The sequence below is a fragment of the Thermobia domestica genome, chromosome 17, assembly GCF_964235325.1.
Source record: "Thermobia domestica chromosome 17, izTheDome1.hap1.1, whole genome shotgun sequence".
Taxonomy (NCBI): Eukaryota; Metazoa; Arthropoda; class Insecta; order Zygentoma; family Lepismatidae; genus Thermobia; species Thermobia domestica.
Genome location: NC_137470.1, coordinates 171,358,001 through 171,430,089, shown reverse-complemented (window position 1 = coordinate 171,430,089; position 72,089 = coordinate 171,358,001). Strand labels below are relative to the sequence as shown.

Sequence of the window (72,089 nt, the reverse complement as noted above, 5' to 3'; positions counted from 1 at the left end):
GAAACCGTGATATGTTGCTGATATTGTGATCCTGAGAAAAGTCTGAATTTGCACAACCATCCATCACTGACCGTTTGACCACTAGAAGGCCACTTAAGAAAAGCTGAAGTAATGGTATTTTGGATTTCGGTGGGATTGCTTGAAACCGTGATATGTTGTAGATATTGTAATCCCGAAAAAATTGTCAACAGGCGCAGCCACTAATTAATGACCCTTTGGCCACCCAGGGCCACTTTTTTTTTTTTTTTTTTTTTTTTAGAAAAAAGAAGCTGACGTTGTTGTGGATTTCGGTGGAATTGTTTGAAACCGTGATATGTTGTGGATATTGTGTTCCTGAGAGAAAGTCTCAATTTGCACAACCATAGCATCACTGATCTTTTGGCCACTACAGGGCCATTAAAAAAAAGAGCTAAAGGTAACGGTATTCAGGATTTTGGTGTAAATGAATGAAACGCGATATATTGTAGGTGTCGTGAACTTGAGAAAAATTGTCTAGGGCTTTCCAGGGTTTTCATATGTCCCGCAAGATGAACATCTGAATGATGTCTATGCTTAAATGACGTTGGCCGCTATTTTCCCCATCACTTTTTCGGGTTCTGGAATAGGACTTTTCAGGGCTTCATACAATTCTACCAAAATTCCAGAGTATCCTTGCCTTCTGCTGTTTCAAAATATGTGGCTCCGTAGTTGCCAAATGGTCACTGATTGGTGGCTGTGACTCTTGACGCTTTTTCTCATGATCAGAATGTCTACCAACATATCCGTTTCAAGTAATTCTACTGAAATCCAGAATACCGTTACCTTCTCTTCTTTTTGTTTTTTTAAGTGGCCCTGTAGTGGCAAAACGGTCAGTGATTGGTGGCTATGCCCATTAAGGCTTTCTCTCAGGATCACAATATCTACAACATATCAAGGTTTCAGTCATTTTTTTTTTTTTTACCGAAATTCAGAATATCACTATCTGCGGCTGTTTTCAAAAACGTGGTCCTGCAGTGGCCAAACCATCATTGATAGGTGGTTATGCCCATTAAAACTTTCTCAGGATAACAATATCTACAACATATCACGGTATCAGTCTTTTTTTTTTTTTTTTGCCGAAATTCAGAATATCACTGTCTTCGGCTGTTTTCAAAAACGTGACCCAGCAGTTGTCAAACGGTCAGTGATTTGTCGTTGTGCCCATTGAAACTTTTTCTTAGGAACACCATATCTATAACATATCACGACTTCAAGCAATTCCACCGAAATCCAATTTCCGTAAGGGTCATTTGTCATTTTCAAGGGGGGCATTTCCCCCTGAAACCCTTTTCTCGCAAAAAAGACAAAACACGTATTTCCTACTTTGAAGTTCTCTTTGCATCGGCAGAGTTTCGTTTCTTTAAAGTGGCCCTTTTAAAAAAAGAGGATCATTTTTTGAAAAGGGGTCCTTTGCCTCCCCCTTAACTTGTTTTTCGGAAGAAACAAAAAATACGTGCTGATTTATTTTTTGTGTAGTATGTAGGTGCCAAGTTTGAAGAAAATCTGATGAAGAGAAACGCTTATGAAGTTATCTCCTTTACACTTTCACTTTTTGGACTTAACGGGTTTCCGCCTCAAAGTATTCAATTCTTCAATTGTGTGATCACAGGTGACGAATCCTGGATATTTGAGTACGATCCTGAAACAAAGCGGCAAAGCGAAGAGTGGCGCACTCCATCATCTCGGTCATCTCGATGAGCAAATCGAAGATCAAGACGATGATTATTTCCTTTTTTCACAGTAAGGGTATCGTGCACAAAAAATTTGTTCCACCAGGACGAACTGTCACCCAAGTGTTTTACAAAAGTACCCTTGAAAGGCTCAGGGAAAGAGTGATTGGTGTGAGACCAGACATTGCAGACAAGTAGATGCTTCATCATGACAATGATCGGTGTCATGAGGCCATTTCCATTAGTGAATTTTGGTCCTCAAAACGCATTACTGTTGTTCCTCACTGATTTCAGTCCTTGTGACTTTTTCCTTTTCCCGAAATTGAAACATGTCCGAGAAGTACGTCATTTTGGAACTCTGGAGAACTTTCAAAAGACTGCAACTGACCAGTTAAAAGCCATACCAGTTGAAGACTTCCAGCGCTGCTACAAAGAGTGGGAACAACGACTCCGCCGGTGTGTAGCTGCCCAAGGGAACTGCTTAGAAGGGGATACCGTTGTTGTTTGAAAAACATAAAAACTTTAGTTAGTACAAAATCAGTCTCATTACTTTTCTAACACACCTCTTAGAAGTAGAGGCAACATGGTAACTATAAATTGGCTACAATTATTAACCATTTGCACTGTCGTCAGCAGCACACAAATTTTGGGGAAGACAGACTACCGGGAGACTGAGGTATATGGAATCCCCCGAGAAAAGCGGAGTGTCCTCCCCTGGAAAATTAAAAAGAAATGTTCTTTGTGCACTACATTTTAAACCATTTCTGGTTTGAAAAACAAACAAAAACTTTAAAAAATGTTTCATCTTTGATGGATTTTTTTTTTTTTTTTTTGTAAAGAGCAGTTAGTACTAAAACCCCACACACAATTTACAGTCTGTTAGTTTCTTCAAACAGCAGAATTCAACCTTGTTTTACAATTTTAGTTAAACTTATACGATACCAAGTGTATGTCAAAACCAAAATAATGATAAAAGGCAATGTGAAGTGAATACTCAGAAACAATAAAGTTTTGAAAACAGGTTTTAGGCCTACGAATCTGCAACTAATGGAAATGAGTATCAGCAATATATACTAGTTGAAAAATAGTTGAAAATTATATTTTATTTTTAGCTAAACTAAACTCGCTTTGATGTTCTCTATGTAAACAAAAACAGTTTGTTACTTTACAGTGTCATCCACCTTCATCTTCATAGTGCCGAAAACTGACTCCCTTTTTCACGATTGGAAAGAAACTTTTTTCATATCAACTTTGTCTATCATTGTTTTGTGAACATAGCAAACTGCTGCAGGGTCATAGTTTGCTCAAGATACTTGAAGTATTGGGGCGAGCGGAAACCGTTTCACCTATATTGGGGTATACATTCCCTGTATTCCTGTTAGGATTGACGCCTGTGGCCATCTGTTTCACTCGATTTGTTTCTTGTTTCATTGCCAGTTCGAGTTTATCTAAAGAATGACCTTGCCCAGTTAGCTTCATTGAAGCCAAACTAACAAGTAATTTATGAAAGATCTATCAAAATCAGCATAATAAAAGCAAGAATATTTGAAAAGATTGTGCTCTTTCCTGGTAACATCTGTTTTTTTCTATCCTGAGACGTGAGCAGGAATTTACTTGGGGAAGGTCGAAAGCTTCTCCGGGGGGACCAAATTTAATATGAGGACAAATTGTATTAAAATTTGTAAAATCATCCTTAAAATGAAGCAAAAATTGCAGAAAGGTCGGGATGTATGGAATTTATGTTGGAGAAGCTCATCCTCTGCGTGCAACCCGAAAAACAGAAACAGTTCAGTGCCAAAATGCGTGAGAATTAAAAAAGTGATAAACCATAGGTGGATCGTTCCAGTTCGCTGTAAGGAATATAATTCTTTTTTTGAAGTGAAATTATGAAATAAGAAAACTTATTTATTTGTAGTTGGTTTTAGAGATTTACACAGGTAAGAAAACATTTCATAGTGACGTAATGCACACCAAAAACGCATGCATCATGTCAAAAGAATCTTCTACATCAGAGACTAGCAAATTGTTTTAAATGTTGAATGGTAACTTGGTGTACATTATCAGTTCAAATCGGTTTAAATTTTGAGACAACCAAGAACATACAACGAACCTAAAATTATGGTTATGATTCGTGAAATATAATCTAAAATTATGAGTATGGTTAGTAATATATAACGTAAAATTATGATTATAGTTAGTGAGATATAACCTAAAATTATGATTATTTTTAGTGAGGTATAACCTAAAATTATTATTATGATTACTGAGATATTACCTAAAATTATGATCATGCTTAGTAAGGAATAAACAGTAACTAGGAATGCAATGGATATACCCGATTGCAATGAAATGAGCTGAGCGAGCTTAAACTACGTAAGGAGTTGAGTTGATTTTGAGTTTAACGTCCCGTTCAGCAGCGAAGCTATATGAGACGTGGACCTACTGATTAACGTGGAATCCGAACCACATGAGCTCCCGCCGGAAATTGAACCCGGGCCTCCCACGCCAAAGGCGCGCACGCTAACCGCTTAGCCACGGAGGAGCTCTAACTACGTAAGGAGTAAGCGTTTTTCGGTGATTATTCCTCGATGGTACATCGGATTTTTGATTTCGACCTATGTTGTCACTCAGCACGACATACTCTATCAGCGTGCTAAGTTTGGTTGAGATCGGCCAAACGGTCTAGGAGGAAGCGTTTTTCGCTGATTATTCCTCGATGGTACATCGGATTTTTGATTTCGACCTATGTTGTCACTCAGCACGACATACTCTATCAGCGTGCTAAGTTTGGTTGAGATCGGCCAAACGGTCTAGGAGGAGTTCGCGGACAACCAAACGGCTAACCCGAGTATAAGAGCTTCGCTTCGCTCAGCTCAATTATGGTTAAAGTTAGTAAGTTATATTCTAAAATTATGACCATAAAATTATGATTATGGTTCGTAAAATATAACCTAAAATTATGAGTATGGTTAGTGAGATATAACCTAAAATTATGAGTCTGGTTCCTAAGATATAACCTAATATTATGATTATGGTTAGTGAGATATAACTTTAAATTATGATTATGGTTAGTGAGATATAACCTATATTATGGTTATAGTTAAAAGGTTTAGCTTTCAATTACATGTATGAATGATTAGATATTACCTAAAATTATGAATTTAGTAAGATATAACCCAAAATTATGAGTATATTTAATGAGACATAACCTTAAATTATGAGTATGGTTAGTAAGATATAATCTAAAATTATGAGTATCGTTAGTGAGATATAACCTAATATTATGAGTATGACAGTCAGATATCACCTAAAATTATGAGTATGGATAATTCAGGAATTATTTTTAGCAATATCATACTGGGAAGAAGAACCACTGCGTACGCATAGTTCAATGATTTCGTGCTTAGCATTTCCACCAGAGAACCAAGTTGAAAGTAACCTGAGATATGTAATGGATAATGCACCACAATAACTAGCAGATTTGGTAGATTATATTGATAAAACTTACGTGAGGGGGACTTTCGTCGAATTCAGCAAGGCTGTCAGAATAATAATAGCCAACTGAGGATTAAGAGAGTACCAGAACCATACCAGCTAGCTTTAGGAAATGTTCATGAGCAGACAGCACATGGTGTGTCACGCACAAATAACTTCTGTGAAGCATGGAACAACGGCTTTCAGCAATTGATTTTACATAAGCATCCGCCCATGTGGAATGCAATCCAAGGTATCAGGGATCAAGTTCTGGGAGCCACAGTGATAGAGCAGACAAAATTTGGCGAACCACCAAAGGAAAGGGCAAAAAAGTCAACAGTTCAGTTGTAAAGAATTCAAAATTTGTGCACTAGACTAATTGAGAAGAAACTAAGTGTAAGTGATTTTCTGAAAAGTGCATTCCGTTGAATGCATTTAGATTGAAATGCACTTGGTGTGTGATTGACGTACATTAAGTTGTAAAAGTATGTATTTTCACTTCAATTTTATTATATACAGTGAAACCTGTCTTTAGCGGAATCGAGCGGGACTTGCAAAAATTTCCGTTAAAGTCAGGTTTCCGCTTAGTGGAGGTAGACCTTTCCTTTCTTTCTTTCTTTTTTTTTAAATACATGCTTATAAAGGGGCATACTGAGAAAATATATTGCTGTACGTACATTGTTCGATTACAGTACTTCTTTCTCCTACGAATAAATACACAAAAAAATTAAAATGAATACAAAATTTGCTATGAACACGTTTTCTTTATTTTTCTAATAGACAAGCAGGGTTTTCTGTGTACATTGCTGCTTGACTCCGCATACACTTTAACCTGAGAAATTATACTAAGTGAATCAGAATCATTTTTCCGTAAGGCAAATTTTTGCAGTTCCTTTAAACTTCTGAGAGCATTTTGATATGTATTTATTCTACACTCTTCTTGGAACTCGGTATCGTATTCCTCTTCTTCCTCTATCTCGTTTTCTTCTTTCCGACATTCCGTATGATTCTTGATTAAGTTGCGGGGATTAAAGACAATTTGTGGGGGTGAATATGAGTAGTGGTTGGGGAAGGTCAACACTGTCCAGACATCTTTAACAAAAGAACGAACATTTTATCGCAGACAGTGTAATGTATATGTCTCACAAAATGTCTAAACATCTTCTAAACGCTGTAGTCCGGAACTCAGAATTTTCCGTTAAATGTTTATTTTTCTTTCCGTTGTCCGCGTAACACAGTTTCCGCTTAATGAAGGGACTTTTTACACGTTTTGTTCTCCAAAATTCATGGGACCATGAAATATTTCCGTTTAAGACAGTTTTCCGTTTAATAAAGGGTCCGTTGAAGACAGGTTTTACTGTATAATACATTTAAGACAGTGAGCATGTTGTTGTAGGACCATTCATTTTATATTTTAATTTCATCCTTATGAGGTGGCATACAGAAGTCTTGATTTGTTTGTTGGTAGTGTTTAATGAATATTTTTAAAAATCTGATATACTGATCAAATTTTCATCAGAAATAATCAAAATGTGAAATGTGTCCAGTAATTTAGAATGCGTTTTTTTTTTAATTCTGGTGTTTCGCGTATATATTCTAAATAAGTAAAACATATGTACCTATCAAGATCAAAATGTGAATATGGTAATGGTAGAATTCTAAGTTTTTTTTTCTTCGTTGCCACCAACCATTTATTAGACCGCGCCTCCATTGGACCGGAATGCGATTGCGAATTTCCCAGCACGAGTAAATAAATTGGAGTGCATCGACTAGTTCCAACCTGCGAATTGCGATAACTCACAAAAAGATGCAAATGCGAACGATTCCAACTTGCTGGGCTTATTCGTCCGAATTCCTGCGGGTCAATTGATTACTACGTGAGAGAAGAAAGTTTGTTTTGCACGAAAGAAGACGACGTTGCGTGTTTTGCTTTTTTTAAAAAATAAATAAAATAAAAATAAAGATGAAAATAAGGAGTGCGATTTAACTTAAGGTTACTGGCAAAAGACATGCATAAAACGAAAACAACTCATTCGATCTGAATGATTCACCCTTTGCTCAGGAGTGTACGCTAAGTGTGAATGCGTAAATTTGTACGGGAAGTGAATGACAGCCTAACAGGCCAATGATGTCCGCAAGCCGCTTATCCAATCCTACGGGAATCAGTGACTTTAGGGCTGCTTTAAACCATTTTAAGTGTGAATATCCTTATAGTACTGTGCATAGAATGTTAAAAAAAAATATGTGGAGACTGGTGAAGTATCAAGAAAGAAGATATCTTGGCGCCCAATTTTCAAAATGTACACAAAAAATGAAAAGTGCGATTAGGCGTGAACTCTTGAAGAACCCTAACTTGCCAAACCGTTTTTTAGAACGAAAATATCAAATTTCTGAATTCAGTGTAAGGAAGATCAAGAAAGAACATAGATTCAAGGATGACACATGTAAAGGTGCACCACTTTATATAGGCAAACAGAAGAAGCGTGCTAAGATCAACTGCTGCAGACTTTCCGACACGATTGTGATCATGGATGATGAAACTTACTGTTACCAAAACTTAACGTTTGCATCTGTTTCCAAGCGTATATCGTACATTGATAAACATCAAGTTATTCCTAACAAGTTCATAAAGTCTAAAGACAGGTATGGGAAAAAAGTTTTTGATCTGGCAAGCTATCGCGGCAAACGGTAAATTTTCTCCTGCTGTTGTTCAAAGTGGGACAATCAACGGTTACCGCTATTTAGAGTGAACTAAAAAGGTTTTGATTCCATGAATAGAGAAAGAATTCACCGGACATAGCATTGTGTTTTGGCCCAATATGGCATCTTCCCTTTATGAGAAAAAGTGCGCGACACGCTTACTGACGCTGGTATCGAGTATGTCGACAAAAACGAGAACGCGCCAAAAGTCCTTCGGCTAGACCCATTGAGCGCTTTTGCGCTCTAGTTAAACGCGAAATAGCCAAAAGACAAACTTTCATCAATTATGTGAAAGGTATGCAAAAGCAAAAAAAGTTATCGGAAATATCAAAAGAACTTCCCGGCAAAGATTAGTGGGCAAGCGCTTTCCATGAAGTTCCCGTTCAAGCTTCGAGAAATCGGCCGCAAAGTTCTACAGCGTCAAATAGTAAACAACTCCTTTTTCAGTTATCGTTTGTTTATTATAATAAAATGTGTTGCGATGTCTCAAGAAACCAAACAGTTCTTACAAAAATTCAAAGTTCCCTTAACTTAAATCGCATTTCTTAGATGTTGTTGCTTTTAGAAATTGTGTTTTTTATAAAGTTCCATTTAGTTAATTTATTTTAAAGTGAAAACAGCAGCAGTTACCACGGAAGCATATTAATAACGGAAGCGACATTCACTCTATTTCGCACACAAAGGAAATTAATAGATATTACTATTATTTAGGCCCCCAAGAACTCTTTTAAGCACACTTTCATACATTTTCAGATTTATTTAAGACGCAAGTATGGTGCCAACTTTACACACTTGAGTAAGTGCATCCTAGACCATGTGAAATGTAAAATTAAATGGGCAGTATTCAGAGAGAATTCGTTAATCGAAGGTTAGTCTCAGACTAGTTAGTAAGTATACTAACTCTTTACTAACAAGTAAACCTTACGTTTGGGTGAATCGAGTTGCTGACTGAGACACATATGAGAAAGTAGTACTAAATGTGGTCAGTATTTCAGTGAAGTTTTAGGTGCGAAGCTCCAGGGGTTTAGGAGATACAGCTACCAGAACATCACATGGAAGTACAGAATAGTCTTCATACAGTTGGAGGTAAAAGCTCTGTAAGACCTCTTGTAACGACAAAAGGTGAATAACAAATATATGGGTACATATTAGGATTAGGGGGAAGTCATATAGTAAGGGTTTACCTGACGGCGGCCATCTTGAAATCCGCCATTTTGAATTAAGGTTAAGTTTTTAAAATAGGAATAGGGTCATGTGACACATGATTTAAGGCGCAAATTTAATCAGAAGAACAATGGTGACGTTAATTTTGATTTACGCGCAATTGGTAAAAAGTTACAGGGAAATTAAATATTATTGCAGCATATGTATTAGTCCTTTACCCCACCTTGTAAATTTTGTGTTAATGATAATAATTAAATAAAAAGCAGGTGGATAAATATTAGGTCTATGGTAAAAGTTGCCTTGATGGCGGCCATGTTCAAATCCGCCATTTTGAATCAGATAAAAGTTTTAAACAAAACGCATAACAGTGACACCTTATTAATAGCAAATTTTACCATAAATCCAACGGTATAACCATTTTTGCTTTATCATTAACCAGCATTTGTTATCGCATAAACAAGTTGCTAATTTAAGGAAAAATGACCAAAGTGGAATTGAGTCATAATTGAACTTGGGTCTTTCTTCCAGAAAGTCCTCAATTAGTACAATCAGTATGTAGTTCAGAAAAGAGTTCATGACTTGCACAAATGCTCTGCTCACAGTAAGCACACCTGACAAAGGCAATCGAGTTACACTTGACACATTTGTCGTTAACAATTTCATCAAAACAGTAGTCGTAAGGAGCGATCCATTTAATTTTGTGCTGGTAGCTGTATCTCCTAAACCCCTGGAGCTTCGCACCTACAACTTCACTGAAATACTGACCACATTTAGTACTACTTTCTCATATGTGTCTCAGTCAGCAACTCGATTCACCCAAACGTAAGGTTTACTTGTAAGGAAGGTGCATTTTTTGGTCTTCAGAGTCCTATTTTAGCACAACTAAAATGTTGATTTGAGTATGATTAACCTATTGAGCCCCAATGCATCGGTGAATAAAATAAATGTGGCAACTACGGAAAAGTAGATGAGCGCATGCATAGTTTGTAAAAATGAAAATACATGAATGATGAAATACGAAATGTTCTGTCGCACCCTAAATCGTGGGTAAATGATTAGACTCTGCTCTAGATTAATTAGTCACATGTGATTAACTTCGTCCAATACTACGTCCTAATCAGAGACTCTGAATACAATTTTGATAACCATCTGTTAGTCAACCTCGTAGTAAGGTTTTAATCAAACGTCAAAACGACTCTGCATAAGGCCCAATGGCTCGAAGTATTTAGCTATTATATACACGGGACTTTTTTTAATTCGAAGTCCAAGGGGACACGAAAAAATTTCGAATTATCCAACAACATTTTTTCACATATATAACAATGAACAAACCAAAGTACTGTGCATCAAAAACATATTCATATGGTGTAGACTTTACCTTTAAAGCAGCTTATTTGCGTGATCGAATACCGCAAACTAACAAACGACATTGACTCCACATAATTCGAACTACTTGTACAATGGAAATTATATTTACGTACAACACTACAACATACATTGAATAGCCCAAACAATTAAACAGCAGTAACAATTTGAATATTTTGTTCTCACTTTTAAGAAGTCGTAAACTTCATTTGGTTAAATTTGATTGTTTTTGTACGGTCAATAAATCTTGAATTTCATGTATTGCGTGAAATACGATATTAATATTTGGTTGACTTTATCAATAATTCATCTTAAATTTTCAACCAATTCTGAAACAAGATGAGATTGGCACACGTTCTCTATCTTTACTTCTTCACCAACTCACCTTCATCTTTATCATTACATAGATTTTCTATTTGTGTTTTGTATTACTCTTCCCTATGGCTGCATCTGGATAATTGAAAACACGTTAAAACTGTACTCCTCTGTTTACATCTGTCCAACATTAAAAATTTTCAACTGTGTTTACTTCGAATTATCCAAGACATAGCTTAAAAAGTTCGATTTATCCACGATTTGTTTACTATGGTTTTCAATACAGTTTCCAAGGGGAATGAACTTCTGTTCGAATTATCCAATATTTCGGATTATCCAAGTTCGAATTAACGAGACTCCACTGTATTATTTATCCACATGTATAACCCCTATTCTTTTGTGATTTTGTGAAGTGTGTAATAGAGATGTGTCCAGGCTTGTCGTTGGCCAACCTTGTCGTCAGCGACCCAAAATTAGATATGTCAAAGCATCTCGGGGTCGATTCCGACAAGCCTGGACACCTTCAGGAACGTGTCCAGGCTTGTCGTTGGCCAACCTTGTCGTCAACGATCCAATTTGAAATGTCTGTTCCAACAAACTTTCCAGTTCATACATACATGCCCTTCCTTTGAGTTGCATGGCTCGCATCTATATCGCTATTGGCTGATTCTCCCCTGTCAGCTACTGTCCTCTACTAGAGGATTTTCGAATTATTTTAAATTTATTTATCTTTTATTAAAAGAGATTATTATTATTTACAAAATTTTAGTTTTACTTAAAAAATTAAAGGCAGTATTTAGCAATCGTTGCAATATTTCCACCAAAAAATCATGGTAAGTACGGACCATGCGACTCTGCCGTGAAAGCCACGTTTTTTTGCCCCGCTGACTCTAGGGGCGCGTTCTTAAACATCGATCAGGTTAATTGCTTTCTTTGATAAGGTTAAATTCTTAGAGAACAGTTGCCCTTGTACATTGATAACACTAACTGCCCTTTGTCGTCAGCGATCCCGACATGCCTGGACACTTCAGGAATGTGTCCAGGCTTGTCGTTGGCCAACCTTGTCGTCAGCGACCCAAACTTAGATATGTCCAGGTTTGTCGGGGTCGACCACGACAAGCTTGGACACCCCAGGAATGTGTCCAGGCTTGTCGTCGTCCAACCTTGTCGTCAACGACCCAAAACGAGATGTGTCCAGGCTTGTCGGGATCGACCAGGACAAGCTAGGACACCTCAGGAATTCGTTCGAGTCTGGCGCAAGAGAATAAATTGAGAAGTGTCCAAACTTGTCGTTGTCCAACCTTGTCGGGAGCGACCAAAATTAAGTGTTCAGGCTTGTCGTCGTCCAATCTTGTCTGCGTCCCTCTCAGGCACATAACACAGGTACGCACACGATACTGTTCCTTTAATTTTATCCACCTTGCCAGAATTTAGCTTGGATTTTGTCCTACACACTTTGCACCATAGAATATATTATGCTCCTTGTAGACGATCCAAGAAAGATTGAACAAGACCATTCAATGCCTCAAATTTACACGTTCAAAGGAGTATTGTTCGAGACACTTGAACAAGAGTCTCGAACGGACTTGAAACAACTTTTACACGATCATAGAGGTATTGAATCTGTTTTATATTCTTGTTAATAGATAGCAGTCCAAAACAAGAGACTGTAACTATGAAAACAAATGAAAGCGAAACTGCGTAGTGATTTAGTTCAGACCTGCGCATGAATAGCTATAATATTAGCATATTTTTCTTAACTTTCTGCAGGCATTTGTAATTTAATAGATTATATTAAATAATTTAGAAAACAGGTCAATTGATTTTGCAGCAATCCCATCGAATTTTTACTAAGTAGTTTGTCCCTTTTACATTAAATGCGAGTTAGGTTAGGTGACGTTAAAAAAGTAAAGTGCTGCTTTGGTATAAAATCGTTCCCTACACTAAGCTTTTTTTTTTTAAAAAAAAAATATGATTCTCCAAATGGCGTGCTGATGACAGAACCACACTCAGAAAGAAAAAATCGAAGTTTCCTAAAATTGTGTGTATCACGAGGCAAGGACTGCCTTTTGATGTTATTTATGCTTTGCATCGAAGACTGTTTAAAGAAAAGGCTGAAATCACAGAAAACCAAACGAAACAATGATAATATTTTTCGGCTACAGGACTTACCGCCCGTATCTGCATCAGACTTTCTTCACAAATTTATCCCTGTTTTGGTACTGGTTAAGAATAACCCGTCAAACGAATAGTAATTTTTGCTGTTAAAATGTTTGAGTTTGTATGAAGCAGAATTATCTGAGATACCGTAATAATTCCCACTGTCGAAACGTCTGCATAATGTAGGAAACCAGTATTTTATGTTTAGAAGTTTAATGTTACCAGTATCAAATCATTACAAGAGCTATAGTTCAGTTCAAATGAATGAATACGATGTCAAGGGTTTGTTGCACTATTCTAATTTATACATTATTCTTATTCTTATACTATAACCTCAATCGATGACGCGCCTGCTCCGTACGGACTACTCTCCCGTGGACCCCCTTCAATGCTCCTGCCCCGACACTGTTAAATAGCATCTCGATTTTATTTATTTATTATTATTTTTGGACAGTCTTGTATGTAGCATATGTTAGGATGCACATTTGTACCTTACGGGAAAGCACTAGTAAAATTAATCTGCACACGTGAAAGCAACCTCTACCTTAAGAAATAACTTCTCAAATACTACGTGTGGATTTCGTGATAAAATACTTAGATTACAGTAGGATAACATGCAATCATTTCCAGGATACTTCAGTTTGTGAGCATATTATCAATCTGTACACAATTATTTGATATTATCAGAGATTAATAACAGTACAAAACGTCTTATTAAATCAAGAAAAATCAGTTATATATTTTTTTTATTTAATGGACTCTTCTTTTTTAATTTACACCCGGTATTCTTGTATATTCAATTCTCAAATTAATACTTATACTTCCCATTGCCTCCAAATTTAACAAAAGTTATGGGCATGCAAGGATTATAACTATATAAATCGTGAATATTATCAACAAAAAATACTAACGATATCTTCCGGCGCATATATTAGCTTTGTTTATCACAATACACACTTGGAATATCATATAATTATGGAAAAGAGTAACGAAAAGATATTTATTCAACTTCAACTCTGTCTCACGACGCCATCTTACTTGTTTTGTATTTTCCTGCACTCAAACTCGAACGCTGATTGGCTATTGAATGCTCTTGAATTGGATTGTTTAGAACAGGACCGAAACGAAATTTCTTGAACGAAACTATTGAATTCAAGAGAAAAATGACGTCAGTGCTGATGTCTTTTTCATCAAATAGTCTTGAATGGTCTTGAACAAGAGTCTTGTTCAAGCTTTCTTGGATCGTCTACAAGCCGTATTAGACCCTTTCTGCTGACCGGGTACAGAAAATATTGTCTCAACTGTACTACCTCTAGTATTCCTGAAACAACAAGTTTCAATTTATAATAACGTCAATTTATAATAATAGTTAATCAACTATATCTTGTACACTTGTTGGTTACAGAAACAAGCTCCCGAAAGTTTAAAGTAATGTATGTTGACAAGAAATTTCACGATTTTTTCTTTTTTAAGTTACTTTCCACCTAAAATTATATCTCTTTAGTAGCGACTTTTTTCTCCACGGCTTGTCAACACTGTTGACGGGTTAGAACTCTTGCGGGGAGGGATATTTATGTGAATAATTTATTTACGTATAGAAATAACATTATGCCTAAGTCTTGCGTCAAAATCTTTACAACCATTAATGATTTGTGGAAAAAAGAACAATAATAATTTCTGCTATATTTTGAAGGAAATATCGTGAAAATTGCAAGTGTTCTTGTGATTGTACTATCAATCTCGGAGTGTTAGGGTCATAGAGGATGTAGTATAGCTTTCAGAGAAAATTATTGGTTCAACGTTTTTCATTCTTCTATCTGCCAAGTCTTACTCAGTGAAAGGTTAAACAGTTATTACACGTTATGGCATATATTCCGAAGTTGGGCGTCCGCTTTTTTCACTGTTATCTTCTTTCCACACTTTCTGCAATTTGTTATTAGGTTCATTAATCCGTGCTCTTCACAAACTTTTAAAAGATTTTGCTCGTTATCAATGTATTCCTTCACAAATGTTAAAACTGCTAGTTCATTGCCCTTGTACATTCGCCATATTGGTAACATAAATGCTCGTTTCTTTCCCACAATGCAACTGTTCGGTTACCTTGTGCCAAGTAGTTCCCTCCGCTCGCCATATAGTCCCATGTTTATAACCGCTTATATATAACAAATAAACAGATTTTTCGAGACTCTTATATATTATCAAGCACAGAAACGATCAAATTATCCATATATTTCCTGTAAATTTTAAAAATTTCGCTGGAAACGGACGCCCAACTTTGGAATTTAACCCCACGTTATGATTCCTCATGTGTGTAGAATGAACTAAAAATGTAATTTGGTTAGATTACTTAGGATAAAAGGTAAGAATAAAGGGTTATTGTTCCTCAGATGGCGGCCTTGGATAAGACCAGCATTAACCAGTTTTCAAGGTTGTATAACTATTTGTTTGCTGTTATTTTAGTATACCCGTGCAGTATTACTATACGAATCCACACAGAAATTTATTTTAAAAAATTACTTTTTTTTTTTTGAAAAGTCTTGGCCATTTCATTCAATTGAATCGTTTAATGAACCAATTGACAAAGAACTGGTTTCTTGGAACATATAATGAGGAACCAGTTTCTTACGAGTCGAATCGGTTAGAAATCATGTTGGTTCCGACTGTAATGATCCTACGGTTGAATTTTACGAGAACTACTTCCCGTTTGGGGAGGAGGAGAAACGCCATACTTTTAGGAAATATTGATTGACTATCTAGGATATTAGAAAATAGGTAACAGAGTTAGTTGGAGTTACTTAATGAGTGATTTGAGAAGAAAGCAAGCGTACCTAGATTCTCCTGTCCTGCTGTTTGATAGTTTCGACGGGTTGCGCCTTTAAAATGTTTCATGCTACGTCAGTGAATGTAACTGCGTCTGCGCTCATTGATGTAGGTGGCGACAGCGGTAGTGAGGAGGGAGAAAATGGCAGGTGTGCTTGTCAGGATACCGCCACGTGTAACCCAAGTTGTAAAAAGTCCAATTTTTATCGCTGTGTCTATAGTGGCACTTTGAGTGTCTTCTATGATACCTAATCAGTGGGAAGGTTCTAGAACACAAGTCCCCCATATAGGATACAAGGTGGTTGGTTCCTTTCTGTACCAAAGTTTAATATTTATTTCACATAGTGTTGCCGAGAGAGCGTTAACGAGTGAAGGCGGATTAGAGCCCCGCAGGGCACGTTGTTTTCTGTTTGAGAAAGGGGACTTCTGTTCTAGAACCTTGCCTTAATCAGTGATAATTTTGTGTGCATACAGTGTTCAATAGTATATTAGAAATCATCACTGGCTTTATGTGCTGATGGCCGTCACTGCAGACAGTTCTAAGGTGGGATTCTCAAATTGGTTTGTTAGTGATATTTTTTATAAAGGAAAAAGTACATCTTTCTTCACATGTTACGAATTATTATTTTAGATCAATAATATGCAAACAACATATCACATTTTGAATTTTACAACCACGCAACGCTAAACACTTCTATGCTCCTGAGTAGGTCATTCTAGGCATTAACTTTTAGTATGCTTTATATTTCTTGGTTAAAATCACCGACCGATATTTCTCGTATGGAAAGATTTACTGGGAGCGAAAGACACCATTTCAGTAGACATCTGGCCTCCTTTCTTTTTTTTTCTTCTTAAAAAAAGTATCCCCTCGCAACGCGGTTTCACAAGTTTCTGTTGGAAGTTGCTCATATATAACCACCAACGATTTGAGATATGTGGAAATGAATGCTTCCTCGTCCTTATTCTCTTTTTCGTTGCATTCCTGATATTTGTCTTTGTACTTAATGTGTGTTTTTGTATACTGTATTCGGAAAAATAATATTGCCCTTGTACTTAGTGTGTGAGCATTTCCGCCTGGTACTTTCTCTCTTCTTTTTACTGCATTCTTGAATTTTGCTCTTGTACTTAAGGTGCTTTTCTAGGAATATCTGTTTCTATCTCGCTTGGGAAGAATAATCATGTGCCCATTACTTAATGTATGACTATGTGTGTGGGGGATTTGAAAACAAAATTAATGATTCTATTTGATGTACAAGTGGTAATACCTCCCCCAGACACAACAAACCACATGAAACATTAAATATTTTGACACAAGATGACGTCACACCATATCCATATTTCACTGTTTGAACAAAAAAAGCATGAAGTGCACATTATCACGTACCACATGACTTCATACCAGCATCAGGGAACCGAAATATCAAATCACTGAATCGAAGAATCGAAAAAATGAATGAAATGGCCATAGTAAAGACTTACCCTTCTTTCTCTCTGGTTTCAATTCTGTATTTTCAGCAATCATTTGCGAGGTGTGCTCTTGCATTCTCCGGTGCAGGTTCACTTTAACAAGTCTTCTGCAAGAACACTAACCAACCTGTGCCAGGTGGCCACTAAAAAGCACTAATGCCACATCAAACAACGTGCATACGGATCCATAGTATAAGTAGTAGTAGTAGTAGTTAGAAGCCCCACTTTGGTTGGTTCTGTTCTATTTTCGACATAAATGGGAAATTGTAGGCTTGTGCACTACATCTGACATTAGCGCCATTTCTCTCAATTTTCAGATGCCCACAATTTATAATCTTGCAGTGTACACCTGGTACATCAGCTGGATATCAATGGTTCCGCTTCTTAAATCTTGCTTTTCGTATACCCATATTCACGTTGAATCAGTTTATATCCTATGCATTATACCTGAATCAAGATCACATAGGTAAGTGCTTGCTTTATTTCCGTTACTCATACACTGCTCTATTAAAATTTTTTTACGAATTTCTTCTGCAAATTCTATCAATCTACGGATCCGTATAGTAGAACTGCACCAGTGTACCTTACATATAATTACTTTTCCCTCTTTTCCGTCGTTCACTGTTAACAGTTGCCATAACCATTTCTTATTTTCTTGTCCTTTTTTTTTTTGGAGGGGGGCAGTTTTGAAATAATGGCCCACACACATGGGTGAAAGTAGATTAGTAGCCAGGTTGGTTTCTTGCTTTATCAAAGCTTAATACTGAAGTCAGAGAGTAGTAACGTCTAACGAATGAAGGCGGGTTAGAGCAAGGTTCATTTTTTTCCTTATTACAACTCAATGGGGATGCGAGCCAGTTTTCTAGAACCCTGTCTTATTCTTAGAGTCTGAATTTTTATGCAATATCAACCCCCTAAATATGTACATAAATATGTAGCAAAAATCACTTAAAAATGTAAGAAATATGTAATATTATATAAGAATATGTAATATTTCATATGTTACATATTTACGAAAACATAATATTAAGACGGGTATGAGTATGCAATTTTTAAACGAATTATGAGAATAAAAAGGAAAATCTACTACACCTCATCCCGCTTAATGCATGTCCCCCAGTGAAGTGAAATGCTAGAACAGCTGAGTCAGCCATACGTCATTGACGTGACTGATTGCAGGATAATAAAAATCAGACGCGAATGAAGGAAGATGTGAATCTGCTAGAGAGAAACAGGAAAGCCCCGAAAAAAGCATTTGTACGTCAGAAATTCACGTGGTGTGGTTCCGTTTCAAATCTAGAACCTTTCACACTAAATGCGCATCCGTCACCATGGCCCAATCTTGAAATGAATTATACGCAATATACAAATTTAAATACTAAAAGCAACTGAAGACAAACTGTATTGTTTTATATATATTTGTTTCATGCAGGGAAAAGGAGTTCTATATCTTTGAAAAATACCAGCTGAACTAAGATTGAACAATGTTTCCACTAATGAACATTTTAAATTTAAATAAAGTACTTACAAAAGATGTGCATGCAGTTCAACTGTGTGTTTTTGCACAATGGGTTACAAGGTATATTTCCAAATGATCAGAAGTAAAATTTTGTCGGCAATCGCATAAAATATTCTTGTATGCAAAGAATGATTTCTCCACATCACATGAGGTAACAGAAGCGTATTTCAACAGGGGGATGTAGTTGGGGGAAATATCTTTAGGGGGGTTCTTGTTTCAACACTGAGAATCTCAAACGCTGCCATTGGGCTGTTGTAACCTGGATTTCTTTCCAGCAGTGCATTTAGTTTCTTTCGAACTTTTTCTCCTACAACTTCACTTACACCTTGCAGCAGTCTCTTTGCATCCTCTATGATTTTCATGGATTCCGGAAGAGGCCGCCCAACAGTCTCTAGCTTTTTAATGCTTGTAGGTAGCCAACCAAAATTCCTGTCTATGTATGCGATATCACCCGCTACTTTGGAGTCATTAAACAGTTTCTGTGCATTGCAAAATGACACAGCAGACTCCGATGGAAACGAATGCACAACAGGTTTAATTTTTTGAAAATGTTCATTGTAGAAATGTACTGCCTGTATCCAAGTGCCCATCGCGTTAGCACAGGCTCCGGAGGAAGTGGCACGTCTGGCAGTTGATCTCTGTAAACTTGAACACGTGGCGCCTTAAAAACTTTTTTTTCGTGGAAGAAACTAGTTGATTTACTTCGCAAAAGTTGTCTCTCACCTTTTGAGCAACACGCTTAAGAGCATGGGCCATACAGGTGAAATGAATTAAGTGAGGGTAAAAAGCTTTAAGTACTCTAGTTGCTTTTAGCATGTACGCTGCACTGTGACTTTTTCCTCCTGAACTCCTCTCGGCAACAACACTTTAAGGCCATCGTTTACAAAGCGAGCAATCGTGGAATGATTCGTACGTTCCAGCAATTTACTCGCAATAAGATAGGATTTAGATGGAGCATTTTCACTTAATTTTCCAATCACTAAATTTGCTACATAATGTCCCAAAACGTTGTTGTTTTGTCCACAAAAATCGAAATACAGATGAACTACCTATTTCTACCCTAATGGTATCTATAGCTTCCCTATAACAAACTTCGAGATAACACTTTCGAAGAGTGGATTCGTCAGGAATTCGACGCCCGCAGTACTTCTCCAGAAAAGAACGGCATTTTGGCACTTGAACTTTGTTCCCAGGAATGTTTGCAGCTATCATTTCTTGGCACAAGTCTTTGAATAACTCTCTCTCTGGGGTGTCTAGATTCGTTTGTGTCAAGAATACTTGTTTTGTTTTTTTCAGTTTGCAGTTTGCAAGTTTTTATTTCTTGCATGGAGTGCAATTCGTACATGTTCTAACTGAGATTTTATTGAACATCCATTTTTTTTTTTTTTTTTATCGCACACTTGACACAATCTTGACCGTCCGTAGTATACGCGTCATCGATAGTTACCCACGACCGCAATTTCGCGGATAAAGTTGAGACATCCGTAGCCATTTCTAACTTCGACGGTCAATACAGAACACGTGCGTTTTGCAACTGCAATACTGGAGTACTGTCCTCCTGTCATTCAGTTGAACAAGCGAAGTTCTTTGGAAGCTTAGGTTACCTGCTATGATATTGCCATTGTCACCAGCTTCTTGGAAAGAACTCTTGCAGTAAATTCCTGGAAGCACACTAGCATACACTTTTAACTTGAATTGCAGGATTTGCTTTCATCTTTTTTCCCGTCCGACCTCCGATAACAATCAAATGGACTTTATTTTAGGAATGTTCTAGCCAGTCGCCTTTGAGGCCCGTGATCTGTCTTGCTCCAGAGTTGAGAATAAAGGGCGCTGCTAATGTACCCCGGAGGGAGGATTTTTACTTGTTTCTTCTTATATTTCTTTTGTTCTCTGTAAAACTTCTGCGAAACATGGTTTGAAAAATAAAAAAAGAGAGATTTTTCTTTTGGTATAGAAACTAAAAGGTAGATATGACAAAATTGAATCTAGATGCAAGCCTTGCACAGTTGGACAGTTTATTATTTTTAAATTTTAATGAAGATTTCAGTAATCGCAAAATTTTAAGACGGTTTTATGTAAAAAAAAAAAAAAAAAAAAAAAAAAAAAAAAATAGTATTGGTCAAAATATGTAATAGGAAACTTGAGTTGAAGCATCCTACAGATGTGAATCACAAACATTTAAGGATTTGACGACCCTACATATGAAGGAAAGAATATGTAATTACATACAAATCCGGACATTACTTATTATGTACATTCTTAGTGCACTAATTGGGGTCGCAGGAACCTATCATTATATTCATGAAATGGACGTTGAGGTTTACATTTGGCTCACCACTAGAAAGAATTGTTGAAAAGATATAATTATTTAACTACCTAGGTAATTTCCTTTTTATTGGCCCCGAAAACTGTACCACTGTGCGATATGAAAATATCTCACTTGGCATAGATAAAATTCAAGGTGGCCACAATAAATAACTGTTGAAAAATTATAATTCTTTTACGATTAAATACGGCTTCCGGATTTGTAGCGTGAAAAGTAGAGTGCAAAGACCACAAACTAACCTGTGCTAAGTAGCCACTAAAAAGCATGAATGCTATTTGTTCTAGAACTGATAGGTTTAAACCATGTTTAATACGAGGGCTGTTCTTGTATTCAGTTTGTTTTAAACACTGTTTTAAACGTGTTTTATTCGAGGGTGGTTGAACATGTTTAAAACAACTAAAATATCCGATTGAGGAAGCTAATTTAATTTTTTAACAAACACAATCGATTTTCCGCAGAATTTGTGCATGGAGTAAATTACAAAGCTATACTATTATTATAACAGCAATTACTGAACGAAATTCTGCACAACAATGTGCGTATTACTAAACCAACAGTAATTAAATTGAAGTATTTGGACATTTCTTAAATTCCAAGAATTATGAAGGTTAAACACACTGTACACTATTCTAAAATCCAACCTCAGAAATTCAAATTTGAGTATTTTTTCGTCACTGTCATATCCATAATCATGAACAATTCTCATATCATAAGCTATAAGAAATACTTTGACAGATACAATACAACTCAAAGGAAAGAGCAGTGACTAGCCTACAAGGAGCAAATGATATATTTTCGCTAAACAGTTTTCAAGATATATTTCTATCTGCAACGTGGATAACTAACACTTGTTAGTGTCTACGGTATAAAAGCAATTAAGTTTTAGACGCCCGCCAGTGATTTTAACAAAATCGTAGTATCTCACGTTGGAGGCTCTGGTGACCCCCTAATTATCACAGAGTCATGATTCATACACCATTGGAAAGTTTATAGACCACAGAATTCAACGAGGTTACATTCATGAAATTTCCGCCATATTCGTAGAAGAAGAGGAAACAGAATGAAAAACTTCTTTGTAGGACCCTGGCAACCTTGCTTTCACCTTACGCTGACAAAATGATGCAAATATTTAGACTAGACACTTGTAATAACAATATAAAAAACTAGTAGCCATTGTTGCAATACAAAGCGTAGTGAATGCGTTTTGTGTAGGAAATATTCCTAAAAACATATGCGCAATAAAAAGAAATTCATTGAATCTGATATTTTCTCGCCTCCCTCACCGTAGTACTACGTTCATACGCAAATCACTTTTACTGCACAAAAGTATTATGCTTCTAGACTAATTCAGTGAAAGATATCTTGTCTTATATGAAACCGTGTTGAAAAAAATATGTAAATTAGCCTAATTTGCCACCTCCTGTCCTATAAACATGTACACATTCAGGTTATTATCATGTATGGGACTACTTCATTGCTTCAATTTTTATGGGTGTACCACAAAAAGGGGAGGAATGGTCCACCAAAACCCGATGATGGAAAAATAAAAAACGAATTTCACCCTCTCCCCCTTTGGCCGCGGTAACCCCACAACATAAAATGCATACTGGCGGAAAGCTTCGTCCCTCAGGAATACATTGGTACCAAATCATTTTCTAGCTTAACTAGGGGCTGAGCTATTGATGTTTGTTGTAAAAAAAAAAAAAAGTTTAATTTTCGTCAAAAATACAAACTCCAAAATTTGGCGAATTTTACCCCCCCCCTTTCCCCCTATATAAGCAAGAAGTACAAATTTAGGATATTACCATGTAGTGGCTTACCTCATAGCTTTGCATACTAATTTCTTGCGGCCGCGGTGGCTCAATGCTACAGCGTTCACCTCTGGCGCATGGGTTTTTGGTTCGATCCAAGCTGATGCAAAATGAGCTTTGTGGTGGACAAACACATCGCGCATGTGTTCTCTCGGGGTTCTCCCGTTTCCTCCCACTTTCTTCATTCCACCATTTTATTTATTTCGCAATACCACTATCTCCTTTAGCCTAGCCGGCACACCAGTGGGACGTAACACTTAAGCATTTCATTTTTTTTCACACTAGTTTTTATAAGTGTAACTCCAAGGGGAGAATGCCCCCCAGAAAACCTGCTGAAGAAGACAAGCACGAGCTTTACTTTTCTCCCACCTATCCCCACTATGGTACCCTCACATGCATAAAATGCACACCGTCGGAAAGCTGCCTTCAGGAATAAATTGGTACCAAAATCATCTTCCGACCTTAATTAGGGACTGAGCTATTGAGGTTTAAAGATCCGAAGCAGCAGTTGCGTCTATTGGCGTTTAAAGCTTAAAAATGCTTACAACTAATTGAACGTAATACAAACAAACTAAATTACACATTCCGTGAGTGGAGATCGGGAAACTTCCGATTTCTTTCTCCTGACTGGAACATTTATTTGGATGGATTGAAATTAGGGAAATTCCAGAAGTTTGGTTTTGCGTTTAGATGGCAAGTAAAACTGTAATATATATATATATATATATATATATATATATATATATATATATATATATATATGTCTATTTTGATTATTGTTTTAAACAAAATCAACATTTTAGACTTTTTTTTTTTAAAGTAATTTGTTTTCAACAAAAACGTCTTTTTAAAAGTGTTTCTTTAACCCTGATTTAACCAACTCAGGGCAGAGGATTTTGAAGGCGGGGAGTGTTCGTCCGAAGGGAGTAGGCGCATCAGCTGTTACGGGTATGCATGCAAGCGAGAGTAGTAGATACGAGTTATGGGTATGCATGCGTTTCAGCAATGATACGAGTTTCAATAACACTTCTCATAATTTCATACCAGTAACGGTCCACTTGGTAAAAAAGCAATATACTAATGGGGAGATCAATCATATGCACTTATTTTCTCCGCCGTAAAGTACTTACAATGATTTTACACTAGTAACCCTAAACTTCTGGACGTAAAAATCAGCTGTATTACCGTGTCTTTAATTGTGTCGTCTGCAGAAATTTGTTCCTGATAAACATGTCTTTCCATCGAAAGTATTGAATTTTAGTTTTAAATCTTCCAAAACTTATCAAAACTTTACCTTCACCAAATACGAATTTGTCTTAGGAGGAGATGCACTTTTACAGCTTTAGAATCTATAAATTAAGGAAGAGTTCGGCAAGTTTTCATTCATTTGATAGGCATTTCATTCATTTGAATTGATTCATTTGTTGTTTTGTTTTCGATCCCGGTGATTTGGTTCTTTTAGTTCCTATGATCTGGTTCTATTGATTCCGGTTTTAGAAGCGCATCTGTTCCGTCCACTTCGTGATGTCACCTATTTCAAACTATTAGCTAAACAAAATACCACTTGCATAAAAGAATTTCTTCCAATAATTTACTTTATAAAATAAAAGTGGGGACAGAGAACCCGACGTCCTCAAACGTATATTATTTTATAATATATATATATATATATATATATATATATATATATTATTAGAAGAAATGGTTCACTGCTAGTGGAATATTCGTTAATTAATAATTTCAGATAATTTATTTTGTAATTCACCCAACTTGCCCTAGAAAGAATTACCAGTAACAACAGACAATGCAGAACATCATACTCATTGCGAACAAATATATTTCAAAGAACACTGTATGGCAAACAAAAAAAGTCATTTTATAAACCCATAAAACCCAAACACGCATACAAACAATAGAATTAAGAACTAGAACACTGAAAGAAACTATAAAATGTACATAAACCACACGAGGTATAAAGGAGTATATAAATAGTTCCACAGTTTCACACAATACAATCGCATACCACATCTACCGCCAATGAAGGATTCAACATCTACTCCGAAGACAAAGACGAAACTGAATGGAATTTCGAATAAAATAAAGAGCAAACTAAAGTAAAATTTATACACGTAAAAGCAAAGAAATAAGAAAAAACATTTATCTAAAATTATAATTAAGTAGCCTCAATTACCCGCTTCGCTGGGTTAAATTAAGAAAAAATAGCAATATGTTCCGTTAGTCAGTCATTTTTTACTATTAGTAAAGCGCTATTTGATATCGGTCATTTGTATATCTCTCTCCCTTCTCCATATTGCGAGGCATGACGTTGGAAGTGTCATTGTTTATCCCAGCCATCCTGAAAACAGCTCAGCAAATTAGACACTAATATTGGTCATTTCAATCATTTTTATGTATCTCCCCTCCCCCAAGTTTGAGGCTGAATTTGGATTTAAACGGCATCAGAAATGTCACTGTTCATTTCAGCGACCCGGAAAACTAAGGATTCGACACTAATATCGATTATTTTTAACTGTCTCTCCCCTCCCCACTTTTAAGTTACACCGTGAAAGTGATATAACGAAATCCGTCTCAGGTTTAAGCTTCATTTGCTGTAAATTTCATTAAGATCGGTCTGGTGTTCAAGAGTTACTAAGGTTTGTTTATATATATCGTCCCTATCCCCTCCTCTAAGCTCTACCGTCAAAGTAAAATGATAAAACAAAAATATCCCAGGCCCGAACCTCATCTATGTTGAAAATTTGATCGAGATCAGTCGGGTGGTTCAAGAGTGATGTTACAGTAACTTTATTTTTTAAAATTTTTTTCGTATATCTCCCCATGCCCTAAGTTGCACCGTCAAAATTAAATGAAAAAAATTATCCCAGGCGCAAACCTCATCTATGTTGCAACTTTTTTCGAGATCGGTTGGGTCGTTCAAGACTTAAGTTTTTCTTGTTTTTATATAAAAAAATACCCCTCTCCTCCCCCTTCGCTAGGTTCCAATGTCAAAGTAAAATATTTTAAAAAATCCGGGTCCGTACGTCATCCATGTTGAAAATTTTTATCGGTCTGGTGGTTCAAGAGCTAAGTATTATTTGTTTTTATAGATCTCTCCCATTACCCTCCCCTAAGTTTTGCTTAAAAGTGATACGACAAAAACCACCCCAGTTTCGAAACTCATCTATGACCAAGATTTGGTTAAGTTCTGTCGGGTAGTTTAAGCGTGATGAAGTCACAAAAACAGTCACTTTTATTTTTATTGTTCCTTTTTTATATACATATCTCTCCCTTGTCCCTCCGCTGCATTGCACTGTAAAAGTGAAATGAGGAAAACATACCAGGCCCAAACCTAACCTAGGTTGAAAGTTTGATCGAGATCGGTCAGGTGGTTCAAGTGTTATTAAGTTTTATTCACTTTCGTATATTTCCCCTCCATTCCCTCGCCTTCTCTTAATATCTACCGTCAAAGTGAAAAGACAAAAGACTTGCAAGGTTCGGCCTCATCTATGTTGAGAATTTGATTGAAATCGATCGGGTGGTTCAACACTTATTAACTTATGAACATAGTCAATTTTATTTTTATATTTATTGAATTTAGTATATTTCCCCTCCTTCCCAATGATGCTTCGTCAAAGTGAAGTGATAAAAAATATCGGAAGAACGAACCACATCTATATGGAAAATTTAATCAGGATCGTTCGTTTGGTTCAAGAGTTATTAAGTCTTACTTATTTTTTTTTATAATTCTCCTTCCTCTTCCTGCGCGAAGTTCTACCATCAAAATGGATAGCTAAAAGCACTTCCAGGCCAGAATCGCATTTTTATCAATAATTTGATCAACCTCGGTCGGGCTTTTCAAGAGATTAAGAGTCACATAGTCACCTTCAATTTTGTAAGATAGACTAGCCTTTTGCTAGCTGCGGGTTCCGGCCCCAGACCCCCGAGTTTGCTCGGCCTACCTCCTCGCCTTCCGTATCTAACGCCCTTTGCATCAACAGTGAATTTCGTGAACTTGCTCTTCGTATTTCCTGAATCTCCCATCCGTGGCCTTCGCCCCCCACACACTTTCTTTGCTCTTCCTACGGCCTCGCACCTCTTTAAGCCACAATTCTATCGTTTCTTTTGCTATTTCAACTATCTAAAAAAATAAAATTTTGTATCCCAAGAAAATGCCTATTTAAATAACATGGGAATTTCATCATCCCTTTTTAGACATTTAAAAATTACAAATATTCACTTTTGGCAATTTTCCTGTCAGTTAGTCCTGAAAGGCTACAATAATGCCAGATTTCATCATTTTAATCCTCCCGGAAGTCCCTAAACATTTTGGATGTGTAGAATACGTCCCATATAAACAATATGGGAAAGATTTTTCAGTTCCCCGTAAAACCACTCCACGATTGGAAATTTTTATTTCTGATTCACTTAGGTAACGCTTCGAAAACGTATAAGCATAGTGAATTTAGAGATTTCATTCTAAGTACCTAAAACATGAGATTATGTCCAAAAAAGAAAAAAAGGACCATTTAAATAATATTCGGAAATTCCTCGTCCCCTCTTTAGACTCCCTAAAAATTAAAAATGTTCACTTTTGGCAACTTTCCTGTCGGTTAGTACCGGAAAACTACAATCATGCAAATTTATTCATTGTAGATCTACAGGAAGTGCTCAATAATTTGTCAGCTCATAGCTTTATACACGTATAGTGAAGATTAAAACATTAATATTACTTTATCTATAAAACAATAGACCTACATATTCCTAGTGTGGTTAAGTAAACAAACATGGTAGTGACTCTTCAAAGATTGAAATTCAGTGTTCTAATTTAAGTAATAATATATTTCAACGATAAATTTGGCCAAATACTGGAAGAGAGAAAGACAGGAGAAAATAAGGAACCAGAAGAAGGTACGTAAAGTATATTTCATGAGTTTTATAAAGGGTACTTGTGTTCTAGAACCTTCCGGTGGCACGATATATCGAACAGCGTCGATGTGTTATGTAATGAAGACCAAATAAGGAATTTAAATAACCAGTATCATTAAACTTCTGCCAAGACTGTGTTTAGAGGCTGTAATTTAGACACACTGTTCTTCTTACTGGTAGAGCAGATAAGATAGTTGAAGTAGATGAAGTTCATTTTGCATGATGTAAAGTACAATGTGTGGAAGTTGAAGAAACAAGTGTAGATTGTTGGCAGTATTTGTAGAAATACTGGCCATATATTCCTCAGTGAGTGCCCCAATAATGAAAGAAGTGCAAAGAATTTTTTGGACATCATTTCGATACACGAGAACGTGAGTTCTATTATAACTGACTGTTAGAAAGGTTATACTTGTTTAGATTATGGTGAAAAGGGACATTTAACTGTTAGTCATTCTCATAACATCGTCGATCCGACTACCGGGCCATACAGTTAAAACATCGAGAATCTTTGGTGTCATTTAAAAGGAAGTCTTAGCTGTACACATTGCTCCCAAGGGATGATGCTTCAGTTTGACTGTTATCTGTCAAATAAAAAAAAAAAAAAAAAAAAATTGTGGTGATTATACTGTTGGAGGAAAGAAGTTTTCTTTTTCATAAAGCATGCTGGCGAGCTGTATTCCACAAATTAAAATTTCAAGTATGTTTGTCTTTTTATAGTTCAATTATTTTTACTTTAAGATACATATTTGCTATATATTAGTTCTTATTTTCGACAGTTGTACTTTTTTTCTTTGTCGGAGGCTTGCCGCTCTCATGTGTTCTTTATGATGTAGTTTTTGTTTGTTTGCTTGTTCTGCCTTTCGTGCCTTGATAGTTATTGAAATATTTAGAAGTGGCTCGTGTGGGAAGTCATATTTGTGAAATTTAAACTTCTATCGCTTTAAACCAGTGATCGCCAATCTGTCAATCGCAAGCAACTAGTAGCTTGCTGGCACATTTTCGGTAGAATGCGTTATTTCTTCGCTTGGCTAACGTTGATAATGTAAGTTTATAGGCAATAAACAGATGTAACTTTTTCAAAAAAAAAAAAATAATAATAATAAAATAAAATAAATAAATTAAATAAATAAATAAAAGCAAAAACTGGTAGTTCTTTTGGTTTTTAGCTCAGAAGCTTCATAAGTTTTGTGACTGCTGCTCAACACTATGGGAAGAAAATTATCTGATGCACTGATTGTCGTATATAAGAATTAGTATTTTGAAGCGAAGAACATATTTTCACCGATGTGATTTCTTTCACGAGCCACTCTACAGATGAATTAGAAGCATCAAACGTAAAACGAACTGTTCCGTGGAATCAGGTCTTTGAAAGAATCAAATGAATGGAGTGCCTACACTGAAGACTTGCTAAGAGCTGCATTATTGGGTGCAGATTGTGTTCAGGATGCGTATAAATGGCATAAAACCAGCAATGCATAAAATATGAACTAACTTTAAAACCTAAATCAACTTGTGCTAGCTGGCCAGGGAAAAGCACGAATGCAGTCCAAATGATTCAGGACAGGATAGAAGACTGAGTCGCACCGATGGGATACGTCCGTAGGGGGTAGACAGTTCTGCGACTGTTGTCATAAGCATAGACGAGGTTAGTGGATAAACACTATATTGGATGAATCACATTCCTTGGGTGTGGCACAGGTTAGCAACACCTATATGAGGACTGTGCCTTGACTTTGACATAGCACTACACTTCGTCATCTCTTTCTTATACAGTAATACGTTGTAAACAACGATCTTTCCATTTCGTATTTCTACCTTACTATATATGTAAAAGTTAAGATCTCGAAATATTTTGATTAATTGTACAGTCCTGGCCATGGAATATCTAGACGCCCCGTTAAAAACTAAGTCCAAAAGATTAACGTCGATCCTTAAGAATTCCCTTTATGTCTGGTTCATTTTCCCTGAATTTATGTCGCAGACAGGGTTAGAAATTGAACGATAATATTATTGAACGCATAATATAATTTAGTTTCCCGTACGTGTAGATAACATGTCTACCATATGATAAAATACGGTAATTTTAAGTCGCAAAGTTAATATGTGATTTATACTTTTAACGCGGAACCGTAAAAAGATCGACTTGTAAGTAGGAGCAACATCGGAACTAGAAATAGACTGCACTGACTAACCATTTGTTTCATGTGATGTGTTTCTTATTTCACTGTCAGTTCACGTTTTCCTCAAACATGGCGTTGCCCAGTTAGCTTCATTGAAGGCAAACAAAGGAGCAATTTAAGAAAAATTGATCGAAATCAGCAGGATGAAAGCAAGAATATTTAAGATTATTCTGCTCTTGCATGGTAACATATGGTTCATTTTATCAAGGGACTACACTGGAATTTATTTTCGGGGCGAAGGGAGAATTGAAAGCTCCCTGGTTCCAAATTTAATGCGAGGAAAAGATGTATTAAAATTTGAAAACTTACCTTAAAATTTGCAGAAATTCGGGACTTCAGAGTGTTTAGACTCGAGGGCTCACTTCCTGCATACAACACGAGCGAGGTACTTTTCTTCTGTTTGAGATCCGCCGCAAAACTTACAACAAACTTTTTGTGAAGGCCGCGTATATCTAATTGGACCTACATGTGTACCGTATGTTGCTACTGTTTCTTAAAAGACTGTTAGTCGATATTGGTGAGTTTTCTTTTTTCAAATAGAACAAACTGACGGGATCCCGAAGAAAGGTTTTGTAAAAGCTACCCAGCATTTGTTTATTTTTCTTTTTTATAGTTTATTTTTTATAGCTCATACAGATAGTTGATGTAAGTAAGGGATTTACGTGGCATTTAACTGTTTTGAAAATATTTTTATATTGCACTCCTCTATGAATTCTGTGATAATAATTTCCAGCTCTGAACTCACAGATCATCAGGACAACATTTTAACATTTCATGAGTTCTTAAACATTCTTTTTCCTTGAACAGGTAATTATATACATTGTCTGCAGAATCTGAATAGTTATGTTTAAGCACTGGTTTGCATATATTGAAGTAAATAAGGAAAATTGAACCCTATTTCGACGATCCCTAGTTTTACTCACAGTCTGTCTACTTGAATTATCAACAGAATAATATTATTCACGAAAAAAGGTCCAGTGGTAAAATGCGATGAAATTAACTTATAGATCGTAGGTCAAAGGTTGGAATCCACTCGGAAGACTATATTTGTTTCTGAAGTGAAATTGTGAATTAAGAAAAAGATACTCATGGTAGGTTCTAAACGTTCACACTGGTAAGGAAAGAAAATGTTTCATAATGACTTAATTTACACCAAAAACATATACTTCGTGCTGAAAGAATCGTCTGTTTTGGTTAACAGTCTCTCGCTTTAAATCTTTAGACAGCCCGAATCACACAACTCATGAATTATAATCTATTTTGTTATAAGCAAAGGAAACACGTGCTATGTATATATACGTACAGGCTGGCCACAGATTGTCTGCTTTAGAAAAGCGTTGTCCAAAGGACCTGATCTTCATCTTCCACATTATGCAAGGACATCATTGAGTTATGAACGAACTTGACTCTGATAATAAGGTGCTGGTTCATCCTGCTGGAACACATAATTATCAGAGGCTTCATTCATTTGTGGAATTAACCAAAGTTGGAGAATATCCAGGTAGGATATGCCTGTCACACTGTCCTCTGTGAAACAAATGGGTCCGTAGAGCTTCCACTGTAATATCGCACAAAAAAGTTGAGGTTTGGGGAATCTTGTTCAACTGCAATGATTGTGTCGATTGTCTGTTCCCCAAATTCGTCAGTTGTGTCGATTAACCTTTCCATTGACACGGAATGTGGCTTCGACACGCAGAATAACTTCTCTGCAACAACAAACATCATTATTACCTCTTTGGTGACCAAGAGGGCACGGTGGCTCAGTGGTAGAGCGTTAACCTGCGGTGCTTGTGGTCCCTGGTTCGACGCCAGCTCGCGCCGTGTGGACTTCGTGGTAGACAAACACCGTGCTCGTGGATTTTCTCGCGGTTCTATCGTTTCATCCCACCTTCTCCATTTCACTGATTTCTCATTATAACCGTCTACTTTGGTATAATCTTGGTACGTTAAGCTTAAAGATTTCGTTTTCATTTCTTCGATGACCAGCGCCTTTGGAGGCGAAATTGGAAATTATACAAACCCGAAATGACATGAAAAAAAAAAAGAAACGTAATGTAGAGTTTATCATATCCAAATTACATCACGAAATACAATGGAGTAGTTTTCCTCCTAGTAATGTTTTTAAAGTGGTCTTACTTTAGAGATCCAATAATCAGATTCGATACCAGCAATCTCAAAAAGTCCTATGCACTGAGTTCTAGAAAGAGTAAGTTACTTTTCGACTTTTGGCCACGTTTTATGGAATTATGACTACTGTGCGGCAATAAAACTACAAAAAGTTTCACACCCACCGTGGATCAAACCCAAGCCGCCAAGAAGATACATCTTACTGACTGCACACCCCGCGCCTCTTCTAAAACAACTACTAGCTAACGAAACACAAAAATATATTTTAAGTTATTGGTTATATTTGGGTGTAGAATATAGTGGCCCCATTCTAATAGGGCACAATTTAAAGTTGTTCCGTAACTTGGTTTTCAGAATATTTATTTGAGCTCTCACTTTACCTTACTGGGGAATAGGAACTCTAACTTCTGGGAGCGGTGTCTATGGCTATAAAAGAACAGCAAAGAAGTGGAATATGAATTATTACTTTCCTCGACTATGGAGTCGTGAAGCATTCTAAAACCAGACTTTGTAAACCTTTATATAATTATTATAATAAAGCCCTACTCTCCACTGGATCAATCATGTAGAAATTCAAGGAAATTGCTAAGATGAGGCATTGGCCATATGGAGTGCGACATTAAATATATCTAATTTAAATACTTCCCTCAGTTTACTTTTCTATTCCAATTACTGTGTTTAACAAATTCTTCATATTCTTTCGTTTCTTTATAGTGTGTCAGGATATCAAATTAAATTTGCAACAAACATGGCTCTTTAAAGTATAGATTAATTGCATTTTCTCTTTCTTTCAGGAACATTCGCGGGAAGCGAGAATATAATACTTTTCTCAGGTGACTACAAACGCTCAGTGAGAAAATGAAGAAACAAAACATCAAAGGAACCTCTTCAACTTGCTAAATGGTTAACAAACGAATTATGCACTTAGATTGTTTCTTCTGGACAGTTTGCAGAAAACCTTCTTCTAGTGTTGACAACATGTCTTGCATTAAGCAATATTCTAGCAACGATTTGTAGGAAATTTTATTATTTGGATCTAAATAGAGACCTTGATTGGCCAAAGAAAATGACATTAGTTTTGTTTAATTCCAACTGTTGGTAAGTGTAAAGGGATTTTTAAGGACAGTTGGTTGGCCAGATTTTTTTGAACAACACTTTACGCATATTTCCGATAGACAGAATATACTCGTTACGTTGAAATGTGCTGATTCTTATGAAAGACATTCTTTTTGTTGAAGAAAACGGAACTTAATATTCTTTTCAAGTAATGTTCTTGAATTTCAGAGTGTGTGTGGGTCTGTTGAAATTACTTTAAATTGTTTAAAATCAATACAGTAAGTAACTGTTTCTGTTATCAATTCGAAAGTTACTGTTTATGAATGAAAGATGTCGGAACTGAAGGAAAATGGCACGTCGTTTGTTACATCACCATCAGATATCAATTTCAAAACCAGTGTCCCTGAAACAAAACAGTCAACGGTAGATGATGGGATTCTAGGTTGCGATACCGATATATCACACGAAAGGAATACTTCAAAAGACTTTGAAAGAGAAGTGCCAATAGTGCAAAAAGAGAATAGAGCTTGTCGTAGCGATACAGCATTACCTGTAAGCAACTCAAAAGACATTTCGTTTGGAAATGAGATGTCAACAATACAGTGTAACCACAATCCTTGTAATAGTAATGGGAGTAGCAGTTGTCCCAAGAATAAATACCATGAAGTATATTGCATATCTATTTTGCAACCAGAAGAGCGTAATAATTATGACTTACCTCAGAAGAAATTTACTTCCATATCACATCAAGAAAAAATACATAGCTCGGAATTACAACCGAACGAGGAAATGACCGTAGAAGGAACTAGTGAAGAACAATTTGCATTGGATTTTGAAAGAAATGAGTTAGTTACATCTGACCAAATCGACAAGCGGAAAACAAGTTGTTCCGAAAAATATTTGAAGCGTAAGGAAGATTGTGCAGAATCTTGTAATGAAAAAGATTCATTAGATTTAGAAGAAATACCATCATCTGAAAGATACACAAATATAGAGAGAGATCCAGTACTCATACTGAAAAATATTAAAGTGGAAGTTGAAAGTAATTTAGTTAGTAAAGAATCGTACAATACTTTAAAGCAAATGAATAAATGTGATATAGACAATGGATCTCTCAACTTCGTTGGAGAAGAGGAAAGTGACCGTAAATTTGGCGGCTTAGACGCTAAAAAGTGCCATGTTAAAAATGAGGTGGATCAAATTTCAGCATCAGAGTTGAAAATAATAAATAATGTGGGTTCTAAAAATGAATTATGTACTCCATTATTTGTTGAGAACAAAACTCATAACAATGTCAAATACCAAAATGCCGTAGCTAAGCATGACCCAGAAGAGTGTGATTTGGCACCAAATGAAAAGTTTCGTGATAATAAAATTGGGAATAATATTAAAACTTTAAACTGCCTTAGAGTGGTTGTTGAAAGGCTAAAATTCCCCTCAGAGTATATGAAGGAAATCGCTGATTACTATTTTAATTCAAATAAGTTCCACGACAGCTGTTCTAGTGCCTCCAAAATTAACAGAACTAAAAGTGGTAATAAGACAATCTACGGTGAATGTTATAATGCTTCAAATGATGGGGAGTTAAGAAATAAGCAAATGTTTATTGGTATGAATATGAATGCCCGTGTATTTCTAGAAGATTGTTTAAAAAAGGGAGAATTTAAGGTGAAATACCAGGTATCAAGAATAGAACCTCACCTCGAAAGTAAACAATCTATCTTAATGGATTCTGTTAAAACCCTTAATGAACCAGAGGCAAGCCCAAGTTCGGATAACTCAAGCACTTTGGAGGATAATGGGTAAGTGTGTCTCAAAAAATATTTATTTTTAATCATTAAGGTTTGGATTTCTATGACCTAAAAACTTGGAAAATATGCATGCATTTATGCCTAAAATGTACCCAAGATATTTCAGAGGGGCCTACAAGACATGAATATTTAGCAAAAATTCATAAGAATATTAGTTTATTAAGATGTTAAATAAAGTTATCTTGTCCTGAATAAATATCTTTAAGATTCTAAGCATTGATCACAACACATTGCTGATCCCACAAAGAGAAAAGATGAATTGCGTTTAATTTTTAAATGGTTTGAAAGTTAATTATTGTTGTTCGTGAATAAACGTCTTTAAACCGTGATTCATTAATCACAGAACAATGAGAAAACATAAACAACAGATGTATTTTTATTTTGACGTAAAAAGCGAAGCGTGCAATTCTGTAATCATTAGGGTGAAAAATTTATAAAGTCTTTTTTTTTTTTTTTTTTTCAATAACCATTCTGTCAATCCTTGTTTCCGTTTTGTCAAACTAAACACACCAACAAACTGAGCAATGCTATGTAATAATATAAAACACATAATCACGTAACAGTTTCAACACAATAATTGAGTCTTCATCAGAAAGTGGATTCAGTTGCCTGCGAAAAGAAGTCAGTAGAGAGCTTTAGTGAATGCGGAATTGAACCTCCGCGTTACGCAGGCCGTAGAATTACTTAATTTATATTTTCATTAGAAAATATAGCTTGAAAATGGAAAGGGATTACCAGAGTGTTCGTATGGATTAAAAGTATGAATTATTATTGGAATAATACACGGTTAACTCTCTTCCTCCATTTTAACGTCAGTATTAGTTACGCTAAACGGTGCTCCATTTTGTAGTTACTGATATAACTGCATGATATGAAAATTGTTCTCGTGAAAAATGGGAAGTCAAAATAATACATAGGAATTCCAGTTCATCTTCTGATTCGAGATTTCAACGAACTTACACGTTTCATGGCCTCTAGGAGCCAAAAAAGTAATTTTTATGGTTCGTCAGCTTGAGAAGGGTTAGAATAGTGTGAGATTTTTTTTTTTTAAGTTATTTTTCTTGCTTTAAATGATTGCCTAAGATATTATTAGCCTGGAGAATTTACAAATATCTGAGGACAGGTGAGTAATATGCGTGCAAACTGATGTCCCGTTGAATTGATTACGTGCTATCGTATTATCTATAATTATTTCATCACGAAACTCACTCGTTGTGCCTTAGAAATTACTTTTTAGGGTAGGGGTTGCATTCATAGGTGCAGATTCACTCTAGGAGGATTTCCCCTTACGGGTATAAATTCGCATCCGGATGTATGGCTCAAAACCGACTAAGTAAAAAGCTTAAACCAATTTATGCTAGGTGAAACTAAAAGTGAATATACTATCTAGCCAAACCAGGGAAGAATAGCAGCAGGGGATGCGTCCATATGAATTGGGCGCGTCCGCGACGGAGGGGGCGGTTATGTGCATAAAAGAGGATACTGCAAAAAAAAAAAAAAAAAAAAAAACACGATATCGGATAATATCAATTTTTATTGCGGCAATTCAAGATTATCGAGCTAAAAATGCAAGACGTATAAGAATCATTAATAGTGACAATAATTATATTTAACGATCGAATATTCATCATATAAAAGATTTCATTCGATAGAACCAACAATGTTATTCCAAACATACCTAGGTACTAAACTGCGGTTTCTCTATGCTTTCAAAAACCAGGGTACAAGTTGTTCCGAATTTTGAGACTGTCGTTAACATAAATTTTAACATAAGCAATGAATGCCGATTCGAAGATTTTTCATGGGAAGTTCGTATTAAAGTATTTCATGGGAATACTTTTATAAAATGTTCTTTTTGTGAAACGTTTTCTCTCTTTCTTCATTCATAGAATTTTGTCTGCACTTTAATGATGCATAAAATTATAAATGATTAGGATGAAATTGCAGTTTATTGATGGAAAACGCAAGGATTTCTTGGTGTAGGATTAAACCTGCGACCCATTCTAGAAAGATTTAGTGCATACTTACGACCATTTTATATTTATTGCATTAAGAGCGACATCAAGCTGTATTGAAACAGGTAAACAAAATATTAACTATGACTAGGAATGCAATGGATATACCCGATTGCAATGAAATGAGCTGAGCGAGCTTAAACTACGTAATCAGGAAGCGTTTTTCGGTGATTATTCCTCGATGGTACATTGGATTTTTGATTTCGACCTATGTTGTCACTCAGCACGACATACTCTATCAGCGTGCTAAGTTTGGTTGAGATCGGCCAAACGGACTAGGAGGAAGCGTTTTTCGCTGATTATTCCTCTATGGTACATCGGATTTTTGATTTCGACCTATGTTGTCCCTCAGCACGACATACTCTATCAGCGTGCTAAGTTTGGTTGAGATCGGCCAAACGGTCTAGGAGGAGTTCGCGGACAACCAAACGGCTAACCCGAGTATAAGAGCTTCGCTTCGCTCAGCTCAATAACCAGTTGGATAGTAGAATTAAAAATAAGGAAGTTGCATGGTCTGGGTTCGAAGACGGATCTGTGAATTACAAATTGGATATTTTGACCAATATGTCACGGACGCATTTATTGGCCACTGCAGGCTCAGAAGCAAACTAGCGCCAATTTTAATTTTATGCTTTCAGTAGAATTTCTACGAAAATTTTCTCATCATCCTTTGAGATCGAGTATTTGACATTTGATAAGTGCTTATAAAAATCAATATAATAAATATCAAATCCTCTTACTATATTCAGTAATAAACCCAAATAAATCTTGGAATCTCTTCTGTACATTCGTTAATGTTGCCTGAATCAAATGAAGCAAATCAGATTGATTCAGAAATTAGAGGTAAATGAATGTTTTGAACCGTGTGTACTCTATACAAAAAAAAAAGAAAAGAAAAGAAAGAAAGAAAATAAAAATAAAAATAAAAGAGGAAAAAGGTAAAGTGTTGTTAATGGGTTTCCATTTTTTTTCTTTTCTCATAAATAACATACAGTAAATACATGTAATCAATAAAAGGAGCTTCTTGGTGGCTAAGCGTACACCCATTTCTCTCTTCGTTTCACATCCTGCACTTTAAAGAGAGAAAGAGGTAAAAAGAGATAAAAACTAAAATAAAGAGAAACATGAGAAATACAAAAGAAATGTGCGTATGTACTGACAAATGACACATTTATTTCAAACAGGACAAGTTTTGTTATGAACCACTAATGGGAGAATCAGCAAACCACAAATACATAATTACACATACTGAGTGCTATATTACAAACATTTATTTAAACAAATAAAAATGCTCGGGGAAACTTGAAATTTTTAAAAAATTTTCAACCATAATTTAAAGAAGATATTACTTCTCTATAGTTTTTCCTCGTAGCATCCTCTACATGGACAAATGTTGATGTCACCTAATTACTCATCACTTTGCCTGTCTCTAATTATATAAATCGAGGAAGAAGGAAAAAATATAGAGGTGAGAACACAGGAAGAACAAGCAAAAATAAAAGTTGGAGGTAACTGAATGTCAAGGAGAAAGTGAAGGACATAGAAAGAGAAAGAAAAAATGTAGGGGAAAGAGCAAAGGATTCAACACACATCCAAAAAGAAGGCACATAGCTCCAATGCTATTCGACCTACCGTAGTTGGATCAAGACTTGACTTAGAGACTAATACGTACCCTATCCAAAAATCAATGTTTCAGAACCCTAAGGTACTCACACAACAATTTTTAAAGAGGGGGTTAGGTTACGAGTATATAATATGAAGTACTCACCAACTACCTCTGTAAAAACTGTTGCGGAAGGAAAGCAAGATTCTGAAACATGGATATTTCGATAGGGCACACAGTAGTTCCTAAGTGAAGTCTTGACCCGACTACGGTAGATTCCACAGTGTTGGAGCTATGGACATTTAAATTTAATTTTTTCGGAAGCCTGTAACTCCGAAAGGAAGCATTTGTGCACCCACTTTGGTCTATATTTTTTATCTTGGTATCAGGAATCACTTCCCAAGCGTTGTCGTTGTTGTTTTCAAATATCCTATATATATATATATATATATATATATATATATATATATATATATATATACTGACGTAAATTAAAGAGGTACTTCAGGTTGATATGGGAAGTAGACATTTGACATGATCGTAGCTTTCCGGAAGTAACCGACAGGAAAATTGCCAAAAGTTAATAACGTTTAGGGGTCTAAAGGGGGAATGAAGAATTTCCCCATGTTATTTAAATGGGTCTTTTTTTTTTACCTATAATCTCATGTTTTAGGTAGAATAAAACGGTTGGAATTTGACTAAAAACTTGAAATTCGGTAGGTTGTACGTTTTTGTTAGAACTACCTAAGCAGATCACCAGAAATAAAAAAAAAATCCAACTTTAGAGTGGTTTTATGGGGAACTGAAAAATCTTTCCTATGCTATTAATATGGGACACCTTTTACACACGAAAATTATTGGGTACTAACTATAAGGCTACAATGATTAAATTTTACAGGATTGTAGCTTTTCGGGACTAACCGACAGAAAAATTGCCACAAGTGCATATTTCTATTTTTTAGGAAGTGTAAAGGGAATAAATATTATTCTTGTTATTTCAATGGGCCTTTTTGGACCTATAATCTCATATTTTCGGTGTTCGGAGTTGAAATAAAAACTTGGAACGCGGCATGCTTGTACGTTTTCGTTAGGCTTTCCAATTGAGCAAAATCAGGGACTGAGAAGCAAATGCACGAAATTCACTGTTGATGCAAAAGCTGATACATAAGAGGAATAATAGCAGAGGTCTGTTGGCGGAGCCTGCAGCTAGCCAAAGGTTGGTGTAATATATATATATATATATATATATATATATATATAACGCAACAGTTGAAATGCGTGAGGCTGGGGGGTGGGTATGAGTAAATCTATCGATCCATGGCGCAGTAAAACTAGTTACGCCACTGATCAACACTACATGGATGGTTGCTGTGGGAAAATTAGTGATTTATCATTTTCCATAAACACACATATTTCACTAAGGCGATGACAAAACAAGACAACGTGGGCATTGGACACATTTTTACAAATTAATATTTGTCACTTAGCAAGCCATTTAGAAGAAAAGTAATATGCAATACCATAAATATATAGCACAGTTGTGAACCTTCTTTTCGGATGTGTGTTAAACCCTTTGTTCTTTTCGCTCCATTTTTCTTTCTATGTCTCTCTTTCTCCTTGACATTCAGTTACCTCCAACTTTTATTTTTGCTTGCTCTTCCTGTGTTCTCACCTCTATATTTTTCTTTTCTTCTTCCTCTGATTTTTATAATCAGAGGTAGAGAGAGACAGGCAAAGTGATAAGTAATTAGGTGGCACCAACATCATCTTGACTAACTATTCATTTGATCTTATTCTATGCATGTGGATATATAGCTTTTTAAAGTAACAATTAGACATATTGTATAGGTGGTCTGTCGTCAACATGGAAGACCTAGTTTTCTGCAGATTCCATTCCAGATTTCATGGTTAATGATGTAGGAACAGGTTAGCAGTGTGATAATAGCTACATCGGTAAAGTGTGTGCTCTCTAATGCTATTGTTCTGCGTTCGAATCCCATCCGAGGACTATTTTTTTTCCATTCGGCAGTTTCCGCTGTTATATACGTGCAATCTCTAAGATGTTCTCTCTCATTTCTCCATGTAGAGGATGCTACGAGGAAAAACAATAGAGAAGTAATATCTTCTTTAAGTTATAGTTGAAATTTTTAAGAAATTTTCAACTTCCTCCGAGCATTTTTATTTGTTTAGATAAATGTGTGTAATATAGTACTCCGTATGTTTAATTATGAGAGCAACCCACATTATGCTTATTTTTTTTGTTTAATTATGCTTTATTTTTTTCCAAATTATGCTTTATTGTTAATTTCAATCATTGTTTTACATTAATCGTGTATAATGTATAATATTTACTATATATTAAATATTCTTTAAATATCTTGATCTATTTATTAATATTTTATGCAACCAGTTTCTTTCATATTTAATGGACTTCCTATTTAATGCACTGTAAAGAGATATGCTTTACTCGAGTCATTTTTTTATCACTTGGGTGCACTTTAGAGGTGCATATACACAGAAATGGAATGTAAAAGATGCCACCATAAAAATACAGAAAGTGCTCAAATTCAAGAGGTACACATAATATAGTGTGATGTTCTTGTGCACTTTTTGTACACGTGAAATCATCATTCATAACTGCGCAGTTCTACTCAGAGGAAAAATATTGTTTATTCCTTATTGGCGGGAAGCTTTTTTTTCTTTTCTTTCTTTTCGTCCATTTCAAAGGATTACCCCGAAAGTATACAGAACGAAAAACAAGCTTTTCATTGTTGCATTGTTATGTTCTCAAAGATTTTGCATTGTAAGTACTGGTTTTAAAAAATATTAATACAGTATTTGAAAGATGCAGTTAAACAGAAATTTTTTGATTTCTGTTCCAAAATTCCAAAAATTCCAAAAATTGTGCTATATATTTTAAATTATGCTTTAAGCTTTATTTTCTAAAATTATGCTTTATTATGCTTTTAAAATTAGCTTCTTCTGGACCCTTAGACAACCACACCCATGTTCAAGGTACCAACCATATATGTAAAATGCCATTATGCTTTTTATGCTTTCGGGTTGCCCCAGTAATTATGTATTTGTGGTTTGCTGATTCTCCCATTTATTATATATGGCTCAACAAAATTTGTCCCGTTCGAAGTACATGTGTAATTTGTCAATATATACGCACATTTTCTTTTCTGTTGTATTTCTCATGTTTCTCTTTTTTAGTTCTTATCTCTTTCACTTTTTTCTCTCTCTTTAAAGCTGAAATGTGAAATGAAAAGAGAGGTTAGGATAAGCTCATTCTATCACTCCATCTTGTGTGAAATTTGTGTTTTGTAGTCAAGTGGTCTGTACATTTCTTGTTCCAAACGAAGTGTGCAAGGAAACGGAGCTGAAGTTTATCCTGGCGTGATTAGTGCCACGAAGACATTAGGTTGGTTGCGTATGTTGTTAGGCGTAGTTTCACAATAAACTTAAACTCGCATGTTGCAGTTTTTTTTTTTTTTTTTTTGCATGGTACTGTACATGTGTTGGTCTTCGGGTGTTTCGTCACCGTCCTTAAACTTGTTAAACCGCGCTTTCCGAGTAGTCACGACACCCTCACGAAAGGCCTAGCATATCTTCCGCTTTGCTGCAGCGGTGTTTGACTCCAGTTTGAACTCGTACTGCATACGCACCCTTATGACGCTCTGTGAAGGTCACATGTTCAGTCTGTCTTTTCGCAAGTAACTGAGCTGAAACAACCAGATAGTATGTTGGATATACCCACACCTACAACTGACCTTCGCCTTATTTCCAGTCGCATTCAACTGACGGTGAAATAAAACGAAATCTTAAGTTTCACGTCCCACGTTTAAGCCGATAAGGCTAAAGGAGACGGTGATAATGAGAAATGAATGAAATGGTGGAATGAAGAAAGTGGGAGGAAACGTGAGAACCCCGAGAAAATTCGCGAGCACGGTGTTTGTTCTCCACAAAGTCCACACGCGCAAACTGGGGTCGAATAAGAGACCCCAAGCTCCGGAGGTAAACGCTCTACCACTGAGCTATCGTGCCCCCTCAGCTGACGGTGTGGAAGCCAATTGAACACAGATCTCCACAAAAAGTGACAGGATTTTCTTCCTTACCTCTGTACTATTAGTGTCGTGCACTGTAGGAGCGAACGAAAGATGTTTTAACATTTGCCCTTGACAATTTTATAACTAATCATTCAGCTAGTGCATAGGAATTATTATTCAGTATAAATTTAGAGCTATAGGAATTGTATTGTTTAATGATCTGTTTCATTTTGTTTGGTGCTTTCGAGTATGAGAGTTCTGTTTCCTAACCATATGTATATATAATTTCGATGTTTTGGCCTGCATTATTCAGTTTAGAAGGACATTCCTAAATCGCCTAAATCACTGACTTCCTGAAAGAGGATGCAATATTAAAATTGATGAATGATTCTAGAAATATTATCAAGCATAATTATTGGTGTAGAGAGTTCTTAAATTTAGTATTAACTTGCGATACGATTTGCTAAGCTCAATTCTAAATCTTGATAAAGTTTATGGATTTTTTGTTTGCTCTACATTTATTCTTGTCCTCCGTGACATTAGTTTTTGTTTTCATTTTTATTTTGATACTCACCATTTCCTCTTCTAATCATTTTTCATTGATGGTTCTCGTATTATCTCACTTGTGATTAGCCAATATATAGTTTTAGCCAACTATCGTGTTCTAATTAAAATACATGGCATTTTTTTCTTCCGTTAAAGGTTGAGTCTCTCATTGAAAGATGGAACAACCGTGAAAAGTAATGATAATTTGTGCCATGGGGAGAATGATTCTGAAAATATTATCAAAAACCAGATAAACATGATTAATACTGGCATTGTCGAGTACAATAGTGTGAAGACAACTTCATCAAGAAAATCAACCACCACTGAAAGTAGAAGCAAGGTTTTCAACTGTGACGTATGCTCCTACTCTTTTAATTGTAAGGATGACTACATGCGCCACTCGAGAACACACCCTGAATACAAATACAAATGTACTCAATGTCTGAAATCATACAAGGTATATGGTTCGTTGAAAGCTCATAAACGTACCCACACTTCTCGCTTCTTGTGCAATGTATGCCAAAAGACATGTTCAACCAACTCAGAACTACAGATTCATTCTAGAGCACATACTGGAGAAAAACCATTCCGTTGTAAAGTATGTAAAAAATGTTTTGTATCAAGATGGACTTTACGGAACCACAAGCTGTCTCATAGTGCAAAACAGTACCGTTGCACATATTGTAAAAGACTATTCAAGAAGGAAAATAGTTTTAAGCTCCATGTAGAAAAGCACTCTCAAAATACAATAATATGCAGAATATGCAATGAAATTTTCTATGGCAAGTTATTGTTTGATAAACACTTTCGACAACATAAACAATGTACTTTCTTATGTAGTGAATGCGGAAAATCGTTTAAGTATAAGGAAAGTCTGATTGCACATAAACGCATACACGATTTCAGTATCGTATGCCCAGTTTGTTATAAGTCATTCACAAATAGGCATAATCTTGAGCTTCACAGTAGAACACATACGGGTTACAAACCATTCAGCTGTGAGAAGTGTGGGAAAAGGTTTACGCAAAAATCTAATCTTAAAACACATATGAATGGTAAACACAATAATTTCAAAGCTTTCAATTGCATTTACTGTCCACAATCTTTTAAACTAAAACAAACTTATAAAAATCATATTAAGATTGTCCATTTGAAAGTAACGATAGTGAAATGTTCCTTATGTGGTAACATATTCTCGTCTAAACATAATTTACTGTTGCATATGAAGGACTTACACACGGAGGTAAAATATGTTATATGTAAAACCTGCGGGAAGGCTGTGAAAGAATGTAGTTTGAAATCTCATGAAGACATTCATTCTCAGAAAAGGAAAAAGTACTGTTGTAATCTGTGTGGTAAAGGTTTCGTGAGTAAGCCGTATTTAGAAACTCATTTAAATATACACTCTGGGTTGAAACCGTTTGTTTGTAAAATCTGTAATGCTAAATTCACTCAGAAAACAAATTTACGTACTCACATCAAAGGAATCCATTCTAATAAACCTGAGTTCTCCTGCAACGAATGTGGAAAGAAGTTTAAATTCAAAACACATATAGCTGAACATTACATGCAGCACCATTTTAAGGAAAACGCATGCATTTGTCACATATGTGGGAATACATATAATATTCCTAGTTGTCTGAAAGCACATATACTATCAGCTCATACTGATCGCGAATCTTGGTCCCATATCTGTAAATATTGTGGAAAAAAATTTTGTACTGCATTTAGACTGAAAAATCATGTAGCTATAGTACATACAAAAAGAGAGAAAATTAGAGTTTCCTGTAAAATTTGTGGTAAAACACTAATCAAGAAATACTTAAAAGGTCATATGACGATACACTTTTCACAGGAGAAAAAATTTAGTTGCGATATTTGTGGAAATAATTTTACAACTAAGGTATCTCTAGTTAACCATATTCAAATACACTTACGTAAGAAATCCTTGGAATCTGAAGAATCTGAAATTTCTGATAGTGAAAATTTTAAATAGATATCTTATTTGGATTACATCGTAATGAATATTTTGAATTTAATCGGGGGTTAGTTTTGCAATAATTATAGTTGTTTACGGTGTGGTTTTCCCCTTTGATAATGCTATTTATGTATTTACTAAATAATTTTAGTATTGTGTTCAGTCTGAATAATAACAAAATTTATAATTTTAAATAGCATATTGGTAACTTTGTTATGTTAAGGTGTAGTTCTAAGGAGTATCAAGAAAGCTTTAAAGCGCTGCAAAAAGAGGTGGTTTACACCTAACTTTGTAAATATACGTGTGCTGGCAGGTGAAAATTTAATATTGAAATTTGACCCAGCCCGACGACGATTAAGACTTACAGTACAAGGATTTTATGTAATTATTTTTCTTCTGGGAGAAAAAGGAAAATTTCATTTTTTTGTTAGAGTCAAAATCAGGAAACTACTTGCGAATAACTAATTACTGTAGGAGATGTATTGTTTTCAAAAGCAGATGAGAGAGCTAAATCAAAATTATTATTATGTTATTGCTTAACCCTACAATGGTCGGGCGGAAAAAAGTTTCATAAACGGTCGGACTGGGTCTGAGAGACCCAAGAAATTGCATAACTAATTTGTAAACAGTATTTTTTATAAATTAAAACATAGTTTTTGTAATTAGAAGTATCTCTAAAGGAGAAAAAAGCATTTCAGCTCAAAACTGATGTTTTCGTTAAAAATATATGTAATTTTTTTTTTTACATATTTTTGTTAGTAAATTATATGAGCTTTTCTACAAAATTATATAAAAAAGAATACTTGCTTAAATGTTGTTATAGATACGTAATATTGTAAAGAATACTTATAAATTTATTTAACATAACCTAAGACACCACCTATGTTGAAAGGTACTGAATGTCAGGGTAAGTTTTTCAGTTTTCATTCTTGGCGTTATCTAATGGCGGAGTGGGTGGAGTTTTCTCAGCAGCGGGAGCAGATAACAATTCTTCACTCTTGTCATCTTCACCACACACACTGTTACTATCATGTTCAATAAATAATTCAAAATCAGGATCTGCATCGGAGTTATCCAGTTCACTTTCATAATCATATGAAATTCTATGAATGTCACTCACAAAAACTGGTTTACGTTCCATTATATTCTAAAGTTGCTCAAAATACCAACTGAGATGTTCTTCGTATGTACACACTTAAAATATGTCGAGTAGGTAATCACAATAAAAAAGTAAACTTCTTACAACATTCTTGAAACAAGCAAAAAAAAAAAAAAAAAAAAAAGTTACGTGAACGGTCGGGCTGGGTCTGAGAGGCCCACGCGATGTTCAGAGCTCTATTACAAGCAAACTAACAACAAATCATACTGGTTTGCGACACTAACGTTTCTTATCGGGCGTTTCAGTAGACTATACGAAATTACAACTCAAACCGCTAACTTTAAGTTGAAAATTTTATTTAAAATATAAGTAGATGGGTCTCAGACCCGGCCCAACCGTTCTAGGGTTAAGTGACTGGACCAGTTAAAAATTAGCTAGATGAAAGAATAGTTTATTGGTTTTTGTATTCCTTATATCCAGTGCTCGTCGTACAATCATAACACGAAGGAATGCAGGGAACATGTACTATGCTTATATTGAAAGATACTTTATTGGGAAAATAATTTGTAAATGTTAGTTTGAATATAGCAATTTTCTTATCCGTGTTCCTTTAGATATTTACCTATATTACACTGCTTATCAGTTGCTTAGGATGAAACTGCCCATAATTTGTTGGATCATGATCTGGGTACATCAAGCATCCATATATGAATACCGATATTAATCTTATTTTTTGTCAAAATGGTGGTAGATCTCCTAGCCATTCAAGGAAAGAGGACATAATAAACCAGTCTTTCTTTCCCTCCTGAAAAATGTTACATGTATAGCAATATGGAGCAAGGACGTGAAGTGCAAGTTACAATGATTACAGAAAATTCTGATCATATCAGTAAGGTCGCGTCTTTGACCCCAGTTCGATTCCCGATTGGAGCTTTTGTGATTTCGATCCCACGTTAAGCTGTAGATCCATGTCTCTTATAGCCTCGGTTTTCAAATGGACGCTAAACTTCAACCGACTACTGTAAAAGAAAGGCTAACTTGGACATCCAAGCACCCTGCGTATCTGTTGGGGTTCTGTAGCTTAGTGTTTACGTGAACCTAGGGTGTGATAACACCACTTATATTATAAGGCCTTCCCACTGGTGAGTGATGTCACACTAATTATGTTACTATGTAAGAATTATCTCAGAGCATGTATTAATACCGCAAGTAAATACTGAATTCGGGTAGGGGAATTATTGTTATACCATAATTCAAATAAAAGTCTATTACGGTTTTACTATTTAAAGTTTATGTATTGCTTCTTTAAACAATATTAACAAAAATCTCATATAGCCTTTATAGACGGAGTCAATATATATATATATATATACCGAGCGAGTCAAAAGTCCCTTGCCATAGGCCAACTCGGTAAATTTGAAGATATGAGAAAATGATAAGAGACCATTTTCATTGCAGATGTGGGTTGTCAGTCTAAAATGATGGAATTTTCGTAATCGGACCAATCGTTTAAGCTAGACACTGCAGTGATCCAGAAACCCTCTACACCTGGCCAAAACCTCAAAATTCGAAATTATCACAAATAAGAAAGACCTTACACATTTAATAAGGAAAGACGTAAGGTTTGCAGAAATATGTAGGTTTTCGTGCAGTTCCTAAGGGTTGGCCTACAGCTAGTACCAGTGTGAAAGATTAAGTCGGTAGAATTAGGGCATGTATTTACCCCGGTGGCAGACCCGTAGTTCATGATGTGAAAACAAAAAAAATGTTTCTTTGTTAGGCGTCAACAATGATTGTGCAGAACATTGTTATACATTCATCGTTCACGACACATACATAGAACTCTAATATACTTTCATGTACCATTCAATATGTGGGTAAATAAAATTAGATCGAAAACCAAAAATTGGTATACTTGATATTCAATTTCATGTAGAGTTTTATTTTTAGTCAAGCCGAGTCCAGTTCTACTGTGTGCTGAATGTGATAGTAGAGGATGTTATCTGTTAGAGAAAAGGACCGATTGTTGCCCGATCTGACTTGAAAGGCATACTTGTATGTGAGTAGGGTAATACTCATGCAAGTATTTAGGCTAATGACTGTTTTTCCTTGTCATTCTTAAAATGTCATGCAAAACAACACGAAGTAGGCTTCTACAAGTTTTGCAAAATGAAGAAGGAAACAAGTTCACCAAAAGGCAACATCGGATTGGTTTCGCTGATAAAGAAACGTCCATCGAATTCACTAGTACAATGTATTGTACTAGTCAATTCGGTAGACGTTTCTTTATCATACTACTAGTGAATTCTGTGGACGTTTCTCTATCATGGAAACCAATCCGATGTTGCCTTTTGGTGAATTTGTTTCCTTCATTCTGCAAAACTTGTAGAAGCCTACTTCGTGTTGTTTTGTATGACATTTCAAGAATGACAATGAAAACAGCCATTAGCCTAAATACTACTCGCAAAAATATCACCCTACTCACATACAAATATGCCTTTCAAGCCAGATCGGGCAAAAACGGGAAACGATCTTTTTTTTTCTCTACTATCACATCCAACACACAGTAGAACTGGATTCGGCTGGACTCAAAATAAAACTCTACATGAAATACAATAGTAAGTATATCAATTTTGATTTTCAATCTAATTTTATTTATCCACATATTGACTGGTACATGAAAGTATATTAGAGTTCTATGTATGTGTCTTGAACTATGAATGTATAACAATGTTCTGTACAATCATTGTTGACGCCTAACAACGAAACATTATTTTGTTTTCACATCACGAACTATGGGCCTGCTACCGGTGTGGATACATGGCCTTCTGCCACCGACTTTAATCTTTCACATTGGTACTAACTGTAGGCCCAACCCTTAGGAGCTGAACGAAATTCTACCTATTTCTGCAAACCTTACATGTTTCCTTATTAAGCGTGTAAGGTATTTCATATTTGTGATAATTTCGAATTTTGAAGTTTTGGCCAGATTTGAAGGGTGTCTAGACCACTGTACACTCGTACAGCACCCAATAATAAAGAAAAATGCAACGTTGCCACGCCAGTGGAGGATAAGGTGGAATAAAATAATCTGGAACGTGAAATACCCTGGGCCAAAGAGAATAAAAAGGGGAGCAGTTAAAGAACAAAGGAGCAGACCTATTTGCAGGGCCTACGACAGTGGCGTCAGCACCAAAAGGGGGAAGGAAGGAGAGAGAAGGTATACGAAGAAGACAAACAAATGAAAATAAGTCGTGTCGTTTTCTGACAGGATTACTGTACATATTAGTGAGAAGATATGTACACTCATGTCCACAATGATTGTCGCATATCTATAAGTGTCTTCTTGTAAGAATATAATTTGATATTGATTTTGCAGGGAGGAAAAGGATTATAAATTCGGAAGTTAGAATGCGTAAAACAAAATGTTGCTAAATGGACAGGAAAGTTTTGTTTTCGTTTTATTGTTCTTATTTACTGTTCTTTTGACATAAAATTTGTCACATACATGTCTTTGCCGATTACACAGATACTAGCATTATAAGAAATACCGGCCAAATTCGTTATTAAATTATATTCCTACAACAACATATTTATAGACATGCGACAATAATTTTGGACATGAGTGTACATACCTCACGCACACAGGCACATGCTTCCAGACGCAACAGTCCTGGGCACTATGCCATTAGATGCTCAAATTGGTGTACCTCCTGCTTGTGGCACAAACGAGTACGGCGTCGCACACTATCACGCACACGCCGGAGTGTTTGTGGTGTAGTTGCTCTACACACGTTCCGAATATTCTCCTGCAGCTGTTCTACGGTTCTGGGTCTATTCCGATACGCAACAGACTGTACATACCCCCACAAGTAAAAGTCTAATGGTGTGAGCTCGGGTGATCTGGTCGACCATTCCACGGGACCCCATCGACGAATCTATCGGCCAGGAAGCACCTCGTTGAGCCATTTTCGCACTATGCGGCCGTAATGTGGAAGCGTTGTGTCTTTTGACTGTGCCGTTGAGGTGGAAAGTAGCCTCATCACTGAATAGAATGTCAGCCTCCAGCATAGGATGTTGTGTTCGTGTCCGGTGAAATCACTCATAGAACTCTGTTCGTCTGTCTGTGTCATCCCCATGTAACGCTTGTAACAATTGTATTTTGTAAGGATGATACTATTCACGTGATAAAATTCTGAAAACCGACTTCTGAGATATAGACGCGTCTTGTGCAATCTTCCGTGTTGGTATTTCAGGAATAACTGCCATCTTTGCAAGCACATCAATAGTCATGTCGCAGGATGTTGCAATTCGTGGTCTTCCACGACGGGACCTGTCCGCCACGCCACCTAGGGCTTTAAACCGTGCCATGAGTATCCAATTGAGTTGGTGGGAAGGTGCTACCTTATTTGGATGAGGCCTTGATACTCTGCTGCTGTTTCCCGTTGACTCATTCCAGCTGCATGAAGGAGCACTATTTCAGCTCTTTCTTGCATTGGATACATTTCACGTTTTCAAAACGCACGTGTCACATGTGAAATTGATAACACAGAACTACTCTGAATTCATCCAGAGAGGTCGCATTAGACACCTCACGAACAAATAACCGCGTGGCAAAGGTAGCGCCGATTGTTATGTACTAATTCCACGCTTGTACTCTGGTGATAACGATTAAATTCACTCAGAAAAATGATCTGTGTACGTACAGGTTGTGACCTTGCCAACTTTGTTAAAGTGTATCAAAGACCATCAGTTCATTGGATTTGCTGACCCGTTGTTTCTTCTTGAGTAAACACCACATATATACTGCTCTGACAGAACTTAGTGCGTAAAATCAATAGCAGCAACGCATAAACCAGTTGCTAGACCCGAATCACAATTTACATAATCATACTACTACTACTACTAATAATAACCATATACAAAAAAATATACACAAGCAAACACCAGAGATAGACAATTACATGGACACAAGGAATGACACGATCCAGTCATCCCGACTGCGGTTTTCCATGACTCTGCAGTACCACCAGAGGAATGCCGGAATGCTACCGTCTCTACACTGCCCAGGACTGCTGCCTTCCCCACTCCTCATCTTATCTAACAGGGCCGCTGTGACCTCGGCCCTTAGCCCTTTCCTTTCACACATACCTAAATCTGTAAATCAAGGATAGGAGCCGGCCATAGAAACAGGCGACTTCAGTTGGGATATTGGCTTCCGCACCCTTACCTCTCACAGTAAAAATATCAGAAAACGACACGACTTACTTTCATTTGTTTGTCTTCCTCGTATACCTCCTCTCCCCTTACCCCTCCCACCTCTTGGTGCTGACGCCACTGTCGTGAGCCCTGCAAATAGGTCTGTTTCTTGTTCTTTCATTTGCTCTCTGTTCTGTTCTCCTTGGCCAGGGGTATTTCACGTTCCAGATTATTTCATTCCATCTTATCCTCCACTTACGTGGCAACGTTGCATTTTTTTTATTATTGGGTGCTATACCAGTTTCGAGCTTAAACGGTTGGTCCGATTACGAAAGTTGCGCCATTTTAGATTGAAAACCCACACTTCGCAATCAAAATGTTCTCTTATCATTTTTTAAATATCTTCAATAGCTACCGAGTTGGCCTAGGGCAGTGGTTCTCAGAGTGGGGTACTTGAACCCCTGGGGGTCCGTGGGACGTAGCCAGGGTGTCCGCGACGCCTAGAAAATGAAATAATGGAACTCACAGCGGTTTTGCAAGAAGTATTTTTTTTTAGTTACTAAAAAGAAAGCAATTAGAAATTATACTTACGTTTTAAATGTAAATGTTTTCCTACTTTAGTAAATTTCTGTCCTGTAAGTATGAAGAGTTGTCTAAAAAGGCATTGCACAATTTTGATGCCTTTCCCTACCATTTACTTATGTGAACAGACCTTTTCTGCTCTTTCCAGTATTAAAGTCTGAAAGTAAAATTGTCTCACTGTGGAATCGGACCTAAGATTAATGGTGACAAAAGTTATTCCGGATTTCAGTGCAATTATGGAAAAGTAGGAAGAATTTCATTCCTCACATTAGTGACCTCACATTTAAGAACATTATTTATCATGAGAATTTCCTTTTTAAAATATAAAGTGCATTGATTTTCAGTCTTGAAAGTTACTGAATTTCCAGTTGAAATTTCGTTCACTAGGAAACAATCATGTATCTTTAGAATAAATCACATATTGCAATATTTTTCTTGATTTTTTTTTTTTTTTTTTTTGTCAGTGGTAATTCTAATCAGCATAGTTTTTAGTACCATGTGAAATTACAGATAGCATTACAAGGGGTTCCGCGGATCACTTTCCGAATACACAGGGGGTCCGCGTTATCGGGAAGTCTGAGAACCACTGGCCTAGGGCAAGGAACTTTTGACTCGCTCGGTATATATTTACTCCCGATTTTTTTCTGATTTCTTGTTTCCACATAATTCAAACACAAAATAAGTTGACGAGCGGCCTAACTGCTACCTTCACTGGCGTAACTTATCCAGCTATCCAGTTAATTATTAGCTCAGTAAGATGAAAAAAATGGCGGCAGAGATTTTCAAACGGGTGACAGAAAGAAACTACACATTTTTTGTAAATTATGATTTTACAACTTCTATTGTTTGAGACACAATCAAAAGGGCAGAAAACAAATTGTTCACCTATCTATAACGGTACAGATACCGCCACAATCTTAGTGAGCAGTTCCATTGACTTTTATTGGAGATTTATTCTAGTTTATTAAAAATGATCAGGATTTATAATGCTTTGATTTTACTGATTACTTCAAATTTATCTTTTAAAAATTACTGTAATGTATAAGTTTAATACTTGTAAATTTAATTGTAAAAGTTTTAACTTCTACAACACAAAAATTAAATTTCGAAAGGAGAGATAAATTTCAATAAATTTGGAGAAGTCAGATCATTAAAAATCCAGTTTTTATTACGGGAAAATACAGATGAATCTTTATGCGTCTAATGATACATGATTTGCTAGTGTTCTTTTTTCTTAAAGTACTTTCTCGCTGTAATAATAACTTTATCATACAATTAGTTACTCGGAAAATGCCACTTTAAAATAAAAACGTAGGAAATTAGCAAATTGCGTATGCTCGTACTAATTATAATGAACATAGTTACAAGGAAAATATATAAAAATGAAGGTTTTTCATCAAAGGATTCAAAATACTAGTTATCCACAACTTTCTCTTTAAGATTGTTTCAGAGTTTAGTTTTTCTTAGTTTTGTATATTTGACGGCGTGTTTATTACGTTTCTGACTGTGAGACACTTCATTGTTTTTGTTTTTCCAATAATTGTTCAAGAGACAATTTGCACTACTTACCACTATTATTTCAATAACCTTAATACATTCATTTACACATGTGCCCCAGAACCGAGAATATTCACGTTTGAAATTTATTAAAGTTCTTCGTAAAACAATGTGTTTCATATTTGTTGCCCGCAAGAATTTTGCTTCCATTCACGATGAAGTTAATTTCTTCACAACTATATGTGCATAGATGACTGCTCTGAGACACACTGTTCTGGATGTAACAATCCATCTAGATCATTTTTGTTAAAATTAATTTGCACATTACAGCATTATCCATTGGAACATCTGACATAAGATACTGGTTGCAGGAAGAAAACTTCACTTTTTTTTAGCGCTGCACTTGCACAGTGTCCTCCTATGTACAACTCTATTGGCATTTCATAGTTAACACCCGAGATGTCATCTGCAGTCATCATTACTTGCAAAAAAAAAATCGATATCCTTATAAATTTGTGCATCAATCCTAGCATATTTAACGTTGCAATTTCGCAATTACAATATTCGATAGTTTTTTTTATTCACTACTGAGGATATTCTGCCAATTGCCTGTACAATCCAAATTGAACTTCTAGTGCATTAGTTTCAAATTTGTCTATTAATACATATTGCATGCTTAACTCATTGATACAATTCAATGTCAATTCCAGCAGAGCATAGGTTGTGAGAGCCACTGCAGAATGAGTTTCTTCGCAGAGAACGCCCGATTTCAGTGCTGGTTCTTGCCAATGATTAAGCCATGAAGCCAACATACGGAAGTGTTTAGATATGAGGGTTGTTCACCATCAGAGGAGATACTGGTGAAGGGAATTGGTTAACATTGACGATTTTCCACCAATTTAAAATTATTATGTCTATAAATTTCGAAGTACACCACCTTCGTAATGTGAAAGAATTTTCATGACCCTCTTCCTTCAGACCAGCAACAACATGTTCAGTATACGCCTGGAGAAAATATTTTACACTTTGTCTCTCAAGGTTGGAAGACCTTAAGCTTTAAATGAAAGCACATAACTAAATTTTAAAGGTTGGTCAGTTTCAAGTTTGAAAAGTTTACGTAAAACTGAGAATGGCGCTATATTCATAGTATCAGATGAACCATAAAAATCCGTAGAAACCATGCACCCCTCACCATTTTTTTTTGTTTAACCACTTGATTCTTATTTTTTTAAAGAAAATGTACAGGATCAATTTTTAAAAAATCCCGACCTGTTAATATAACTTCGGTGGGGATCCGAAATACTAAATTTAGGAGGGTTAGAAAACATGGACATTATTTTTCTCTTAATTGCGTTATTTTCTGTTATTACACACATTACATTCATCTTCACTTTTTCTAAGCTGAAACGATGTTTCGAATAACACCGTGCAAATCACAAGCTGTGGAAGTATTTACAGCCAAAACATGGAAAACTTTTTTGAACAATGATAGCACACTTTCTGCCAGTGTTCGATTTTTAGGGAAGGGGTGCCTGGGATTTCCCCCCTCTGGAAAAATCATCCCGGCTTCTGGTTTAGCTAATGTCATCCCAACCAGGGATAGTGGTTTTCCCCTCTCTGTACATAGTTCCTTTATCACGGAAAATATTTTAAAATCACACTCTTACTGTTAGAGTATTCTGTTTTCTAAGTTTGGATGACGCTTCTTCTGTCTCACTTCCCTTTTCTTCTTTCCCGTACATGAGGCTATATTTGTGCTAGCTACTCGCATAAAAAATACCGTTTTGGGGAGTTTTAAACGAATCTTGCAAGAAAACAAATCCAAAGATGAGTAGTGTTTCAAGCTCTATAGTATATTTGCAAGGTCCCCTTCCTCTTTGTCACCAAAGGTGAAGAGGGAGATTTGATGTTTAAGCTTACCATTTAAGCTCGGAGCACTGGACATCAACATACTAATAACGTGTTTCTTCTTCCGCCGACAAGAAAACAAACAATTAAGGTACTAGCAAAAGCACAAGTGGACCAGCCTTTTCCCTCTTTCCCCGTGCATCACATTACAGAAGGTAGAAATGTTTGTTGTTCTTGCGGTCAACATATGTTTGAAATTTTGGATCCTATAACCTCCCCAACGAAAGGCAAGAATGAATAGAAGTCTGTGTTGTCATCTTCAGTAGTCTTATTTTTAATAGCTAATAAAGGAATAGAACTGGAAAATTTGATCTCAGAACACGGAAAACCTACATTATCACTAGAATAGAATGGTTGTTGAGAAGGAAGACAGGTATAGAAGAAATTCAAGTTACTATACATTCGCGCTTGCAGGGTCAATGCCATATTTGTTTTTCGTCTGCGGCTGTCGCCGTGAGAGATCCGTTTGGGACATTCAGCTTTATGCTCGTTGGGCGTAGCAAAACATAGATGCTTTTCTCTATCGGTCGTAGCCACATAGGAGCCGGCGTTAAATTGACAACAATACACCACTTCGATTATTTTGGATTTTCAAACAATCGAAGAGTTATATAGGTTCCGTTTGGCTTTAAAGAAAAAGAAAAGAAATAGGCAGGGCCAAGACTTTAGATTTGTTCGCAGCAAGTTAGATGTGGATGAGCCCTCGTGTTGAGTTGATGGTAGCTGTGCGTTCGTTCTTGTGAGGAGTGCATTTTACACCGGTGTAAACCGAATACTTACCTATATCGTTCAATATTCTGGTAGTTATATTTATTTTTTTTTAAATGAAATCATAAACCTATACGTGTGTATTATTTTTGAACATTTGTGTTCGTGTAACTAATCTTGAAGTGCGTGTCTGTAGTACCATTTACGTACAGCCGTCATAATGGAGAAACAACGAACTATATTGTGATTTTATGCTTCCAGTACGAAACAACAGGAACATAGACTGCCAAATACAACAGCAAATGAAGGCACTTCACCGGGTAAGGTAAAACTTTCTGATGAAGTGAATACTGATATAAAAGTCCCACCAGCAGAAAAACGTGCTAAATGTGATGCTAATTATATAGAGTCGGGAAACTAGAGTAGTGCAAATGTCGATCGTTGTATTAATTATCTCGTTTTAATAACTAGAAGAAGAGCAGACCGTGGTTGGCAATAAACAAAATGAAATTAGTTACTTGTTCGGTGTGCAGTGAAATTCGATCTCTTAACGTAGATAGTATGGAATGCGTACGTATCGACAATGCGTTTATACACGGTGTTTCTGCAACTAATCCCAAGAAACTTAATGACAAAATTGGTGATCATAGGAAATGCAAGTCCCACCTCAAGTGCATGGAAATAATGAATAATCGGAAGAAACAGCACATTGACGAATCCATACAAAAAAAAAAAGCACGAGTGTATGACAACTCCAAAATGAAGAAAAATTTGAACAGCAGCAGCACTCATGCGTACTGCATACATGATTGTTAAAGAAAATCTGTCTTTCTTGACACATTCTTGTTTGTGTCAACTTTAGAGATTAACTGGGGTTTCCGAGGGAAATATGCTCCGATCATGCGTGCAAAAACATGATAATGTTTATTGCCGAGGATATGAAAAGAAATCTCGCTAAGTTTATTGTGGAGTCAGGAAAAAATTTTAGTATTCTAATTGATGAGGGCACGACATCTAATAAATCTTGTATGATAATTTATTTTTGTGTAGTTTTTGAAGGTGTTGCGTGTAACTATTTTTTAAAATTATCCTGCTCGTGGGTTTTCTCGGGGTTCTCCCGTTTCTTCCCACTTTCTTCATTTCACTCATCTCTCATCATCACCGTGTCCTTTAGCCTAACCAGCATAATCGTGGGACGTAAAACTTAAAGATTTCATTTTCATTTTTATTTGAAATTGTCGAACTTGACAATACTGCAGCAGAAGCTATATTAGCAAGCTTGTTAGATACTTTATATAACGATGGCACGTTCACGGAAAACGTTCTGAAGAATCACCTTGTTGGCTTGGCAACAGGTGGCGTGGCAGTGATGCAGTGTTGTTACAATGGAGTTGCAAAGAGATTACGTGAACTGTTGAACGACTTAATTGTGGTTCAATGTATGAATCATAATCTTGGGCTTAGAGTTCAAGAAGTAATTAAATCTGTCCCTGATGTGCATCATATGCAAGCACTTATGGGTGTTTTATATTCAGTGTTTTCTCATAGCCCAAGAAACCTGAGACGGCTTAAATAATAATCAGACGAACTCTCAACAAATATTCTGAAATTGGGTCGTGTGTTTGGAGTACGTTGGATTGCATCTTCATTCAATTCTGTGCGGTCACTGTGGGAAAGTTACATTGCATTGTGCAGTCTTTTGATTAAATGTAGTAAAGATACATTCCGTCCAGTGCGTGGGAGATCGAAATTCGAAGGTTTAGTAAAGAAGGTAACCAGCTGATTATTTATCAGAGAATTTATATTAATCTATGATGTTCAGGAAATTTTGAAAGGTTTTCGCTCTATTTGCAGAACAGAAGTGCATCTGCAGTTGAAGCCAAACGATAAATCGATTTAGTATATTACTCAATTTGCGCGTTAAAGACTGTTGATCCTCCGGGATCAAGAAATACTCTTTATGAATTATAGCAAAGAAACATATTCAAAGGGGTATCCATCACTAAGCCTACTGCTAGTGATAAAGCAAAATTTGACACTTCGCGATTGAAATTTCTTCAATCCCTTTTAGACAACATAAACTCCCGTTTTTTAAATAAAGACTTTTTCGTTGATGCTTCAGGGTTAAACCCTGCTTCTTGGCCTGTTGGTCAAAATGAACTACTATTCTTCGGGGACGATTCCATCCCTCGATTATCCAAATTGTTGAAACAGTCAATGAATGTTTCCTTCGTAGCCAAAGAATTTCGTTTGTGCAAGAACAATCCTTCTTATATGTATCCAGCTGTACAGGGTCTTAAGAAAGCTGTGGAACTAATACCGATATCAACTACAAAATGTGAACGTGGCTTTAGTGCTATCAATCAAACATTGAATGATGTGAGGAATCGTATGCAGACTGTAACACTTAGCAAGCTCCTTTTTTTTTTTATCTATAAATGGTCCACCTTTGGGTTTCTTTAATGCCAAAAAATATGCAACAATGTGCATAAAATTGAAGCGTCACAGTGCTACAGACAACCATACCGGCAAAGCAAGAAATGTCGAAAAATGTTCACATGCATCTCGCCTTTTCAACTAAATCGCGAGTAATGTTTTTCTTTTTTTAAAAAAAGAAAACTTTAGTTTGTTGTATGTACGTACTTTTTGTATTATTCTATCTTTACTACATTTTCTGTTAATGTTTTATTACTTTTGATAATTGAATGTTTTATTTAGCTAGATTCTGAATTTGAACATAAAATATTACTCTGATTAGGGGAGATTCCATCAAATATTTCTGGCCATCTTACAACTTTGAAGTTCCACTGCCTCTAATGTATATGCAAATGCACTACACATTGTGATCCACCTTCTCCCCCCCCCACTGGTAAATTAACAAATCGAACCCTGCTTTCTATCATAAACACATCGCACTTGTAGCAACATTATCACTATTAGAACGAGAACTAACCACACTTCCACTCTTGTAGTTCATGAACGGTTTGATGTAGATTCCATCCACCAGCATCATCACAAACTTTTCGTAGGATTGTAATATATTGTCTTTTGTGTAAAACAGCAGGTTTTCTTCCGTTTGTTCTAATTGTGAACTGCATTGAAAGGAAGAGCTAATTCGCATTATAGTAGAGAGATAAGGAAGAATTATATTCCCGTCACTTCTCAGGAACTTCTAAGCATGTGGGGAAATTACAAATAACAATGAACTTAACAGAAATAAATCACAAGGATATCTATACCTCGATTTATTGTTTCGTAGTAGCTTGACTTGTGAGGCGAAAAATTTACAAAACGCTCGATTCTTACTTTCTTGCTCTTGAAGTGAAAGTAAAACTGATTCTGAGGTATCATATTTATGGTAAACGTCAGATTTCACATTGTTTTTAGCATTCGGAAGAAGATATTTTCCACCTCACAGATAGAATGACGGTTTTCGAAATTCCTAAGTTAAAGTATAAATGACGTTGTAAATCTTAGTGAACTATGACAGAACACGTCAATTTTCCTAACAGTTTCATCGATTTGAACATGAAGTGATAACTCATGTGTCATCACTCACACCATATGTAAGTGATAAATGACAATCCAAACCGATACATTTTAATCTGCTTATTCAGAACAACAAAGCTCTCAAATGTCTTGACTTTGTTTTGTCTTTAGTATTCTTTATATTGTATTTAAACTATCTTCAGTGGCTTGCTCCGCAGTACTTTTTTCTCGTCGTAGTTTCTTCAACGAAGGCGAGTCACGGCTACAGGACCTTTTAAAAAAATAAGTAATCTAGACAACCGTAAAAAATGCTAGTATCGCTTCATCTCTTAACGTTGGTTTTGTTAGTCGCACGTTATGCAGTTTTCCACTTGTTCTGTCAAAATGAGAAATTTCCTAGGTTAACTGATCCTTTGTGAAATGCATTTTGCAAACCTAGAAGGATAAAAAATTATAATGTATAAATATTTTTATCACCTTGCAGATATAGCCAATAAGTATATTTCACACTTGATTCAATGATTAACGCTTACAACAACAACAATGGGAAGGAAGTCAACAACGCTAAATGTTAGAGGTACCATTCGTCTAAACTCAATCCGGATAGCTAGCCACCGGATTCGAAACCGAAGCCTTCCTACCGCGAAGTAAGAATGCTAACTACTACCCTATGCTATCTTTATAGTGTACTTTAACAATTCTTAACACGCAGATTAAATTTTGAAAGGTAATTGTCAGGGAAAATATCGAAATTGAAGAAGTAGGAGAGGAAAGGGATAGGTTAGAAGTAGTTTGAGTTTGTTGTTCTTCTTTAATTCCCATCTCTTGCTGGTTTTTCTCCCTCTTTCTTTCTTCTTTTCTCTTCTTGTTAGTATGAATTGGTGAAAGGGGCAAATATCTTGGCAATATAATAAGGAAATTCCTCTAGTGTCATTACATTAACACTGCATGTGAAAAGTAGGTTAAAAATCCTATAATTTTATTGACTTCTACTTTGCTTTGTATTCCTGCTAGCTGCTATCCGTTGTTTAGAGTGGTTTTTATGTAAAATGTTTATGTAATGTCGAATTTTGGATTTGATTCTGATACCTTTTTGAATTCACTTTTCCTAGTCTATATCTTAAGCGAATAGGTGGTTTGATCCCTTCCGTTATCCATGGCTTGGTTTCTTCCTTTACGGTCCAAAAAAAATTAATTCTATCTCTAGAGAGCGGCGGGGAATTAATGTTATCACAGGTGAATTTTCCCCTACAAAATATTAACTTGTTTATTTCGAGCAATTTATTTTTTCGTCCGATACTTATTTTTTCATATATTTTGCAGTCTTAATTTTTTTTTAAAAAAACTCACCTTGTATATAAACAAAGTGATCTTATAAAAAGTTTGTAATACAATTGAAAATATTAAGAATAACATGCATATCACACGATGATCTATTTCATGTCTGTACGTAAATAATTTGGTTTAAAAGTATGTTTATTATTATGTTATAGCTAATTGTATTGATAATTGAACTCAAAATACCTTGTAGTTAAAACTTTGTAGCTCTTTATTATTATTTAAGTTTGTTGATACCATGGAAACTACAGTAATGATGCACGGTTAATCAGAGTCAGACCTATTTGGGTCCTGGATTTACTCGTTAAGACCCGATGTCCACAGTAACAACACGTAATGACTCAGACCGCATAAATAAAGCAAAATTCTAAAATACACCATCTCATAACAGCGTGTGGTAACATCTATCTTGGATACAACTGTGGTTAGAACGTTGCAAATGTCATCAGTATAATCTTTAACTGGAAAGATGATATGTTTATGCATGCTTATAATTAACAGTTACTACGAAAAATGAATGATAATGGATAAATATATTGGTATTAAATGGAATATCATAAACGTCTAATGTCCGTTTATTCCATCTACTAACTCTAAGCTACATAAAAAGGGAAACTTACCTAAGACATACCCCAGGGGTGTCCACAAGGGGGGGCTATGACGCAAACTGCGTCATTGAAATATTTGGGGGGGTTAAAATCTATATAAATATGTTTGATGAGGGGGGGCTAAATTAATCGAAAAGAAGATTTTTTCATGGAAGAACACCTACAGATAGACAATTGGGGGGGTGCGTCATAGACATAAGGGGTGGGTGGGCACCACTGCATAACCTTACAATTACTTCAATTGGAACCGAAACTACCTTAAACTTTTAGGAACATAAATCGGCCATTAAGGTTAATTTAAATTGAGATTTTGATGTGTCACTCATTTAGACGTATAGTTTCACCATATCTGAAGTAGAACTTCAACACTACTTTGGCAAGTATGTTTTAATCAGGATTATGATCACTTGCGTTGAAAACCAGGTTATCTCAGCTCAAACCCAGAGTGAAAAAAGTGAGTTAGCTCAGCTCAAACTCAAGCTTTTTAAAAGGAGCGTGCTTAACTCATGGCCATTTTTTTAGTTGCTCTCAATATAAGGAAAATACGATCTGATGATTTAATAACTAAAAATATTTACAATGTTGCAGATTGAGAACGGTGTAGATTACAATTGGAAATATTAGGATAAAATATCTTACTTTACGAAGAAAGAATAATAGCCAATGAACTCATAAAACCGGCAATTCTGTTATTACAGTAATAAGATAGAACGTGAACTCCATATGTGCTTCTACAAGAGATGTACTCCTTACTTTTTATGTATCCCAACACCTAATAGCACTTGTCTGGAGTATTGTAAATCTGTGTGACTTCGAACTCTGGCCTGGTGGAAGATCTTTTGATAAATACATATTTTAATCGAATTCTGAAACTAGAAGTGTACTGAAAAACACAGTTGACGAAACTAATTGTACTTACATTAATATTATCATTTCAAACGAAGTTTCGAAGTAAATATTTGGAGGTGAGTTCTTAGGGTCTTATTGTGGATTTTACTTAGTAAAACTCACTTTTGTTATTTCGACTTGGGAAAATACCAACAACTCTGTTTAGCTTGAATCGGGCTCTTGTGTTAGTTTCATTAAAATGTGTGTCATGGATTGATAGTGTGTTCAAAATTTATGCCAAAATGTTGAGTATCTCATGAGCCCCTAATACACGACGATGAAGCTTGGTATATATAAACTTCTTTAAAATAAGTATGCACAAACGTTTCCGAATATTCCACTTCTAACGTGGAAATTCGGCAATTTCCAAATTTTTTTGTGAATATATAAAACTGAGATCGATGTTCCCTGTCGTATCACGGGAAAACGGATGAATCGTTTGAAATGACTTTTGAATATAATTACCACAAGCGTCAAGCTTAATTTTCATCAGTTTTCTTTGTCTCAAGTACGCATCGTAAAGGAGGTGGATGCGAAGGTTAAATTGACCTTCGGGATGTTTTTTAAATAAAAAAAACTTACTCTTCCCGTGCAAAAATCTTCATTTGTGCTATTGAATAAATTTAACAGGTGTATAAAATGTCCGCGGCCATAGGCTAACTCCGTTATGTGAAAAGATACGGACAAATGGAAAAATAGGAAGGTTGTTGGAAATAAAGGATTTTCAATCTAAAATATTGGATTTTTTGCAATAACGCAAACCGTTGGGCTTTACACGGGTAGGGCGCCCAATGTTAAATCGGAAAGCAACGCTATCAACTCAGCAGACTGTTCGAACGAAACTTAAGGGCACGCAAAAATGTCATCAGGAAAGTGCAAATTTTTCTGTGAGGGAACCTAGAACACTTAGAACATTTAGTAATAGCCTATATCACTAAATGCGGCTTCGTGTTAGTATGATTGTTTTAATCACCTAATATTCCCAAGGGAGCAGTCTTCTAATCACCTATTATTCCCAAGGGATCCCTACTGGTGATATTGGTACATAGAAATTCTCCACGATCAGTACCAAACTCTGTTTCTCACAAGCTAGTATTTAGTTGTATGTGATTATTTTCATTTGTGAGTTTTGCTGATGATTGAGAAAACATAGCACAACCATCGTTATTCCATATATATTTTTATACGAATAAGGGATAAAGCCTCTTGTGGATCACATTCACAGTAGGGCTATAATTACTAATAGTATCGTGTGCTGGAGGAGCAAACGAAAGAAATTCATTGTTTATTCATCCATGTCGTACATTATTGGTCAGAGACCAGTACAAAGGACTTGTCAAATAATAATAAGACATTTCAATATAATTGATTTACATTATTTTACAAACTATCACCCAAGTATTCATTAATATGATAATACATTTTGTTACACAAAAAATTAAATAGTTCATTTTTGAAATTTCGTATGTTTTTGATATCCTTCAAATAACTTGGGAGCTTATTAAACAACTTAGCGGACATAAGAAGAACACTTCTTTTGGTGCACGCATAGTTTTGGTATGCTGTGAATATGTTACTCTTTTGTCGTGTGTTGTATGAATGTACATCGTCAACATGAAGAAAACTACTTTCATTTCTCTTTACATATATGATACTTTTGTATATGTACAGACAAGGCACTGTTAAAATTTTATTTGACTGAAAGACCCTTTTGCATGAGGACCTTGGTGATAGATTAAAAATAGATCTTATTGCCTTTTTCTGTAGACGAAAAGTAGTAACACTGGAATAGGAGGCTCCCCAGAAAATTATTCCGTAATTTAAAAATGATTGAAACTTACCATAGTACAATAACAGCAAAGTTTCTTTTGACACTGAACCACGTAGTCTATAAATGACAAAACAGATACGGCTTAATTTGCTGTTTAGCTCAGTAATATGTGCATCCCATGTAAGCCTATTGCTTATTATTACACCTAAAAATTTAGTGGATTTTGAATAGTCTACATCAGTTGAATTTATCACAATGGGTGGTACTGTTCGAGGTGTACATGAGTAATGAAAATTTAGTGCTTTTGTTTTCTTTGCATTTATCAGCAGTTGATTCTGAGATGTCCATTTTATCAAACGCTCCACAGTTTGTTTTAATTTACTTTTTAGTTCAACTGTATTGTCCGCTGTTACAAGGACATTTACATCGTCAGCATATAGTACAATATGTTGGGGATACATATATTAAACAAGATCATTTATGTAAAATAAAAAAGAATTGGCCCAAGAATTGAGCCTTGAGGAACACCAGCAGAGATAGTAGCAGTTGTGGATGAAAATGTGACTTGCTTATTGTTAATTATTTTTTGTATTTTTACTACTTGTTTTCTGTTTGTCAGGTACGAGCGAAACCATTCATGTACTACACCCCTAATACCATATTTCTGGAGTTTTGCCAGTAGAAGAGAATGTTGAACACTGTCGAATGCCTTGGAGAAATCAACAAATAAACCTACTGCATATTTTCCCTTATCAAGTACTGTAGAAACCTCTTTAATAAAGTTAAACAACGCTGTATCAATTGATTTGTTTTTTTGGAAACCATGTTGAGAAGACGAGATTAGGTTATGGCAGGATATAAAATTTCTCAAGCGCGATAACATTAGTGATTCAAAAATCTTCGAGAAAACAGACAAAATAGAAACAGGCCTATAGTTTTGAACATCATAAGTATTTCCTTTTTTGTGCAAAGGTATAACTTTTGCAGTCTTCAATCTGTCGGGGAAAACGCCTGATTCAAATGATACATTTACAAGAAAGCATAATTGTTTCACTATTAAATGCGCACTCTTTTTTATAATTAGGGATGGGACTTCATCTATACCTGCAGAACGGGTACTAGAAAGCCTTTTGATATAGTTCAACAATTCTTCTTCAGTTACCGGAGTTACGTACATACTATGTTTGTTGCATGGAATATTTGACTCTACAGCGAGATCCAACTTTCCAGGTGGTAAATTCGTATTAAGAAAATACTGATTAAAGACTTCAGTAATGGCAGCAGGATCAGCGAAAGAATTATTTCTATAATTAACTTGTGATATTTCGCGCATTGGAACAGTCTTTGATGAATTGTTTATTACGTTCCACGCACCTTTCATTTTGTTTTTATATCCGTGTATTATAGTGTCATTGTGGATTCTTTTGGCTGTTCGAATAACATTCTGATATATTCTTTTGTATGTTTTTATATGGGAAATAACTTTAGCTGGTAAATTAACACAGGTTTTCTTAAGTTTATGATAGTATATAAGCTTTTGCTTTGAAACTTTTATTCCTTGCGTGACCCACTTTTTCATGTTATTAAGATCTTTCCGTAACTGTAATGGAAATGCTATGTTAAAATTATGAAAGAAAACATCAACAAAATAATTGAATTTGTTATTAGCACTAGGTAAGTCGTACAAGGGATTCCAAGATTCACGAGACAATAGAAAACAAAAATAATTTATATTTTCCGTTGAAAATAATCTGGTTGTTCTCGTTATCGGTTTCGGACTTCCCTTCACTAGTCTCTCGGTAGGTATTCTACAATAAATGGCTTCATGATCAGAACTTCAAACAAACATTTAAGATTACTTTTTGGAATAATAATTTGGTCGATAGCTGTCTTTCCTTGACGAGTAGGTACGTTAATAATAGTTTGTAGTTCATATAAATTTAACATATCTTGAAACTTAGATTTATCAGTTGAATTCTTTAACCAATCTATGTTTATATCCCCACAGATAACTACACTACTAAATTTTCTACGTAAGTTCGCTAGAAGTTTCTCAAAATTTTTAAAGAAAATTCCTAAATCACCAGAAGGGGTCCTATAGATACACACAATACAAATATTTAACTCTTGAAGTTTTGATGCGACTACCTCACAATGCATTTCGACGGAAAAATTCCGAACGTCAATCTCAGTTGCATGTATATAAGAGCGAGCAAAAATTGCGACACCACCTCGACTTTTTATTGTACGAGAGTAGTGAGTAATAATATTAAAACCGTTTAAACTAACCATATTAACGATATTTGCATCTAACCAGTGCTCACATATACAAAGAAGCTGTACATTTGAGAAGTCGCTTTCCAACAATACCTCCAGAAGATCAATTTTGTTCCCTAAACCTTGCACATTATGAAAAAGAAGGTGTAAAGAGTCAGTATTTCCTACCATAAAAAATCATCGGATAACATCTTACGCATTCTCTTCCGTCGTTCTATCTTTTGAGCATTTTCATTTATGTTATTACAGTCTTCTGCTTTATAGATTGAACTACTTGCCCTTTGTATTAAGCTAATCCTATCAATATGATCTACTCCTACACTACCACACTCTAGGTTAATATTGGAGTATGTACCAAGGGTCTTGCATACGTTATTGCTACTGTCTCTTACTACAGGTGCTAGACTTTCATTATTGTCTAACGATGCTTGCCATGGCAAAGGGATGACGCTTGTCGAGACTACAGATGATGATTCTACAAGTTCAGCAAATTTATTACACATTGAACGTTTTCCAGTGTTGTTCAAATGTAGTCGTAAAATTATCCCTTTCCATAAAGCCCAAATCAACGTACCTTACATTACAATAACCTTTGCATATTTGGAAATTTTGCTGTTTGTTTGTTTTAAATGTACATTAACACAGGAGTTACCGTCTAAGTCATGTCTATGTGGAATACCTGCTACAATTACGTTAGTGTTATTTAACATATTTAGACACTTGTACAGATTTACCACAGCTTTGTTACCCTCACCACGTGCAACATCGTTCCCCCCGCCAATGATTATTAGTGTGTCTTTCATACTCATATCCTTGCATAGTGAACCACAGTCTCTCATTGTTTCACTCATGGTGGCACGCGGTTTCGTGATACATGACACTTTATAACTGTTGCTTAATACGTCTTTTAACAGAACCGCTGTGTTTCTGGCATGACTGTCCCCTAGAATTAATATTTTCTTATTTCCCCTTTGTTTGCTATTCTTCTGTCTAGGGTGACGTTTTTCCTCATGCATTGTTTTCATAGGTATGTGTACCGTTTCTTGTTTGCCTTGCACACTTTTTACTTTTCGATTTTGATTTGTTGTCACTTCGATGTCCAGTAGCTCATACTGGAATTGAGGTTTTTCACTGAAATTGAGTATTTGGTTTTCAACACATCCTTTGTTTTGGCCTCACTATTTTTCAATCTTTTAGTTTTATTTACATTACTGCTACTACATGCTGCCTGCGACTTCACTTCTTGAGTAACACCTTGCACTGCAAAGTTAACCTGTTCACTTCTTGTTTTACATTAGATCGTAGTTCAGCATTTTCGGTTTTCAAATAATCCACTTCACTTTTTAAGGCACACAACTCTTCATACAATATACTCAAAATTTCAGATGAAGTACACTCACATTTATCATTTTCTTTAGTAGGCCTACCTCGATTGTCATTTGTTTCTGTTGAATTTAAAGCTCGCATATTTTCTGGGCTGAAATGCGCAACAACTTCCATTTTATTTTATTCTAGCAGTGTTAAGTCTTACCAGAGAGTTTACAAAATAAACTATAGGAATATTATTCCTAAACCTATAGGAAACATCTTCACCACCACCTCTCACATCAACCACCACCGCGCCAATCTTGTCTACTCTACAAAGATGTCTAAATTGAGTTTTAACATTTGCCCTTGACAACTTTATAATTCTTCAGCATAAACTTATAGAAGTAGGAGATGTATTGTTTAATGATATCTGTTTCATATTGTTTGCTGCTTGCAAATTTAAGAGATCTGTTTCTTAAGCATATTAATTTCGTGTCTAGCTTACATTATATTCACTGTTTCAATACGATTAGAAAATCGTATAAATCACCAATCACCTAAAAGAGCATGCGATATTAAAATCGATGAATGACTCCATATACACTGAAGTGAAGAGTGTTTTTTAATATACTATTAACTTATGGTACAATTTGCTGAGCTCAATTATAAATTTTGATAAAGTTTATTTTCTATTTTTTTCCCTTTAGAGTTTGCTGTACTTTAATATTTGTCTTGCGGAACATTAATTTTTGTTTCCACAGGAAGCCGCAGTTGCTCAGTGGTAGAGCGTTCACCGGTGGTGCACAGGGTCCCTAGTTCGATACCAGCTCGCGTTAAGTATAATTTGTGGTGGACAAACACCGTGTGCGTGGGTTTCCTCGGGGTTCTCCCGTTTCCTCCTACTTTCTTCATTCCACCATTTCATTCATTCCTTATCGTCACCATCTCCTTTAGCCTAGCCGACATAAGTGTGGGATTTAAAACTCAAAGATTTCATTTCATTTAATTTTTGTTTCCACGTTTATTGTAATAGTTAACATATCCTCTTCTAATCATTCTTCATTGACGATTCTGATACAAACCCACTTCGAATTAGCCAATATATCTTATACGCATACTGCTGTGCTTTAATTAATATATAAATACAGTATTTTTTCTTCCATTAAAGGTTTAGTTTCTCAGAAGATGGAACAACCATGCAAGCTAATAATCGTTTGTGCCATGGGGAGAATCATTCTGAAAATATTAAGAAAGGCCATAAGAATATGATGAAGAGAGGTATCGTCGAGTACAATAATGTGGAGACAAATTCATCTGGAACAACCGCCGCTGAAGGTGAAAACAAGGTTTTCAATTGTGACGTATGCTCCTACTGTTTTACCTGTAAGGATGACTACATGCACCACTTGAGAACACATCCAGAATACAAATACAAATGTACTCAATGTCTAAAATCATACAGGGTAAAATATTCGCTTATAAATCATAAATATTACCATAATCTTCGCTTCTTATGTAGTATGTGTGGAAAGGCATTTCGAACGAATTCAGCGCTAGAAAATCACACTAGAGTACATACTGGAGAAAAACCATTTCGTTGTATGCTATGCAAAATTTGTTATCCATCGAAAAAGTCTTTATCGAGACATGAGTTATGTCATACTGAAAAACAGTACCCTTGCCCATATTGTAAAAGTCGATTTTGGGACGAAAATACTCTTAAACTCCATGTAGAAAAGCATTCTCAAGACAAAATAATATGTTCAATATGCAAAGAAATTTTCTATGGAAAGTTACAGTTTGAAAAACACTTACGACAGCATAAAGAATGCACTTTCTCATGTGATGAATGCGGAAAATCATTTAAAACGAAGGAATGTCTCACTAGACACACACATGTACACAATTTGAGTATCAGATGTAGAGTTTGTTACAAACCATTCACAAGTAAGCAAAGTCTGGAGATTCACAATAGAACACATACTGGGAGCAAACCGTTCAGTTGCGAGAAGTGTGGGAAAAGCTTTACTCAAAAATCTAATCTTATAACTCACATGAAAGGTAAACACGATGAATCACACGTATTCAGTTGCATTTACTGTCCACAGTCTTTTAAACTAAAACAAAGTTATAAAGATCATATCAACACTGTGCATTTGAAGGCAACAATAGTCAAATGTTCGTTATGTGATAACATTTTCTCCTCTAAAGGTAATTTACATGGACACATGAAAAACTCACACACGGGGATAAAATACGTTCCATGTAAAATCTGTGGGAAATCCATCAAGGAAAGAAATTTGAAAAATCATGAAGACATTCATTGTCAGGATAGGAGAAAATATTGTTGTGATCAGTGTGGTAAAGGTTTCCAGAGTAAGCAGTACTTAGAAACTCATTTTAATTTACATGCTGGTTTGAGACCGTTTGCTTGTAAAATCTGTGACGCTAAATTCACTCAGAGGACACATCTGCGAACTCACATAAAAGGAATACATTCTGACAAAAACGAGTTCTCTTGCAACGAATGTGGAAAGAGGTTTAAATTCAAATCGTATATAGCTAAACATTACATGCAGCACCATTTTAAAGAAAACCCATTCGTTTGTCACGTATGTGGAAGAACATATAATATTCGCAGTTGTCTGAGCGCACATATGTTATCAGCTCATACTGATAGGGAATCTTGGCCCCATATTTGTCAATATTGTGGAAAAAGATTTTGTGTCGCATATAGACTGAAAAGTCATGTAGCTACAGTACATACTAAAAGACAGGAAAGTAGAGTTTCATGTGAAATTTGTGGCAAGGCAGTGATCAAGAAATTCTTGAAGTTCCACATGGCCACACACTTTCCGCAGAAGAAAAAATTCAGTTGAAATATATGTGAAAGTAATTTGAAAACTAAGCAATCTCTAGTTAAACATATGCGACTACACTTCAGTAAGAAATTCTTGGAATCTGAAGAGTCTGAAATTTCTGATAATAAAAATTTTAAATAGATATCATACATACAGTAAGGAATAATGTGAATTCAATCGGGGTTAATTTTGCGATATAGGTGCTGACGTTGTAGTTTCTCCTGCAATAATAATGTTCATATATTTATTTTCAAGGAACTTTAAATGTTAGTATTTATTTCGTCTGAATAATAATAAAATCTATAATTTTGCCTTTTGCATATTGATAACTTTCTTATGTTGAGCTGTAGTTTTTAAAAGTATCAAAAAAGCTTCAAAGCACTGTAAAAAACGTGGAAGTTTTAACGGTAATTCGCACGTAACTTTATTAATAAATTACGCGTGCTGATAAGTGAAGATTTATTATTGAAATTTGTCCCAGTCCAACGAGGATTAAGATTTATGGTACAAGGATTTTGTGTTATTTTGTTGTTAGAGAGAAAAAGGAAAATTGGTAATTTGTCTTAGAGTTAAAATCAAGTAACTACTTGTGTATACCTAATTACTGTAGGAGATTTAAGGTATTTGTACACAGATGAGTGAACTAAAACAAAATTAAGATTATGTTTGTGATTAGGTGACTGGACCAGCTACCATTATCTAGATGAAGAAAATTTTATTACTTTCTGTATTTCTAATTTAGTATCCATTGTACAATCACAACATGAAGGAATGCAGGGAAGATGTACTATGCTCAAAATAAAAAAAAAAATCCTTATTGCTAAAATAGTTTGTAACGTGAGTTTCAATATAGCTTTTATTTTAACCATGTTCGTTTTTATATTTACCTTGTATACACTGCTTATCAGTTGCTCGGAAACAACACATATTAGCCCATAATTTTTGTGATCATGATCCGGGTACATCAAGCGTCCAATATATGAATACTGATATTAGTCCTACGTTATTGTCTAAAGCAGGTTGGTTTCCTAGCCATTGAAGGAAAGAAGACATGATAAACCATTATTCCTTTTCTCCCGAAAAAATGTAGGTGCACACGCACAGCAATGTGAACCGAGGACATGAAGTGCAAGTTACGGATTACAGAGAATTCTGATCACATCAGTAAGACCACTTCTTTGGCACAGACACCACAATTCGACTCCCGTTTGGAACTATGTGGTTCTTATACCATGTTAAGCTGTAGGTTTATTTCTCGTATAGCCTCGGTTCTGAAATGGACACTAAACTTCAATCAGACTGCTGTAAAAGAAAGGCCATCTTGGACATCACAGTACCCTGCATATCTGGTTGGTAGTATTTAGGTTAGTGTTCACGAGAACCAAGATTATGATATCCCATTTTTCCCTAAGCCCAGTTTTGAGAGCCAGGAGAGACAAGGGTAGTGGGTACTTTT

General features: G+C 35.7%; 2 protein-coding genes across 4 annotated transcripts; both read left to right on the top strand.

Moving 5' to 3' along the window:
• The first annotated feature begins 14,402 nt into the window (after positions 1-14,402).
• LOC145674499 (uncharacterized) lies at positions 14,403-71,450 on the top strand. 3 transcript variants are annotated; one of them, XM_081744648.1, is made up of 3 exons: positions 14,403-15,225; positions 32,837-34,900; positions 68,941-71,448. In XM_081744648.1, the coding sequence occupies exons 2-3, from the start codon at positions 33,429-33,431 to the stop codon at positions 70,649-70,651; spliced, it is 3,183 nt and encodes a 1,060-aa protein (XP_081600774.1). In that variant the 5' UTR covers positions 14,403-15,225; positions 32,837-33,428; the 3' UTR covers positions 70,652-71,448. The 3 variants fall into 3 exon arrangements, with proteins under 3 accessions (XP_081600774.1, XP_081600776.1, XP_081600775.1); XM_081744650.1 differs by lacking the exon at positions 68,941-71,448 and adding an exon at positions 41,780-41,910; XM_081744649.1 differs by lacking the exon at positions 32,837-34,900 and having other exon boundaries at positions 68,941-71,450.
• On the top strand, positions 43,279-46,323 carry LOC145674500 (uncharacterized). The gene has a single exon (XM_081744651.1). The coding sequence runs from the start codon at positions 43,379-43,381 to the stop codon at positions 45,116-45,118; it is 1,740 nt and encodes a 579-aa protein (XP_081600777.1). The 5' UTR covers positions 43,279-43,378; the 3' UTR covers positions 45,119-46,323.
• Positions 71,451-72,089: the final 639 nt, after the last annotated feature.

What these genes read in the sequence shown, in the direction of transcription:
- LOC145674500 (XM_081744651.1), top strand. Translation starts at nt 43,379, where the DNA reads ATGATTAATACTGGCATTGTCGAGTACAATAGTGTGAAGACAACTTCA.
- LOC145674499 (XM_081744648.1), top strand. Translation starts at nt 33,429, where the DNA reads ATGTCGGAACTGAAGGAAAATGGCACGTCGTTTGTTACATCACCATCA. An exon ending in AGCACTTTGGAGGATAATGG is followed by an intron (nt 34,901 to 68,940) that starts GTAAGTGTGTCT and finishes CTTCCATTAAAG; the next exon opens with GTTTAGTTTCTCAGAAGATG.